Source organism: Salmo salar, chromosome 12 (genome assembly GCF_965601325.2).
Source record: "Salmo salar chromosome 12, fSalSal1, whole genome shotgun sequence".
Taxonomy (NCBI): domain Eukaryota; kingdom Metazoa; phylum Chordata; class Actinopteri; order Salmoniformes; family Salmonidae; genus Salmo; species Salmo salar.
In genome coordinates, this window is record NC_138302.1 from 9,024,458 (window position 1) to 9,096,034 (window position 71,577).

The following is a 71,577-nucleotide window of genomic DNA, read 5'->3' on the forward strand; positions in this document are numbered from 1 at the left end:
GTAGAACACCTGTTTAGGAGAGGTGCTGGCTAGCGGAGTAGAACACCTGTTTAGGAGAGGTGCTGCTAGGGGAGTAGAACAGTTGTTTAGGAGAGGTGCTGGCTAGAGGAGTAGAACACCTGTTTAGGAGAGTTGCTGGCTAGCGGAGTAGAACACCTGTTTAGGAGAGGTGCTGGCTAGCGGAGTAGAACACCTGTTTAGGAGAGGTGCTGGCTAACGGAGTAGAACACCTGTTTAGGAGAGGTGCTGGCTTGCGGAGTAGAACACCTGTTTAGGAGAGGTGCTGGCTAGCAGAGTAGAACACCTGTTTAGGAGAGGTGCTGGCTAGGGGAGTAGAATACCTGTTTAGGAGAGGTGCTGGCTAGGGGAGTAGAACACCTGTTTAGGAGAGGTGGTGGCTAGCAGAGTAGAACACCTGTTTAGGAGAGGTGCTGGATAGGGGAGTAGAACAGTTGTTTAGAAGAGAAACTGGCTAGCGGAGTAGAACACCTGTTTAGGAGAGGTGCTGGCTAGCGGAGTAGAACACCTGTTTAGGAGAGGTGCTGGCTAGCGGAGTAGAACACCTGTTTAGGAGAGGTGCTGGCTAGCGGAGTAGAACACCTGTTTAGGAGAGGTGCTGGCTAGCGGAGTAGAACACCTGTTTAGGAGAGGTGCTGGCTAGGGGAGTAGAACACCTGTTTAGGAGATGCGCTGGCTAGGGGAGTAGAACACCTGTTTAGGAGAGGCGCTGGCTAGGGGAGTAGAACACCTGTTTAGGAGAGGCGCTGGCTAGGGGAGTAGAACACCTGTTTAGGAGAGGTGCTGGCTAGGGGAGTAGAACACCTGTTTAGGAGAGGTGCTGGCTAGGGGAGGAGAACACCTGTTTAGGAGAGGTGCTGGCTAGGGGAGTAGAACACCTGTTTAGGAGAGGCGCTGGCTAGGGGAGTAGAACACCTGTTTAGGAGAGGCCCTGGCTAGGGGAGTAGAACACCTGTTTAGGAGAGGTGCTGGCTAGGGGAGTAGAACACCTGTTTAGGAGAGGTGCTGGCTAGGGGAGTAGAACACCTGTTTAGGAGAGGTGCTGGCTAGGGGAGTAGAACACCTGTTTAGGAGAGGTGCTGGCTAGGGGAGGAGAACACCTGTTTAGGAGAGGTGCTGGCTAGGGGAGTAGAACACCTATGTAGGAGAGGTGCTGGCTAGGGGAGTAGAACACCTGTTTAGGAGAGGTGCTGGCTAGGGGAGTAGAACACCTGTTTAGGAGAGGTGCTGGCTAGCGGAGTAGAACACCTGTTTAGGAGAGGTGCTGCTAGGGGAGTAGAACAGTTGTTTAGGAGAGGTGCTGGCTAGAGGAGTAGAACACCTGTTTAGGAGAGTTGCTGGCTAGCGGAGTAGAACACCTGTTTAGGAGAGGTGCTGGCTAGCGGAGTAGAACACCTGTTTAGGAGAGGTGCTGGCTAACGGAGTAGAACACCTGTTTAGGAGAGGTGCTGGCTTGCGGAGTAGAACACCTGTTTAGGAGAGGTGCTGGCTAGCAGAGTAGAACACCTGTTTAGGAGAGGTGCTGGCTAGGGGAGTAGAATACCTGTTTAGGAGAGGTGCTGGCTAGGGGAGTAGAACACCTGTTTAGGAGAGGTGGTGGCTAGCAGAGTAGAACACCTGTTTAGGAGAGGTGCTGGATAGGGGAGTAGAACAGTTGTTTAGAAGAGAAACTGGCTAGCGGAGTAGAACACCTGTTTAGGAGAGGTGCTGGCTAGCGGAGTAGAACACCTGTTTAGGAGAGGTGCTGGCTAGCGGAGTAGAACACCTGTTTAGGAGAGGTGCTGGCTAGCGGAGTAGAACACCTGTTTAGGAGAGGTGCTGGCTAGCGGAGTAGAACACCTGTTTAGGAGAGGTGCTGGCTAGGGGAGTAGAACACCTGTTTAGGAGATGCGCTGGCTAGGGGAGTAGAACACCTGTTTAGGAGAGGTGCTGGCTAAAGCGGAGTAGAACACCTGTTTAGGAGAGGCGCTGGCTAGGGGAGAAGAACACCTGTTTAGGAGAGGCGCTGGCTAGAGGAGTAGAATACCCTTTTAGGAGAGGTGCTTGCTAGCAGAGTAGAACACCTGTTTAGGAGAGGTGCTGGCTAGCAGAGTAGAACACCTGTTTAGGAGAGGTGCTGGTAAGGGGAGTAGAACACCTGTTTAGGGGAGGTGCTGGCTAGGGGAGTAGAACACCTATTTAGGAGAGGTGCTGGCTAGGGGAGTAGAACACCTGTTTAGGAGATGCGCTGGCTAGGGGAGTAGAACACCTGTTTAGGAGAGGCGCTGGCTAGGGGAGTAGAACACCTGTTTAGGAGAGGCGCTGGCTAGGGGAGTAGAACACCTGTTTAGGAGAGGTGCTGGCTAGGGGAGTAGAACACCTGTTTAGGAGAGGTGCTGGCTAGGGGAGGAGAACACCTGTTTAGGAGAGGTGCTGGCTAGGGGAGTAGAACACCTATGTAGGAGAGGTGCTGGCTAGGGGAGTAGAACACCTGTTTAGGAGAGGTGCTGGCTAGGGGAGTAGAACACCTGTTTAGGAGAGGTGCTGGCTAGGGGAGTAGAACACCTGTTTAGGAGAGGTGCTGGCTAGGGGAGTAGAACACCTGTTTAGGAGAGGCGCTGGCTAGGGGAGTAGAACACCTGTTTAGGAGAGGTGCTGCTAGGGGAGTAGAACACCTGTTTAGGAGAGGCGCTGGCTAGGGGAGTAGAACACCTGTTTAGGAGAGGCCCTGGCTAGGGGAGTAGAACACCTGTTTAGGAGAGGTGCTGGCTAGGGGAGTGGAACACCTGTTTAGGAGAGGTGCTGGCTCGGGGAGTAGAACACCTGTTTAGGAGAGGTGCTGGCTAGGGGAGTAGAACACCTGTTTAGGAGAGGTGCTGGCTAGGGGAGGAGAACACCTGTTTAGGAGAGGTGCTGGCTAGGGGAGTAGAACACCTATGTAGGAGAGGTGCTGGCTAGGGGAGTAGAACACCTGTTTAGGAGAGGTGCTGGCTAGGGGAGTAGAACACCTGTTTAGGAGAGGTGCTGGCTAGCGGAGTAGAACACCTGTTTAGGAGAGGTGCTGCTAGGGGAGTAGAACAGTTGTTTAGGAGAGGTGCTGGCTAGAGGAGTAGAACACCTGTTTAGGAGAGTTGCTGGCTAGCGGAGTAGAACACCTGTTTAGGAGAGGTGCTGGCTAGCGGAGTAGAACACCTGTTTAGGAGAGGTGCTGGCTAACGGAGTAGAACACCTGTTTAGGAGAGGTGCTGGCTTGCGGAGTAGAACACCTGTTTAGGAGAGGTGCTGGCTAGCAGAGTAGAACACCTGTTTAGGAGAGGTGCTGGCTAGGGGAGTAGAATACCTGTTTAGGAGAGGTGCTGGCTAGGGGAGTAGAACACCTGTTTAGGAGAGGTGGTGGCTAGCAGAGTAGAACACCTGTTTAGGAGAGGTGCTGGATAGGGGAGTAGAACAGTTGTTTAGAAGAGAAACTGGCTAGCGGAGTAGAACACCTGTTTAGGAGAGGTGCTGGCTAGCGGAGTAGAACACCTGTTTAGGAGAGGTGCTGGCTAGCGGAGTAGAACACCTGTTTAGGAGAGGTGCTGGCTAGCGGAGTAGAACACCTGTTTAGGAGAGGTGCTGGCTAGCGGAGTAGAACACCTGTTTAGGAGAGGTGCTGGCTAGGGGAGTAGAACACCTGTTTAGGAGATGCGCTGGCTAGGGGAGTAGAACACCTGTTTAGGAGAGGCGCTGGCTAGGGGAGTAGAACACCTGTTTAGGAGAGGCGCTGGCTAGGGGAGTAGAACACCTGTTTAGGAGAGGTGCTGGCTAGGGGAGTAGAACACCTGTTTAGGAGAGGTGCTGGCTAGGGGAGGAGAACACCTGTTTAGGAGAGGTGCTGGCTAGGGGAGTAGAACACCTATGTAGGAGAGGTGCTGGCTAGGGGAGTAGAACACCTGTTTAGGAGAGGTGCTGGCTAGGGGAGTAGAACACCTGTTTAGGAGAGGTGCTGGCTAGGGGAGTAGAACACCTGTTTAGGAGAGGTGCTGGCTAGGGGAGTAGAACACCTGTTTAGGAGAGGCGCTGGCTAGGGGAGTAGAACACCTGTTTAGGAGAGGTGCTGCTAGGGGAGTAGAACACCTGTTTAGGAGAGGCGCTGGCTAGGGGAGTAGAACACCTGTTTAGGAGAGGCCCTGGCTAGGGGAGTAGAACACCTGTTTAGGAGAGGTGCTGGCTAGGGGAGTAGAACACCTGTTTAGGAGAGGTGCTGGCTAGGGGAGTAGAACACCTGTTTAGGAGAGGTGCTGGCTAGGGGAGTAGAACACCTGTTTAGGAGAGGTGCTGGCTAGGGGAGGAGAACACCTGTTTAGGAGAGGTGCTGGCTAGGGGAGGAGAACACCTGTTTAGGAGAGGTGCTGGCTAGGGGAGTAGAACACCTATGTAGGAGAGGTGCTGGCTAGGGGAGTAGAACACCTGTTTAGGAGAGGTGCTGGCTAGGGGAGTAGAACACCTGTTTAGGAGAGGTGCTGGCTAGCGGAGTAGAACACCTGTTTAGGAGAGGTGCTGCTAGGGGAGTAGAACAGTTGTTTAGGAGAGGTGCTGGCTAGAGGAGTAGAACACCTGTTTAGGAGAGTTGCTGGCTAGCGGAGTAGAACACCTGTTTAGGAGAGGTGCTGGCTAGCGGAGTAGAACACCTGTTTAGGAGAGGTGCTGGCTAACGGAGTAGAACACCTGTTTAGGAGAGGTGCTGGCTTGCGGAGTAGAACACCTGTTTAGGAGAGGTGCTGGCTAGCAGAGTAGAACACCTGTTTAGGAGAGGTGCTGGCTAGGGGAGTAGAATACCTGTTTAGGAGAGGTGCTGGCTAGGGGAGTAGAACACCTGTTTAGGAGAGGTGGTGGCTAGCAGAGTAGAACACCTGTTTAGGAGAGGTGCTGGATAGGGGAGTAGAACAGTTGTTTAGAAGAGAAACTGGCTAGCGGAGTAGAACACCTGTTTAGGAGAGGTGCTGGCTAGCGGAGTAGAACACCTGTTTAGGAGAGGTGCTGGCTAGCGGAGTAGAACACCTGTTTAGGAGAGGTGCTGGCTAGCGGAGTAGAACACCTGTTTAGGAGAGGTGCTGGCTAGCGGAGTAGAACACCTGTTTAGGAGAGGTGCTGGCTAAAGCGGAGTAGAACACCTGTTTAGGAGAGGTGCTGGCTAGCGGAGTAGAACACCTGTTTAGGAGAGGTGCTGGCAAGCGGAGTAGAACACCTGTTTAGGAGAGGTGCTGGCTAGCGGAGTAGAACACCTGTTTAGGAGAGGTGCTGGCTAGCGGAGTAGAACACCTGTTTAGGAGAGGTGCTGGCTAGCAGAGTAGAACACCTGTTTAGGAGAGGTGCTGGATAGCAGAGTAGAACACCTGTTTAGGAGAGGTGCTGGCTAGCAGAGTAGAACACCTGTTTAGGAGAGGTGCTGGATAGGGGAGTAGAACACCTGTTTAGGAGAGGTGCTGGCTAGCGGAGTAGAACACCTGTTTAGGAGAGGTGCTGGCTAGCGGAGTAGAACACCTGTTTAGGAGAGGTGCTGGCTAGCGGAGTAGAACACCTGTTTAGGAGAGGTGCTGGCTAACGGAGTAGAACACCTGTTTAGGAGAGGTGCTGGCTTGCGGAGTAGAACACCTGTTTAGGAGAGGTGCTGGCTAGCAGAGTAGAACACCTGTTTAGGAGAGGTGCTGGCTAGGGGAGTAGAATACCTGTTTAGGAGAGGTGCTGGCTAGGGGAGTAGAACACCTGTTTAGGAGAGGTGGTGGCTAGCAGAGTAGAACACCTGTTTAGGAGAGGTGCTGGATAGGGGAGTAGAACAGTTGTTTAGAAGAGAAACTGGCTAGCGGAGTAGAACACCTGTTTAGGAGAGGTGCTGGCTAGCGGAGTAGAACACCTGTTTAGGAGAGGTGCTGGCTAGCGGAGTAGAACACCTGTTTAGGAGAGGTGCTGGCTAGCGGAGTAGAACACCTGTTTAGGAGAGGTGCTGGCTAGCGGAGTAGAACACCTGTTTAGGAGAGGTGCTGGCTAAAGCGGAGTAGAACACCTGTTTAGGAGAGGTGCTGGCTAGCGGAGTAGAACACCTGTTTAGGAGAGGTGCTGGCAAGCGGAGTAGAACACCTGTTTAGGAGAGGTGCTGGCTAGCGGAGTAGAACACCTGTTTAGGAGAGGTGCTGGCTAGCGGAGTAGAACACCTGTTTAGGAGAGGTGCTGGCAAACAGAGTAGAACACCTGTTTAGGAGAGGTGCTGGCTAGCGGAGTAGAACACCTGTTTAGGAGAGGTGCTGTCTAGGGGAGTAGAACACCTGTTTAGGAGAGGTGCTGGCTAGCGGAGTAGAACACCTGTTTAGGAGAGGTGCTGGCTAACGGAGTAGAACACCTGTTTAGGAGAGGTGCTGGCTAGCGGGCAGAACACCTGTTTAGGAGAGGTGCTGGCTAGCAGAGTAGAACACCTGTTTAGGAGAGGTGCTGGCTAGGTGAGTAGAACAGTTGTTTAGGAGATGTGCTGGCTAGCGGAGTAGAACACCTGTTTAGGAGAGGTGCTGGCTAGGGGAGTAGAACACCTGTTTAGGAGGGGTGCTGGCTAACAGAGTATAACACCTGTTTAGGAGAGGTGCTGGCTAGGGGAGTAGAACACCTGTTTAGGAGAGGTGCTGGCTAGGGGATTAGAACACCTGTTTAGGAGAGGTGCTGGCTAGGGGAGTAGAACACCTGTTTAGGAGAGGTGCTGGCTAGCGGAGTAGAACACCTGTTTAGGAGAGGTGCTGGCTAGGGGAGTATAACACCTGTTTAGGAGAGGCGCTGGCAAGCGGAGTAGAACACCTGTTTAGGAGAGGTGCTGGCTAGCGGAGTAGAACACCTGTTTAGGAGAGGTGCTGGCTAGCGGAGTAGAACACCTGTTTAGGAGAGGTGCTGGCAAGCAGAGTAGAACACCTGTTTAGGAGAGGTGCTGGCAAGCGGAGTAGAACACCTGTTTAGGAGAGGTGCTGGCTAGCGGAGTAGAACACCTGTTTAGGAGAGGTGCTGGCTAGCGGAGTAGAACACCTGTTTAGGAGAGGTGCTGGCAAACAGAGTAGAACACCTGTTTAGGAGAGGTGCTGGCTAGCGGAGTAGAACACCTGTTTAGGAGAGGTGCTGTCTAGGGGAGTAGAACACCTGTTTAGGAGAGGTGCTGGCTAGCGGAGTAGAACACCTGTTTAGGAGAGGTGCTGGCTAACGGAGTAGAACACCTGTTTAGGAGAGGTGCTGGCTAGCGGGCAGAACACCTGTTTAGGAGAGGTGCTGGCTAGCAGAGTAGAACACCTGTTTAGGAGAGGTGCTGGCTAGGTGAGTAGAACAGTTGTTTAGGAGATGTGCTGGCTAGCGGAGTAGAACACCTGTTTAGGAGAGGTGCTGGCTAGGGGAGTAGAACACCTGTTTAGGAGGGGTGCTGGCTAACAGAGTATAACACCTGTTTAGGAGAGGTGCTGGCTAGGGGAGTAGAACACCTGTTTAGGAGAGGTGCTGGCTAGGGGATTAGAACACCTGTTTAGGAGAGGTGCTGGCTAGGGGAGTAGAACACCTGTTTAGGAGAGGTGCTGGCTAGCGGAGTAGAACACCTGTTTAGGAGAGGTGCTGGCTAGGGGAGTATAACACCTGTTTAGGAGAGGCGCTGGCTAGTGAAGTAGAACACCTGTTTAGGAGAGGCGCTGGCTACGGGAGTAGAACACCTGTTTAGGAGAGGCGCTGGCTAGGGGAGTAGAACACCTGTTTAGGAGAGGTGCTGGCTAGCAGAGTAGAACACCTGTTTAGGAGAGGTGCTGGCTAGGGGAGTAGAACAGTTGTTTAGGAGAGGTGCTGGCTAGCGGAGTAGAACACCAGTTTAGGAGAGGTGCTGGCTGGCGGAGTACAACACCTGTTTAGGAGAGGTGCTGGCTAGCGGAGTAGAACACCTGTTTAGGAGAGGGGATGGCTAGCGGAGTAGAACACCTGTTTAGGAGAGGTGCTGGCTAGCGGAGTAGAACACCTGTTTAGGAGAGGTGCTGGCTAGCGGAGTAGAACACCTGTTTAGGAGAGGTGCTGGCTAGCGGAGTAGAACACCTGTTTAGGAGAGGTGCTGGCTAGCAGAGTAGAACACCTGTTTAGGAGAGGTGCTGGCTAGGTGAGTAGAACATTTGTTTAGGAGAGGTGCTGGCTAGCGGATTAGAACACCTGTTTAGGAGAGGGGCTGGCTAGGGGAGTAGAACACCTGTTTAGGAGAGGTGCTGGCTAACAGAGTAGAACACCTGTTTAGGAGAGGTGCTGGCTAGGGGAGTAGAACACCTGTTTAGGAGAGGTGCTGGCTAGGGGAGTAGAACACCTGTTTAGGAGAGGTGCTGGCTAGGGGAGTAGAACACCTGTTTAGGAGAGGTGCTGGCTAGCGGAGTAGAACACCTGTTTAGGAGAGGTGCTGGCTAGGGGAGTAGAACACCTGTTTAGGAGAGGTGCTGGCTAGCGGAGTAGAACGCCTGTTTGGGAGAGGTGCTGGCTAGCAGAGTAGAACACCTGTTTAGGAGAGGCGCTGGCTAGGGGAGTAGAACACCTGTTTAGGAGAGGCGCTGGCTAGGGGTGAAGAACACCTGTTTAGGAGAGGCGCTGGCTAGGGGAGTAGAACACCCTTTTAGGAGAGGTGCTTGCTAGCGGAGTAGAACACCTGTTTAGGAGAGGTGCTGGCTAGCAGAGTAGAACACCTGTTTAGGAGAGGTGCTGGCTAGGGGAGTAGAACACCTGTTTAGGAGAGGTGCTGGCTAGGGGAGTAGAACACCTGTTTAGGAGAGGTGCTGGCTAGCAGAGTAGAACACCTGTTTAGTAGAGGCGCTGGCTAGGGGAGTAGAACACCTGTTTAGGAGAGGTGCTGGCTAGGGTAGTAGAACACCTATTTAGGAGAGGTGCTGGCTAGGGGAGTAGAACACCTGTTTAGGAGAGGTGCTGGCTAGGGTAGTAGAACACCTATTTAGGAGAGGTGCTGGCTAGGGTAGTAGAACACCTATTTAGGAGAGGTGCTGGCTAGGGGAGTAGAACACCTGTTTAGGAGAGGTGCTGGCTAGGGGAGTAGAACACCTGTTTAGGAGAGGTGCTGGCTAGGGGAGTAGAACACCTGTTTAGGAGAGGTGCTGCTAGGGGAGTAGAACACCTGTTTAGGAGAGGTGCTGGCTAGGGTAGTAGAACACCTGTTTAGGAGAGGTGCTGGCTAGGGTAGTAGAACACCTATTTAGGAGAGGTGCTGGCTAGGGTAGTAGAACACCTATTTAGGAGAGGTGCTGGCTAGGGGAGTAGAACACCTGTTTAGGAGAGGTGCTGGCTAGGGGAGTAGAACACCTGTTTAGGAGAGGTGCTGGCTAGGGGAGTAGAACACCTGTTTAGGAGAGGTGCTGCTAGGGGAGTAGAACACCTGTTTAGGAGAGGTGCTGGCTAGGGTAGTAGAACACCTATTTAGGAGAGGTGCTGGCTAGGGGAGTAGAACACCTGTTTAGGAGAGGTGCTGGCTAGCAGAGTAGAACACCTGTTTAGGCGAGGTTATGCACCATCTGCTTTTCTAATTTATTACTTTGATTCAATCAGATCAAGTCTTAACTGGTGATAGCAGACACCCACAAAGCGGATGTGGTGGTGGAACTGCGTTGGAGCCTCAAATCAGTGAGCAGCTACTCTTGCGACCGTTGTCACAAAAGCCACAACCGCCCCACTTGCGTTAGAAGTTAAGAATCAGAAAGTGTAGGTTATATAAGAAATAACAACATGGTCTCGGAGCGTTTCGTATTATTCTGTACGTAAATCTAAGACACTCCATTTAGTATGATACCTTGTGTTACGTTTCATATTATTCTGTACGTAAATCTAAGACTCTCCATTTAGTATGATACCTTGTGTTACGTTTCATATTATTCTGTACGTAAATCTAAGACTCTCCATTTAGTATGATACCTTGTGTTACGTTTCATATTATTCTGTACGTAAATCTAAGACTCTCCATTTAGTATGATACCTTGTGTTACGTTTCATATTATTCTGTACGTAAATCTAAGACACTCCATTTAGTATGATACCTTGTGTTACGTTTCATATTATTCTGTACGTAAATCTAAGACACTCCATTTAGTATGATACCTTGTGTTACGTTTCATATTATTCTGTACGTAAATCTAAGACACTCCATTTAGTATGATACCTTGTGTTACGTTTCATATTATTCTGTACGTAAATCTAAGACTCTCCATTTAGTATGATACCTTGTGTTACGTTTCATATTATTCTGTACGTAAATCTAAGACACTCCATTTAGTATGATACCTTGTGTTACGTTTCATATTATTCTGTACGTAAATCTAAGTCACTCCATTTAGTATGATACCTTGTGTTACGTTTCATATTATTCTTTACGTAAATCTAAGACACTCCATTTAGTATGATACCTTGTGTTACGTTTCATATTATTCTGTACGTAAATCTAAGTCACTCCATTTAGTATGATACCTTGTGTTACGTTTCATATTATTCTGTACGTAAATCTAAGTCACTCCATTTAGTATGATACCTTGTGTTACGTTTCATATTATTCTGTACGTAAATCTAAGACACTCCATTTAGTATGATACCTTGTGTTACGTTTCATATTATTCTGTACGTAAATCTAAGACTCTCCATTTAGTATGATACCTTGTGTTACGTTTCATATTATTCTGTACGTAAATCTAAGACTCTCCATTTAGTATGATACCTTGTGTTACGTTTCATATTATTCTGTACGTAAATCTAAGACACTCCATTTAGTATGATACCTTGTGTTACGTTTCATATTATTCTGTACGTAAATCTAAGACTCTCCATTTAGTATGATACCTTGTGTTACGTTTCATATTATTCTGTACGTAAATCTAAGACACTCCATTTAGTATGATACCTTGTGTTACGTTTCATATTATTCTGTACGTAAATCTAAGACTCTCCATTTAGTATGATACCTTGTGTTACGTTTCATATTATTCTGTACGTAAATCTAAGACACTCCATTTAGTATGATACCTTGTGTTACGTTTCATATTATTCTGTACGTAAATCTAAGTCACTCCATTTAGTATGATACCTTGTGTTACGTTTCATATTATTCTGTACGTAAATCTAAGACTCTCCATTTAGTATGATACCTTGTGTTACGTTTCATATTATTCTGTACGTAAATCTAAGACACTCCATTTAGTATGATACCTTGTGTTACGTTTCATATTATTCTTTACGTAAATCTAAGACACTCCATTTAGTATGATACCTTGTGTTACGTTTCATATTATTCTTTACGTAAATCTAAGACACTCCATTTAGTATGATACCTTGTGTTACGTTTCGTATTATTCTTTACGTAAATCTAAGACACTAATTAAGCTCAAATTGAAAAATAAAATAATAATTAGGATTTGTATCATCCTAATCAAGGTGTAGATTACATCTCACATTTCAGTGATTGAACTTGTAAATAAGGCTGCATGGGATTTTAATGCGATTCCGTGCAGCCAATGCCAGTGTCCATCGTGAAAACAACCGGTATGCAGATGTCGGCTAAAGCGGATTTGATTCAATAGAGACCTTTATTTTCAAATGAGAAATGAGAAATTTGCTCATGAAACCAGAAGTTAATCACAACAGGGGAGTGGCACAGATGAATAGTGCTTTAGGGGAGATGGCCCATCTGCAGTTTCTACATCCATATAAGTGACCCACCACCTGGATTTGGTCTTATGTAGCAAAATTTGAATTATTATTATTTTTTTTTTCATTGAGTAAAGCTTCAAAATGGTATATCATACACTTCTTTGTCTACACCCATTCAGCATAGTTCACACCCTCTTAAGGCTTAGCCCCACCCATCTCTCTTTAAGGATTTACATGTGAGGCCATGTGCTAAACAGAGTGAATATGGTAGTGTAGTAAACTACCAAAGATTAAGACTAAAAGTGTTCAAAGTAGTAGCAAAAAGTAGAAGTAAAAATACCCTTTATCTAGTCCTTGGCCTATATCCTAATCTGATTTTGGTGCAAATGATGTTGTTCTTCACATTACCATCTCTGGTAAACACACACTATATCAAATTAAATCTATGTTTATTTGTCACATGCGCAGGATACAGAAGGTGTAAACGGTACAGTGAAATGGTTACTTGCATAGTGGATTCTTTTGTTTATGCATGTAGCTAGCTAGCTAAACACTGAACCATAATCCCAACTCATAATACCATACACCGTGCTTGAATCTGCAGGTAGCTAAAGCTTACCAACCAGGTTCAATGTTAGTTAGCTAGCTGACATTAGGCTATAACTAGGAATACAAATGGCTTTCTGAGATACGAATAATATAACTACAAAGATCATACACCTAACGTTAGCTAGCTAAAAGTGCGCTTTAACTTGCAATGAAAACTACTTTCTGACAAAATTTGAAACATAATATCTGAACATGTCGCTCAGTGGAGGCTGCTGAGGGGAGGAGGGCTCATAATAATGTCTGGGACGGAGCAAATGGAATGGCATCAAACACATGGAAACCATGTATGTCATGTATTTGATACCATTCCACTAATTCTGCTCCAGTCTTTACCACGAGCCTGTCCTCCCCAATTAAGGTGCCACCAACCTCCTGTGATTTAGCTAGACTCTTACCTGTATACATGGATGAACGCTCCTCCCTCTGTCATGGATGCCCTTAGTTTGAAGATATAATCCGGAGACAGGTGTTTTGTATTTTTTTTGTGGCTAAACCAACTAGGCTCGTAATTTAACCATTTTATTTGTATTTACAGATGGCAATAAAGTTTCTTATTAAGGCACATGAAAGTTCACATGTTCCATAAGGCATTTCTGCCAACATAACGCATTTTTATAAAATCAACTTTTTTTAGTGTTCAAATGCCACTCCTGTGAAGTACTGACATGCGACATTCACCTAGTTTCTTGAAACGGGTCACATAAATTAATTATATATACCAATTGATTCTTAAAGAATGTCATTTATAAATGCCTCATGAGCTTAGTTTGTGTCACAACCCATCTTAACAGCAAAAAATATGCTTGTTTTACTTCAATGTTTGTAAACATTGTAAATGTAAATAGCACTGCATACCCTCAAAACATGGTTAGAAAAATGATTTTGATGGCATGCATCCATATCTCTGTCTATGAATTTGGCCCATCCCTCAGATTTTGACCAAAACAGAGGCGGGTGATCGCTGTGTTATTCTTATTCTTAATTACATGATTCTTTGAGAGTTATTAAAGGGATACTTTGAGATTTATTGAAGTTATCATATTGTTAGCGCAATTGCTGGAAGTCTCTTGGTACATTAGCCAGCTCCTCTCAAAAGCAGGGAAATAGACCTAACTACATCAAAGCTGGGTGGTTGGTCATTTGGAATGTCCAATACACACAATAGACTGACAGGGAAGGTGATTTACCACAGTTAAAGTTCCACAACAAGTTTAAACTAAAGTTCCACTGAGTAGGCTGATACCCCATTTCATGGACCCCAGATCCATAGGTAAACCTGTACATTGTAATATAAATATACCCCCAATGCAATTCTGAAGACTGATTGATTGTCTTTTACTGAATTGATATAACCACATTCCCGAACTTGTTTAGTATTATCTAGTCCGATTTCACAATTTCTTTTGCGTCACATTCAAGGGGACTTTTATTTTGAAGGCGAAGCGCAGATTCCACTATTGTTACTCACCTGTTGTTCACAACCATAGAGATAGATAGAAGACTAATCTTTGTATCTGTGCCATTATAGCGTATGTGACATGCTTGGGCAGCGCCATTGAGGACACAACCCATAGGAATCCCCACCTCGTTAACTACTTTGACTAGTTTAAATGGTTTGGAAGCCCTCAATTCCGCTGCCCATGCTAAAATAGCCTTTTAGGCCACTAGAGCCATCTATCAATCTCCATGTTCACCACACACTGGCGCGGCACGTTAGTGGCTTGCGGCCCGTTTAGAAGCTAAACTAGCGTCCTCAATCTACACAGCACAAAACTAGCTACAATAGGACAATTTGACTGAACACGGTGAAGGATAAACTAGGAAAAGCTACCTAACATTTGACAGTCGGTTGGAAACGTTGGACGGAATGACCGGCTTTGTGTCTTTCTACTATGGATCAGGTGAGCTAGCTAAAGTTAACGCGCGTCAGTATTATAACTAGAGGATATTTATAAATAGTACAGTGATAATATGATGACATGATCCTAGTTTGAAAGAAAATGCATAAAGTTAGCTAACTGGCTAACTTCATTAGCTAGCAACTTTTTTTTAAACTAAACAACCTGGCTAACTAACGTTACTAGCTAGACTAGGCTAATATTAATGTAATATGAAGATAGTGGCACCCGCTAAGTAATAGTTGTCGTTGGCAAGTTTAGCTTTAGTTAACATTAGCTAGTTGTTGATTTCTGTAAACAGGAATTCGACCAGTTTTTTTTAGGATGTCATATTGCTGAGTCTACCTAATGTTGTTGCACTCTCACTCCCTACATTTTATAATGTAGCTTTTTGTAAACTGCGCTGTACTCTTCATCATATAGGACCCTGAAGACCCGTCCAGCCTGTCTCCATCCTGCTCCACTAAACCCCAACCCACGGTGTCCCCGGGTTATGAAAGTAACCACTGTGACCAGGAGGACAGTAACCACTGTGACCAGGAGGACAGTAACCACGGTGACCAGGATTGTCAGGAGATGGTACCCTTGAGCCTCTACTACGGTGGTGAAATAATACCAGGAATGAATGTTGTAGGCAAAGAGGCTGGCATATACTGGGCATGGAATTGTACAGGTAGGCACTGTAATAATCGGTCTCATTCCAAACCAGTGTTGCAATGGGGAAAAACAATTATACATGTTAGTCATTTAGCAGACACTTATCCAGAGAGACTTACCGTAGTGAGTGCATACATTTTCACACTGGTCCCCCGTGGGAATCGAATCCACAACCTTGGTGTTGCAAGCACCATGGTTTACCAACTAAACCACATGGTTTCTCCTTTAATGAATAGGCTAGTTGAGTCAGTTGTGTTCGTGCTGGGCTGAGTGAAAGCCTTCACACCCAGGACTATAATAATGAATAACAACATATTGAGCTTGACTCACCTGAGAGGAGAGAGTTCCAATAAAAACTCTGGTAGTGAGTGGAATCCTTCTACATCGGTACACCCGGGACAGTCTACGTCGGTAGAACCGGGACATTCTACATCGGTAGAACCGGGACAGTCTACGTCGGTAGAACCGGGACAGTCTACGTCGGTAGAACCGGGACAGTCTACGTCGGTACAACCGGGACAGTCTACGTCGGAAGAAAATGATGAACCTGAATATTCTAAATTAGGAATACTTGAACATTCTACATCAGAACAACCTGAACATTTGACATCAGGAGAACCCGGACAACACCAGGAGAGGCACACAGCAGCTCCGACGTTCCACTGCTGCTCAGTGTGTGGAAAAGACTGTAAACATTTATCAGCGCTAAAAGTCCACATGAGATCCCACACAGGAGAGAAGCCTTACTCCTGCCTTGACTGCGGCAAGAGTTTTGCTCAAAATGGTACGCTGAAAGTTCACCAGAGGAAGCACACTGGGGAGATTGCGCAGATTGTGGCAAGAACTTCCAAACCAACAGGAAGCTGATATCGCACCAACGGAAACATCATCCAGAGAATGTGATCGACCCCTGGTGTACCGTGTGTAGACTAGCATTCAGCACTAAGCCCAAGCTGGAACGGCACCTGAAGACTCACATCGGGGAGAACCCCTACTGCTGCCCTTTCTGTAGCAAGAGGTTCTCCACCAAATGGCGCACAATGCAACACCAGCAGGTGCACAGTGGAGAGAAGCCTTACTCCTGCTCTGACTGTGGCAAACGCTTCACTCATAAATCCACAGTGTCAATGCACAAGAAGAAACACTGCCTTCAGCGAATCCGAGCGGAGCGTCCCTCTGGAACAGGACAACGGGAACAACTCCAGGAGAACAGCAAACCCAGGAAGACTTACTCTTGCTCGGAGTGCGGAAGAGTTTGCCTGGCGTTATCTATTCTGCAGATACACATGAGAAAACACACAGAGGAGAAGCCGTACCCCTGCCCTGACTGTGAGAAGAAGTTTGCTACGAAATCCCAAGTGAAAGCTCACCAGCGGACGCACACTGGAGAGAAACGGTTCTCCTGCCCCGACTGTGGGAAGGACTTTGCTTATCTACGTGATATGAAAGTGCACCAGAAGAAACGGCACACTGAGGAGAATGTAACGTCAGACCAACCTCCTATCAAAACCCACAGCTGCTCAGTTTGTGGACGACAGTTTTCTGCCAGGAACACTCTAGGAAGGCACCTCCTGATCCACTCTGGGGTGACGCCTCACAAGTGTGCCGAGTGTGGGAAGTGTTTCACTCAGAAGAACAACATGATATCCCACCAGCTGACTCACACAGGAGAGAAGCCTTACAGCTGTGATCAATGTGGGAAGAGGTTCACTCGGAAAAGAGCAATGAAGATACACCAGCAGTCCCCCTGCGCTGTGAAAAAAGGTAAGAGGTAGCCTAGTAGTTAGAGCGTTGGACCAGTGACCGAAAGGTTGCTAGATCAAATCCCCGAGCTGCCAAGGTAAAAATCTGTTGTTCTACCCCTGAACAAGGCAGTTAACCCACTGTTCCTAGGCCGTCACTGTAAATAAGAATTTGTTCTTAACTGACTTGCCTGGTTAAATAAAGGTGAAATAAAAAAACATATAAAAAAAATAAAAGAATGGTCCCTATACATAGGATAGTTATTATATAGTATATAAATGCAGGCTAGCTATTTAAGAATAGGCTAGCTATTTAAATATAGGCTAGCTATTTTATTTTCCATATTGTATTTGTATTCACGAAGCGGCTCAGAGTAGGAGTGCAGATCTAGGATCAGTTTTGCCATTTAGATCATAATCCCTGTCCATGTAATCTAATGCATTATCTGATCCTAGATCAGCACTCCTTCTCTGAGACACTTTGTGAATAAATTCCCTGGTGTTGCAATACAGGAGAATGGTAGTAGAGATCTTATAACAGGGATCGTCAACTAGATTCAGCCATAGGAAGAAAGAAAAAATTGAGCGGATGGTCGTGGCGGCAGGGACATAATTTGTAGACTGAAAATTGACCTGAAGAAGCCCAAACAGATATAATGTTTGACTGAAACATATTCATTTAAAACCTTGCTTACATTTGTATATGATCACGTGGAGATACTTGGGAACTGACTTCCAAAATGTTGAATCAGTTGGAGCTGATTTCCTGGTGTTTTTACAGTCTCTTATGTCCAACAATGATTATAATTTTTTTAATTGCTCCGAAAACTTGGGGGCCCAAATAAAACCGCCCGCAGGCCAAATGCAGCCTGCGGGCCGCCAGTTGGGGAACCCTGTCTTAGAACCTAAGCAGCATGAGATAAGATAAGGGTGAAACATGGCAGGTAACAGAGGCATAGAGAAAATAGCACCCTATTCCCTATATAGTGCACTACATAGAGAATAGGGTGCCATTTTCCCTATTGCTCTGGTGAAAGTTAGTGCACTACATAGGGAATAGGGTGCCATTTTCCCTATTGTTCTGGTGAAAGGTAGGGCCTTTAACTCCATTAACTCTGTGTTTATCCTTATTGTGTTCCCACAGCAGACACCAGCCACCATGATGGAAAATACAAGTTAAAAACACCTAAGAAATCACTTCAAATTGAGGGTATCAAGAAATCACCTGGACTGGGGAGACCCAAGACATCACCTGGACTGGGGAGACCCAAGACATCACCCAGAAGGGAAAAACCAGAGAGATCGGCTGCAGTTGGAAAACCTCAGAGATCTCGTAACATGAAAAAGCCAATGAAAGTGCCTACAGAGGTAAGACATCTGGTATACGAACTAGGGCTGCCCGACCCTGTTCCCGGAGAGCTACCTTCCTGGAAGAATTTGCTTTAATCAAGCACACTGATTATAATAATTACCTGATTGATAAGCTGAATCGGGGTAGTTACAACTGGGATTGAAGTGAAAACCTACAGGAGGGTAGCTCTCCAGAAACAAGGGCCTTTTCTCAAGTAGGCAAAAGTCTGTCTCCTCCTCGACTCCTGCGTCTTCCTCTCCTTTGTGAACCGGAAACCCATAAGTGGTCACTAGACGTAGGAGAGTGACAGTTGGTTAATAAGTGACTGGAGGAGTTTGTTCCTCTCTACGGTTACCTCTTCCTGCAGAGGGTAGTCTATTGTAACCTACCACGGAAGATATCCGCAAGGTGAGGCAGAAGGAGAGGACGCAAGAAATCAAGCAAATCCAATTGAGATTCTCCCGGGGTTGGGCAGTGCTGATGTAGACGGTCCCAAAATCTAGAACACATCAAATGGGCTCTAGTTAAGAACACTCACTAGGGTTCTAGAGTACATGGGTGCAGTCTGAACAGGAAGTGACTGCAACGTTCTTTTTGTTTACAGGATATGACGCCCCGCCAGTCCGATGATGATGCAGTAGACTGCAACGTGGACAATAGGAATTGGTTACCTAGCAACGGACTAGAAGCGGAGCCCAACAGTCCCAGCCAATCAGATGATGATGATGATGATGATGACGCTGCAGACTGCGACCAAGAATGGGCGGAGGAGGAGGACAGTCACACACCAGAGCAGAGAGTGAGTGGTTGAGTACTTTCCAGTCAGAAAGTGTTTCTCAACAGTCCTTCCTGGATTTCTCTCATTCCTGATTCCTCAACATCCTTGGAGAAGATCTGAGGTTCCTCCTCTTGGACTTTCTCCTCCAGTGCATTTATAGCAGGAAAGGGAAAGGGGGATACCTAGTCAGTTGTACATCTGAATGCCTTCAACTGAAATGTCTTCCGCATTTAACCCATCCCCTATGACTCAGAGAGGTGCAGGGGGCTGCCATAATCGACATCCACGTCTTCGGCGCCTGGGGAAAAGTGGGTTAACTGCCTTGCTCAGGGGCAGAACGACAGATTTTTACCTTGTCAACTCGGAAATTAGATCCAGCAACCTTTTGGTTACTGGCCAATGCTCTAACCACTAACCTGCCGCCCCTGATAGCAGGTGGTCCAGAGAATGAGAGGATTCGAGGATTTACCTCCCATGCATTTATAGCAGGTCCAGAGAATGAGAGGAATCACAGAAATACTGCTGAGACTTTTGAGGATTCTAAATTCCTTGACAGGTAGGAGTGTTTCCTACCTGATTTATACTGTCTCCCTTTTTTTGGGTTTTGAAGGACACGTCTCTCCCACCCCCCTCTTCCCCCCTGAAGTGCTGGGTTCCTGCCTCTCCCAGTACCTCTGTACTCTGGGGTCTGAAGAGGCTGTCTGTGCGGCTGGTCGACTGCAGAAAAACACAGAATGACAAGGGTGAGTGTGGATTTGACCAGGAGTTTTCAAACGTCTCCTCTGTTTCTGACACAATTAATTGATTTATCAATATGTATTATTTGACTCAAAAAACCTATTTAATGTTGTATAGCAGCTCATCTGTGTCGGATAGGGAAGATACTTTAAAGTCCTCCTCCAGTCTCCTTTTCACCTCATTTAACACCCGATTTACTGAACGAACGGCACATCTCAATAGGTGGTCCAGGTCAGACCAACTCCTTGACGTTTGCAGTTGTCTAAAATGAACACTTTTGCTCAAAACATTTCTTTTTGACCCTTTTAGTGTTTGTACTTTACGTCTTTAATTCTGGTTTATTATTAAATACTTTGGAACATATGCGGAACCTTAACGTCATGTGTTTGTTTCACAGGGGACAGCTCTAATGCTCGCTCGCTCAGTGGGAGGGGCATGCCATCTGGAAAGGCTCCAGGGTTAAAAGTGATCCAGCGATCAGTGGATTTGGAGAAGCCTTACCGCTGTGATCAGTGTGGGAAAGGTTTTCTCACTCCAGTAGGTTTAAAGTCACACCACATAGTACACTCAGGAGAGAAACCTTACAGCTGTCGTGTATGTGGGAAGAGTTTCGCTAGATCAGGTGAACTTGTTGTCCATCAGAGAGTACACACGGGAGAGAAACCTTTTCACTGCTCTGACTGTGGACAGAGCTTTGCTGCGATTAGCTCACTGATAACCCACAGGCGAAGACACACAGGAGAGAGGCCTTATAGCTGTAGTCAGTGTGGGAAGAGCTTTGCTCAATCAACGGCTTTAAAATGCCACCAGCGAACATACACAGGAGAGAAACCGTACAGCTGTGATCAGTGTGGGAAGAGCTTCACTTATTCACAGCTGCTGATAGCACACCGGCAAAAACACACAGGAGAGAAACCCGAGACACCTTACAGCTGTGATCAATGTGACAAGAGATTCACTATATTGAGCAAGTTGAAAATACACCAACGAAAACGCACAGGAGAGAAGCCTTACCACTGTGAACTGTGCGGGAAGAGTTATAGGTTCTCTTGCATGCTGACATACCACCAGAAATCACACACAGGAGAGAAACCTGACAGCTGTGATGTGTGTGGGAAGAGCTTTGCTCATTCAAGCACCCTGGCAAGCCACAATCGTATACACACCGGAGAGAAGCCTTTCAGCTGTAAAGTCTGTGGGAAGAGCTTTGCCCAGACAGCTACCTTGGCGGGTCACATGCGAACACACACTGGAGAGAAGCCAGATACCCCCGTGAGGAGGCAGAAGCAGAGTAGACGAGGGGAAGGTGATGGAGGACAGGCGTCATACCTCTGCAGCGACTGTGGGAAGTGTTTCTCCTCGTTAGGTAAATTGAACGTGCACCAGAAGACCCACACAGCAGTGAAGTCCCACCTCTGCAGCGACTGTGGGAATAGCTATTACAGTGCATCACACCTTAGGGCGCATATGCGGTTCCACACCGAAGGGAAACCTTACCTCTGCACCGACTGCGGGAGGAGTTTCAAGCTCCCACAGACTCTGAAAAGACACATGCTGAAACACACAGGAGAGAAACCATGCCACTGCTCCATCTGTGGGAGGAAATTCGCTCATCACCACTCTCTGAAAATACACATGCGAACACACACCAGAGAAAAGCCTTACCACTGCTCACAGTGCCACCAAAGGTTCTATTCATCATGCAACTTGGTTTCTCATCAGCGCGTACATACTGGAGAGAAGCCTAACCACTGCGTCGATTGTGGGAAGCGTTTTAGCTCTAGGTTGAACTTACGTGCTCACCAGAAGTCATCACACGGGATAGAAACTTCATCACAAGGGAAAAAGCACCAACGACAAGCACCAGTTGGGAAGAAACCTCATCACTGCTTTGATTGTGGCAAACAGTGTAAGTCTTTGTCCAGCTTACATGTTCACGAGAAAACTCACAGGATAGAAATCCCACACCAGATGTTTCCTTATCAACCCTATCAACCCTGGATGGAGATCATTACTGAGTTACTATGAAGACATCCCAAATGGCTCCCTAGTCACTATATCCTTTATGATCAACCAGGGCTTGATTTTCCATGTGCAGCGCAGCCCATGTTTTAAAGTCAATAAGTGTTTGGTGACGAATATGGGTGTTTGTGTGTAAGTGCGTGGTTTGACCGGACCGTTTTTACCAACCAATGTAGGAGTTTGAAGTATGAAAAAAAAGAAAATATCTAAATTCAACTATAGAATTGACTCATCGTATAATGAAATCTTTGTGCAGGTAATGAGCTGTCTGTTAAACATTTATTAGGTTTATCTTTTAGTTATGTATACTCTAAAAGAAACCCAAATAACATTGTGTTAAAATGGAACATGAAAGAAATAAACCGCACCACTGCTGCTGCTCTGACTGTGCAGTTTTCACCAAATCAATGTAGGAGTTTGAACGGTCATGAATCATACTGTATAGTTGATGACCGGGCTGTTTTTTTTTTTAAACGGTTTAAACATGAGGCTAATAAACCAGATGCTGTAAGAGATTTCAACCATGGAAAGTGTCATCATGGTGGTTCTGATTGTTGCTGGGGGTGGGACTGCTTCCTAGGACTGTTACAGTGACCGTATTACCGTCACACCGGCAGTCACGAGTCCAATTCCACATGACCGTTATGTCTTGGTAACTAGGCTTTTCCAAACTCTGATGTTGCTGAGGGTCATTAGTAGCCTACCAAACTTCCCGAACTCCCTGGTACTCAGCACTCTATTGTCCCTCTAATCACTCTGACATCAATGCAAGTGTAAACGAAAATCTAATCAAACACTTCATGAGAGCTCATGTTGCGCAACATTTCTATAAGCTATTGATAAGGGAATTATATAATAAAGGTAAATGAATAAAGAATCCAACCCTGTCACGTAACCAATTAGTAGTTATGTAGCATGTATAATGAATAATTAAAGTACTAATCGACAGGCCCATAAGGTCTAGTAGAGGCCCGGGACAACGTGTGTGTGTGTGTGTGTGTGTGTGTGTGTGTGTGTGTGTGTGTGTGTGTGTGTGTGTGTGTGTGTGTGTGTGTGTTTTAGTGGGCCTAAGATAACAACAAGTAGACTGTGATTGACCCGGCAGGTGAGGAACTTTGAGAAGAAAGGGAGTGACCCTCAAGATTTCTCTTATCTCGGGGGAAAGGAACAGACAGCACTGGATAGTGATTAACAGTGATGTGAACTCCAGGGAGGGATGCAACTCACCTACTGTTTGTGTGGAGGTATGTGCGTAAGTGGAGAGTTAGCATAAAATGAATGTCTTTGTTATTTGGACCTCAGATTGTTCTCTGAATAAACTGTACAGACCTTTTGCAGAAAGCTGAGTCCTTGCCCAATTATTCTTAACCCAGTGTCTTACAGACCTTGGGGATTAGTCAAGGCTTATTGATTGTTAATTATTATCATTGGGATAGAAAATTCCACTGACAGCTATGCAATTACATGGGTGGCTGGTGAGTTTCAAGTTTGGGGAAGATCATTTTCACCATACAAATGCACCTTTAATAAAGCATAGCATGCATCATCTAATTTTGTGGTCACCTTTGAGAATGGTGTTTTCCCGGCCTACATGCATCAACTCATTTGCAGTCACCTTTGAGAATGGTGTTTTCCCGCTAATTGATTTGCATTCAGGAACATTTGCGCTTATAGCCTACAGCTGTGCGCGCATTGCTGTGCTTATAATGTGAAGAAATAGCCTTATAGTTTATCAACATTTTAAGGTAAACGTTATGAGCTGTTTGCATCAGCCTCATTGCTTTAATAAAATAAAAATGATGCAAGTGGTTGTATTCATTTGGGATCTATCGAATCCACAACTGACCGAGAGTATGTTTTGGATTATTTATTTCTTGCACAGAAGGACAAGTCAACTTTTGTACTATGGGGGATACTAGATTGACCTAGGCAAGTGCGTTTGCTGCTCGTTACTCATCTTGTTGGCTGAGGAAAAGTAAATGTGGACAGTTCTTCTAACATCTTCAGTATGTACCTTGGAATTCAATAAGGAGGACATGCGCAGTTCCGTCTTCACTTGTAGCCTACTTCGGAGCTGAGTTGCCTGTGAGAATGACCCGATCAAGTAACGGGCATTGGCTAATAAGAATGTAGATATCTGATGGAGCCATGTGAGTGAGAGGTCTTTTGGAACACGGTGATTGGCAGCTGAGAGAAGGGAACTCTAATTATTATATTCAGCCCAAGGGCACAACCGCCACAAAAGGCATGGATTTTTTTTAGAGGGCATTAGGGCCACACGGGGATGTCGCCAGGAACTTCGAGCCCTGGTGAGAATGTTATCAAGTGCTTGTCAAATTGTGAATGAGAGACTGATGAAGTGTGTGCAGCCTGTGCAAGAAACAGCAGAGCTCATGCCTTTCATTCAACTTTTTTCAAATCTTTAGAGTCGCATCATGCAGCCTTACAGGCTGGCTAAGAACCAGATGGTCGCACTGACAGAGCTCCAGAGTTCCTCTGTGGAGATGGGAGAACCTTCCAGTAGGACAACCATCTCTGCAGCACTCCACCAATCAGGCCTTTATGGTAGAGTGGCCAGGTGGAAGACACTTTTCAGTAAACGGCACATGGACAGCCCGCTTGGAGTTTGCCAAAAGGCACCTAAAGGACTCAGACCATGAGAAACCATATTCTCTGGTCTGATGAAACAGATTGAATTCTTTGGCCTGAATGCCAACTGTCACGTCTGGAGGAAACCTGGCATCATCCCTAAGGGGAAGCATGGTGGTGGCAGCATCATGCTGTGAGGATGTTTTTCAGCAGAAGGGACTGGGAGACTAGTCAGGATCGAGGGAAAGATGAACGTAGCAAAGTACAGGGGGATCCTTGATAAAAACCTGCTCCAGAGTGCTCAGGACCTTAGACTGGGGTGAAGGTTCATTTTCCAACAGGACAACGACCCTAAGCGCACAGCCAAGACAACGCAGAAGTGGCTTCGGGACAAGTCTCAGAAAGTCCTTGAATGGACCAGCCAGAGGAAACAGACTTGAACCCAATCTAACATCTCTGGAGAGACCTGAAAATAGCTGTACAGCGACGCTCCCCATCCAACCTGACAGAGCTTTAGAGGATCTGCAGAGAAGAATGGGAGAAACTCTCCAAATACAGGTGTGCCAAGATTGTAGCGTCATACCCAAGAAGACTCAAGGCTGTCATCGCAGCCAAAGGTGTTTCAACAAAGTACTGAGTAAAGGGTCTGAATACTTATGGAAATGTGATCTTTCTGGTTGTTTTTTTTTTGTAAAAAATTTGCTAACATTTCTAAAAACCTGTTTTGCTTTGTCATTATGGAATATTGTGTGTGGATTGATGAGGGGGGGGAAAACTATTTAATCAGTTTTAGAATAAGGCTGTAACATAGCAAAATGTGTAAAAAGTCAAGGGGTCTGAATACTTTCTGAATTCACTTAGTTAACAATGTGGTTCTGATTACTGCTGGGAGTGGGACTGCTTCCAGATACATTCACTGAGTTAACCCTTGTTCATGTTGTTGTTATTCCCCCAATGTTCGCGGGTCTGATGGACCCACAACATTATTGGGTTTTTAAAACAATACAGCCATAACAATTTATGTAAAAATACTTTGATGTTGACTTTTATCAATTACAAGCAATATGGGCAGCATACATGGTTAATATTTGCTTTTTACCTCTGCTAGATCACATTTATCAATGAAAGCGCTATTCGTTTTTTTTAAATAAAATGTGATTTTTGTAAACAAATCTAATATAATCAAGACATGGGTGGAATGAATCATGTTTATCTTTAACAAATATAAATGAAACAAGGTTTTCATCAGTGTTGATGTTTATTGTTTTGAACTGAAGAAATTGGAATGACAAATTTTACATACAGTATTTCATGGAAATGATAAATAAGCCCCATTGTACACAAATTGAGGCCAGTATACCCACCACATGAGGGATAGAGTTTTACTGTGTGTGTGTGTGTGTGTGTGTGTGTGTGTGTGTGTGTGTGTGTGTGTTGCAAATGTATTTCTTGCAGTTGATGCATGTATACTGTCTTCCTGTTCTTCTTGGCTCCACACAAATCGCATTGCTTTTTCTTGTTGCTACCGGCTGCAATCTAGAATGAGTAAAACACTTACACTTAGTTCAGGAATCTCACTCACTCACATGTATAGTTACAGCAGGCCAAGGTAGGAGAGTCAGACACATACAAACATGCAACAACATCACTCACACTTCCGGTATTGGAGTTGTTGGTTCTGTGGGTCGGGCGAATGGGGCAACAGCATCCTCCTCCTGAATCCTCCTCACGATGGCTGCAGAAGCTGGGGTCCTTGGGATATGTTGCCTCCTCTGGATTTGAGGTCTTACCAATGCCTTGCCCAGCTCCTCGAGAAAGAGCCGTCTCCTCTGGAGCTTCCCTCTGTTCCAATCTGGGTTCAACGCCGTCCAGATGACAAATGTGTTGTACGTTGAGATGTCAAGATGTTGAAGAATATTTATTTGTTGTGTCCCTACCCCAATCTGCACCTGGCTGGGGTAGGATGTGGGGAAAATACAGCATTTTTTACAATGTATTGAAATAATGTGTAGTAATAACATTGTGCAGGTTCCCGCAATACATTGTGTAGTTTCACAAACTACAAAGGGTAAAGAGTGCAAGAAAAGCGGGAGACAGGCAGGGGCAGACAGGTTATTGGTGCTATGTTGAAACAGCAGGCCCAGGGAGGAGGAAGACAGAGTGAAGGCACACAGCAAACCTTTTTGTTTCATTTTTACTTGTTTTCACCTACACACACACTTTTCCACACTTTTATTACCCTCAGGTCTAGTGGAGCCAAACACCACATATGTAATATAAATGTGTAGGTGGCTGCATAGTGTGCACCCAATGAAAATGTGTTATTTTACATGTTCTTCACAGAAAATGAGCCAAGACCAATGAGTCTCAGGTTGGAAAAATAATTCATTGTATCATTTTTAATTTTGTAAAAATTGAAAATTTCTCCCACAGACCCGAACACCACACAAGGGTTAACAATGTGGTTGTGATTATCACTGGGAGTGGTACTGATTCCAGATATGTTGACTGTGTTAACAATGTGTGTCAAAGAAAATGCTACATTGTACACTTTGTGTGAAGACTGTGTGTTTAGTGTGAGTGCGTAGAGGTTGATATAGTTTGTGTGTTTAGTGTGTGTGTAGAGGTTGATATAGTTTGTGTGAAGAGTGTGTGTTTAGTGTGAGTGTGTAGAAGTTGATATAGTTTGTGTGAAGACTGTGTGTTTAGTGTGAGTGTGTAGAGGTTGATATCGTTTGTGTGAAGAGTGTTTTTATCTTCTTTCAATGACCACTATTGTTCGTTGAATGATACCTGTTCTAATTATGTTTGGAATGCATCAATAAAAAATAAAAGGAATACGTCTGCTTGCAACTTTATAAACATGTTTCATTAAAATTATATTGTTCTTTTTTTTACCCATTTTATTTGCCTAAACTTCCTCAAAACTGTGATGATAAAATCGGAACTTTACGCAAACAAAGAGAAGCCGGATTAATTAAGGTCATAGCTAGAAGGCATCCAAATGTTGAAATATTTAGCATTTTAGCTAACCCTTTTCCTGACCTTAGCCCAATTCTCCTAACCTGCTGCTTACATTCTCCTGACCTGCTACGAGACGTCAAATCTGACGTTCATTTGACGAAAGCTGTATCCCTTCTAGCCATGGGCTGGGAAAGGGGAAGTGACGATGACGTTGAGTTTGTTATATAACTCAATGGCTCTGGTCTGTTGTTATTTGGGGAAGTAGAGTTCTGACAGACGTTCTTGCCTCAGCTGAAAACGTTAGCTAGATTTCTCTACTGGAGTACTCGCTCTCAAACTACAAAGTCAGGACAACTGTAACTGAACGAAGTGAAGGATCTAGCTATCTTACACTTAGAAGTTATTTGACTAGTGGAAACGTCGTCGGATAGAGAGACTTGCTAGTAGCTAGCTAACTAAATAACTACAATGGAGCAGGTTAGCTAACTTTACATCGTTCATTCTGTTCTGGTTTGTTGTAGTGTCACAATAATAATCACTAGTGATGGGGAAACTAAGCTTCCTGAAGCATTGAGGCTGTCCAGCACTAAGATAAAGTAGGTTTTATGTCAGACATTTGCTGTTAGCCTATTTAAACGTTGATAAACAATTCCATTCCTCTCTGATCATTACTAAGGGTCTATTACAAGCAAACGTTTTGTTAGGGACAGGGCAGATAATTGTTATTCATATTTTTTTGACTGTGGTGAAATTGTAATCGATAAGAGTCATTGAGCGTCTCAGTGATGTGGTTAATTCCACTTTAAAAAAAATAAAGTATAACCTTGTAATTGCAATAACGTTTTTATTGATTGCTAAAATAAAGGCTGGCATACTTTTACAACCTTTTTGATTTGCACAAAGTGTTGATTTGATAGAAATAATCAAGTCATATAAAATTGCATTTAAATCTCTTACCAGCTATAACGTTTTCATGGATTGGCATAGAAACAGCAAACTAAATCCAAATTATTGAAACCAGACCCTCAATGGAACTGACCCAAGCCATCACCTTCATCCAAGTTTGCGCTGTACAAATGGTACTACAGAATGACCTGCCGGTGTCTCTCAGCACAGCCCTCTCAGAGACAAACGCTGTGATTTTCTAAACCAGTTAGTTGCTAGACACCAGGTTGCCAGGTGCCTTATCACACTGTGGGGTCAGCCAATCACAGGCAGTCATCTTGGGTTCCAGATCCCCAATTCCTCTGTCTTCTTCAAGCAGTGTCATTCCCATTTTGTTACAAAGTGGGATTGAAATCAATTTAATATAACTATTTTACGAATCACAAGTTTTATGGACTCAATCAAGCTTATTTCTCTCAAATGCTGTACTCAAATTTGTTTAAATCCCTTTTAGTGAGCATTTCTCCTTTGCCAAGATAATCTATCCACATGACAGGTGTGGCATATCAAGAAGCTGATTAAACAGCATGATCATTACACAGGTGCACCTTGTGCTGGGGACAGTAAAAGGCCACTAGTATGTGCAGTTTTGTCACACTACACAAGGCCACAGAGGTCTCAAGTTTTTAGGGAATGTGCAATTGGCATGCTGACTGCAGGGATGTCCAATTGAGCTGTTGCCAGATAATTGAATGTTAATTTCTCTACCATAAGCCACTTCCAATGTTATTTTAGAGAATTTGACAGTATGCCTAACAGGCCTCAACTGCAGACCGTGTGTATGGTGTCATGTGAGTGGTTTGCTGTTGTCAACGTGGTGAACAGAGTGCCCCATGGTGGCAGTGGGGTTATGGTATGGGCAGACATAAGCTATGGACAACAAACTGAATTGCATTTTATTGATGGCAATTTCAATGCAGAAAAATACTATGATGAGGTCCTGAGACCCATTATTTTTTCAGTTATCTGACCAACAGATGCGTATCTGTATTCCCAGTCATGTGAAATCCATAGATTAGGGCCTTAAATGTATTTCAATTTACCTATTTCCTCTCATGAACTGTAACTCAGTAAAATCTTTGAAATTGTTGCATTTTATATTTCTGACCAAAGAGGTTTTGGAAAGCTGGGCAGTGATTGGTAGATGGGTAACAATGACAAATCATACAATGAATATCTCTTTAAGGATGGTCAAGTTAATAACGATGCTGTGGGTGATGTATTAAACCACCCAGACACATCTGAGATACAGTCGTCCATCTGAACTGACATGCAGGACAGGAAGGAAACTGCTCAGGGATGTCACCATGATGCTATTGTTGGTTTTAAAACAGCTACAGAGTTTTTAATGGCTGTGATGGGAGAAAACTGAGGATGGATCAACATCATGCACTGAACACAAATAGAAATACAAAAAGGTGCTGGTACTCATTCTGGGTGCTCTTACTGTTTATATTTAGTTGCAGGAACTCTGCATTACTTTTGCGCTTATTATTCTATGAGTGGTGAAGGAACTAAAGCAGTTGAACGTTTTTGAGGTGATGCAATGTGAATAAGCGTTAAATATTTCGCCCTTCCTGTGGTTTCCAGCACAACGCTAGCCCGCCCCCCTCCGCCCTCATGGAATCCCCCGGGTTGCGCCTCTTCCAGTAGTGCCTTACTACTGGGTCTGAAGAGGTTGTCTGTGCGGCTGGTCGACTGCAGGAAAACACTGGGGCTGAGTCGAACTATGAGAGTAGGAGACGTGGAGAAGGCTGGAGATTTAACTGATCAAAGTAAGTAGGAGGTTTTTATTATAGGATCAGGAACACAATTTGCTTTTTTGCAGTGTTTAATTTGCAGTGTTTACTTCAACCTTAACATTCCGTAATAAAGTGAAACATTTTGTGGAAAGATAAGAGGACGTTGCAAAGATGGTGTATATACCATATTCACCCATCTTTTACAATAGTATATATTTTTTCACACTTGAAATTGCATCGAAGTGTGTAGCTGCATTCACGGATGTTCTCGTTCACACAGGAGAGAGACGTGACTGTTGTGGATCCTCTGGGTCTCCTGAGTCTCAACATCCTGATACTGACGAGGCAGCACCTCTCTAGATCGGAAACACTTCAAGAAAACACCAGGGGAGACCCACCGGGAAACAAACCTCACAGCTACCCTGACTGTGGGAAGAGTTGCAACTCTTCCTCAAAACTTAAAGTATACCAGCGAACACATACAGGAGAGAAACCATACAGCTGTGTTAAATGTGGGAACAGCCCTGACTGCACATGAGAACAAACACTGGAGAAAAACCTTACAGCTGCTCCCATTTGTAGTAAGATGTTCTCTAAAATGGGAAATCTGATAGGACACCAATGAACACACAGAAGAGAAACCGTACCACTGCTCTAACTATGGAAAGAGTTTTGCTGACTCAAGAAACCTGAAAGTTAATCAGAGAGCACACACTGGAGAGAGGCCTTCTTACAGCTGTGACCAATGTGGGAAAACATTCACTCAGTCAGCACACCTGACTTTACACCTGCAGAAACACAAAGGAGAGAAGTCTAACCCCTGCACTGACTGTGGGATGAGCTTTTTAACAGTCACAAGCATTAAATACATACCAGAGAACACACACACTGAAGAGTAACCTTACCACTGCACACGGTGGGAAGAGTTTTCACAATCGAGTGCTTAAAGTGAATTTTCAGCATGACTAAATGTATTTCTCTATCACTGGGTTTTATAGCATGGATCGAAATGCGTAGTGATATGAGCTCTCTGTGTGGGGAGGTTTGGGGAGAGGTTGGTACACGCATGATGACTTTATATAGTTTCATTTACTTCTAGCTGAATCATGCCTGTTCTAACAATATATTCACATGTTTACAAAGTATGATTAAAGTAAAAAAAAATTATAATAATACATCTGCTTCCAACTTTATTACATTTAATTTCATGAAACCTTTGTGTTAACTTTCATTTATTTTTGTTATTTTTTAAAGCTCCTAATTATAAAATCATAACTTGTACACAAATAAAGAAGAGTCTGATTCAGGGTGGGAAAACAGGAAGTGACGATAACGTTGGGTTTCTTATGTTTAGTGTTCTTGTAGGTCAGATGTCCAGTAGGGTGGCGAGAGGAGTGTACTTCTAATATATTGCTTGTTCTCTAAAGTAAGCAATAGAAGTCTAGACTAGCCTGAGTGGTTTAGGAGCAATGCTGAATCCTGACCCATCTAATGGCTGATCGATCTAGACTAACGTGTGGATAAGGCCGCCAAATATTTGGTGTTGAACAGGAAATGACTGTGTTGTGACAAAACCAGATACTTTCCCCTCACTGGTTGCTTTGATAAAAGTAATTTTGTCCTTACACTGTACACAGACATTTAAAATCGACATGAATATAAAACACAAAATTGCCTGCCTTTGGTCCTGGATAATTACTGGATTTGTAGACTTTTGTTCCAGCCCAACAGTAACAGACCGCATTACAATTCGAAGCATTTTACATTTGTCCATTTTTTTTAATTCTTCTTAAATGTTTATTAAAGTTTTCTTCATCAGTAGCTGAAGCCTAGCCGACTGTGCCGTTCTCTTAGGTTATAAGGTAAACAGAATGACGTTCCATGCTCTTAGGTTATAAGGTAAACAGGTGAATGACGTTCCATGCTCTTAGGTTATAAGGTAAACAGGTGAATGACGTTCCATGCTCTTAGGTTATAAGGTAAACAGGTGAATGATGTTCCATGCTCTTAGGTTATAAGGTAAACAGGTGAATGACGTTCCATGCTCTTAGGTTATAAGGTAAACAGGTGAATGATGTTCCGTGCTCTTAGGTTATAAGGTAAACAGGTGAATGATGTTCCGTGCTCTTAGGTTATAAGGTAAACAGGTGAATGATGTTCCATGCTCTTAGGTTATAAGGTAAACAGGTGAATGACGTTCCGTGCTCTTAGGTTATAAGGTAAACAGGTGAATGACGTTCCATGCTCTTAGGTTATAAGGTAAACAGGTGAATGATGTTCCATGCTCTTAGGTTATAAGGTAAACAGGTGAATGACGTTCCATGCTCTTAGGTTATAAGGTAAACAGGTGAATGACGTTCCGTGCTCTTAGGTTATAAGGTAAACAGGTGAATGACGTTCCGTTCTTAGGTTATAAGGTAAACAGGTGAATGACGTTCCGTTCTTAGGTTATAAGGTAAACAGGTGAATGACGTTCCGTGCTCTTAGGTTATAAGGTAAACAGGTGAATGACGTTCCATGCTCTTAGGTTATAAGGTAAACAGGTGAATGACGTTCCATGCTCTTAGGTTATAAGGTAAACAGGTGAATGACGTTCCGTGCTCTTAGGTTATAAGGTAGATCGACAGGTGAATGGCGTTCCGTGCTCTTAGGTTATAAGGTAGATCGACAGGTGAATGGCCAATAGAAAGGACCTCTAACATAAAAAAAAATCTAACTAGGCAAGTCAGTTAAGAACAAATTCTTATTTACAATGACGGCCTACAGTGGGTTAACTGCCTTGTTCACTGGCAGATCGACAGATTTTTTTACCTTGTCAGCGCGGGGATTCGATCCAGCAACCTTTCAGTTACTGGCCCAATGCTCTAACTCAGGGGCGGAAATCCTGGGGGGGACGGGGGGGACACGACCCCCCCCATCCTGGGAAAAATATGATTTGTCCGCCCCAATATATCACTGAAACATAACTATGTAATTTAAATAATATTAATAATACGCAATGAAAGCAATTGTGCTGATTATAGACACTTAATAGCGCGTTTTTAAGTTTCAAAAGATTGCGACCCCCCCACCCTTTTTCTCACAATGGTTTGATCCACTGCCAGTTCCTTAGCTTGCTAGGTAACAGAGGGGTCGTGTCTACTGTCTGAAAGGCACTCAATGAACGTAACTGACGTGAGGTTAATCCAGTCAATCACGCACACACACTAGCTGAATATGCAGAGCTAGCGCGCAAATATTAACTATTAAGCTAGCTAGTACCTATTCCATTTATGTGGCCTCGTCAAAGATGGAATCTTTGCTATCGTCAATTTATTCCGAGATCAGCATGCAGATGATGTAAGTTAGTGCTTCAAAGTCCCTGTGATAAGGTTAGCGATAAACTGAAGTCCAAACTGAACAGAACTACACTCTCTTCTACCATTGTCTTAAATATATTTAATGGTCTCGTTGCAAAAGCTAAATTGTCGCAAGGGAACTTTTTTTTATTTTTATTTTTAACCCGGGTAGCAAAGATTATAGCAAACACCACTGAAATGGAATTGGTGCTCGCTTGCTTTGCAAATTCAGCTATTGTTGGAAGCCAGCCAATATGAAACAAACTATTAAAATTACAAAAGGTTGCAGCATATGTTGTGTAAATGGTGAACTCATACAACTGTCAACTCTTGTCATTTTAATCCGTTTCACATTTGCTAGCTACCTTTTAGATCGAAGCCCAAATAGAATGATAAAAGATAAGATGATAGAAGCCCATCTCCTACTGTAAATAACCTACACACTGTGTGTGTGTGTAGCCAGCCAGCCAGGTAGAAAAATGGCAGAAAAATTAAAGACGGACATCAGAGTATTTTTCAGTACACCAAAACGCAAAGTAAGAACCCTAGTAGCCTAATATCTCAAAGACTAGTTGATAAAATGTTCATAAGAAATAAATGAAATTCTAATGGAAATGTTTCACAATGATGTCATTAGGCAGAGCAGGCAACAGATGGCACACAGACAGCAGAGTTGGGGACAGATATACAGGGACAGACTGGCAGAGACGGAGTCTCAGGTATGTTTGTTGAGTCTTTGTTTGGCAACATTATGAAAGGTTCTCAATTTTTTTTACTTGTAAAATAGGAACATAATTGGAAAATGCCATGGATACCCCCACTCTCAACTTAAACTGGTGACTGAACTAGATTTGTTAAAGGCAATGGTATTGCTGTTGTGAGTAGTTGTGTAGTTTTGGGTACCGGTAGTTAGGAGTATGGCAAACACCTTATTTCTTTGGTTCCTCAATATACATTTACCATATTACAATGTAGGCTATGTGTTACAGCACTACTTTTGGTGTCCCCCTCAGGAATTGCTCTTGAGAAAATTTCATGTAATTGTCCCCCCCAAAGTTGATATCAGATTTTCGCCCCTGCTCTAACTACTAGGCTACCTGCCGACACCTACTTCACGTTCCCACTATGCACATAGAATAGGAAACTATGTGAATTATATTACCGTTACTGTATTAAGTTAAAGCATTCAGACCAGCCTTACTGAATGAACTTTCATAAACTGCAATTATCTGTCACTGGGTTTTATCATGTGGAACTAAATAGGTAAATATATGGGTGTGTGGGAGGGAGGGAGGGAGGGAGAGGTTGGTAGACGTATCTTTTTCCATTTACTCCTGGTTGAATGATGTCTGAGTGTCTGTTCTAACAATATGTTCACATGTTTCTAATGTATCAATACATTGGAAGACGAGTCAATACATTTTTTTGCAACTTTATTACATTTTTTTATTAGAATGATCTGTATTATTTATTTATTATTAAGTTAATCTAAAAAAGCTCCACAAAACGGTGATGATAAAATCTGAGCTTTTACACGAATAAAAAGGAGGCATATTCCAGGATGGGGAAAGGGGAGTGATATTAGACCTATGTTGGGTTTATTTATATAAATCTATACTCGACTGCTCTGTGTTTGTTTTTTGGAGGGGGGGGGGCAGTGAGTCAAAGCAGACGCTATTGCCTCGCTAAAAAAGTATAACCTTCTCTAGCGGAGGAATCAGCTCTCAAACTACAAAACCCAGGGCAACTAACTGAACGTCGTGAAGGATCTAGCTACGCATGGTCGTTATTTGATACGTGGAACATCGGACAGAGACTTGCTAGTAGCTACATAGCTAACTATAGCCATGAATCAGGTGAGTTAGCTAGCTTGCTATCTAGCAATGTTACTCGTTTATTCTGTTGTGGGTTCTGCTCTGACGATAGATTTACTTAAATTAAAATGTGCAGTGTCAAAATAATCACCCATAGTTAGGGTAGCTATCTTATCATTAATCGCCATTTTACGCATCCGACCGATTTACTAGTTATCTCGGGATTTAGCTTATTCCCCTGGAAGGTGGAACAGATGCTCACTCACTATCTGGCCTAGTGGCAAAGACAGAAGCCACATTTAGTTCAACTATTTATTTTCTTAAAATCAGAAAAAAAGCCTAGCCTTAACCACACTGCTAACCCTAACCTTTAATTAAAGGCGCTACACCTAAGGTGAATTACAACATCACGAGGCTTCATTCAAAACAAATCTCCTCCCTTTTCCACTGTAACATGGCGGAGACTTGCTCTTGAGCCTTTTCCTTTCGGTTTTGGTCCACCAGCTTCAAATATCTGTTATTGAAAATATATTTCACAGCGATTTCGATGGTACAATGATTCCCTAGGTTATTCAGTGCTTGTATTCACGCACAAACTGAAATTGAGCAAACCGTGTTGAATTTTACCAACTAGGAAATGACTATTTCTACATTGGGCGCTTGACCCGATTTCCACTATATAACACAAACACAAAACAGCTTTCCCATTTTGACAACAGATGCAGGACGGGTGGGAGAAATTAATAGGCGAATATCGCAGCCAATCACAACACTGGCGGTAAGTAATACTGTGAAACACTATCATTCCACTATTACTGCAGATATACGAAGGACATTTTCACAAATTAGAATGCCAAAAAATATGCGAAGCACCTTTTAAGACCAAAACCCAAATATTTGTTTTCATACATTTCTATGATCTACCCTTTGACTTTGCAGCTTGGCCATCTAGTGGGAAAGGGCGAGGCTATACGGACACGCCTGCTGCCCAAATGAATGAATGATGTATGTCGTGCAGCTGAAAGTCGTGGAGACCATTGGATTCGGGTTCAGTCAGGCGTCCTGAAGAGCCCTTCCCCACTTCCCAGCAAGCTAGTTTCTGCTCGCTAGCTGGTGTCGTGGAAAATTGTCTTAAGAATAACACTTCTTACAAGAACTTGTAAATTCAATATAGACTTTAATACAGAGTAATAAAGCCGAGCCGGTCCGCGGACATCAACTGCCTTCCTTAGGCCCCGGCTCTGCTTTTATGCACATACAATACATAGGTCCATCCTTTATGTAAATGAAGTAAAACCCCCTATGCGTTCTGCCACCTTTTTCTTTCAACCCAATGGATAACGCCCATATCTGCTTTTAGCTCTAACATAGTAGTGGCTGGATAACGCCCATATCTGCTTTTAGCTCTAACATAGTAGTGGCTGGACTCTCCTCATAAGGATATGAAAATAATGCATGCATTGCATGCTTACGCTTGGCATATATTTAGTCATGGCCATACATTCAGCTTGCCTGGCCGTTGTGTGGTTCCTACTTGGGGATGTATGGCCACCTGTTATCTCCACTCAGGGTCAGCTGCCAGTCTCCTCTTTCGCTAGCTAATGTATTTCTATCTTTCCTTCCCTCAGCACATCTACCTTTCTCCCACACTGGCAACAACAACAGCAGCATGGCGCTAGTTAAAACTTGTCACAGAAAGTAATGTTTATTTTTATGGGTGAGGGAGAAATAGCTTGTGGTGGTAACCTGGATGTCACCATGACCAATTAGCTAATGTATCGACAAGCCGGTGTGAATTATTAGTGCAATGGGGCTGTTTGGAGGTGCTTGATAGCAGCTTACATGAGAAATAACATGTTATATTGGTAGTAAACCACCTGGATATCACCGTGATAGTCTACTGCTCAGTCGGGAGAGTTTGCTTTGCAAGTCGGTAACACGACAACACTTGTGGCAGTGGCCTCCTGCTTACCGCAGTAAGGAGAGAGAGGGAAGTAGCTAGATACTGTAGCCAATATCAGGCCAGGGTGAAGTGCATTTATTGTAATGATTTTCACTGAACATGTAAAACTACGGCATTAACGTCTAAAATAAATAAATACTAACAATTACTCTGATTTTAAAACGGAATGATTCTGAACACGCTCCCAATTCCCAACTTCAACAGACAAGTTTCAAATTCTGGCTGACGTTGCTACCCACAACTACAAACAAGCTAGCTGGGAAGGGCTCATCAGGACGGCTGACTGAACAGAATCTGTTTGTCTCCACTCAAATCTCGCAGTAGAAACGCGAACGTCAACTAGCCTATTGTATAACTCAGGACAACTTTAGAGCTCCATTTTGTCCCACAGTGCTACAGTCAATAGAATACCCCTAAATGACCGTTTCAAAATGACTCTAATACATCCAAGCTTTTGTTTGGCTACAGTATCATCAAAGATGGTTTAGTATGAAGATATGTAGAAACTGCTTCTCCACTAGAAATCCCTGGCGACGTTGGCTACCTAAGCTCATGCGCAGAAGCACATCAAAGCATTGAGATGCAGTAAATTCTGTGGTGAGTGTCCAGGGGGCTGTATGGAATGTGAATTATCATTAAACATTCCTCCCCTCCTGTGGTTTCCAGGACAATGCTAGCCCGCACCCCTCCGCCCTCCCAGAATCCCTGTGTAGTGCCTCTTCTGGTAGCGCCTTACTGCTGGGTCTGAAGAGGGTGACTGTGCGGCTGGTCGACTGCAGGAAAACAACGGGGCTGAGTGGAACTACAAGACGAGGAGACAAGGAGGAAGAGGGAGATTTGACTGATCAAAGTAAAAGACTGCTGGGTCTGAAGAGGGTGTCTGTGCGGCTGGTCGACTGCAGGAAAACAACGGGGCTGAGTGGACCTATGAGAGGAGGAGGAGAAGAAGATGACGAGGGAGATTTGACTGATCAAAATAAGTAGGATGTTTATGTAGGAGCAGAATGTGTTTACTTTGGACTTCAACCTTCACATTACTAATATGAAGAAGACGCAGAAGAAGCAGCTGCTATCCTACTAGGAGCATGAAACACGACTCATCTCCTGGCGGCACACAACATTTAAAATAAAATGTTTTTATAATAAATATTCTGCACTGGCATTTGAACAAAATACTAATATTCTGACCATTATGAGTAACTTCATTGTGTAGTAGATCTTAAATAATCCTTAAATGTGATTAGGAAGTGGAATCTGGACCAGTGGTGAGAATCCTCATTCAACATTAACATGATTAGGAAGTGGAATCTGGACCAACAGATCTTACAGGAAGTACAGGTCGTAAAAACATTGTCTTGAGACGCCATGACACGTCAAGACATAAGAAAACTATATTTAGGGAAGTGTCTTCAAGACATTTTCTAGGCTCTTCCCGACAGCTAAAGGGATTCTCTACTTTACGCTCAGTCTCTGCTCTACTCATTTGGCTAATCAGAGAACAGGCTACTCTGGAAAGAATTGTTAAATCAAAGCTCAATCGATGTCCTCAAGATCACATAATGATAGGATTCTACATAACAGAACCGAATATAAACAGAACACACAGAGACTGTGTGTGTAAAGTAGAGAATCCCGTACATCCACATGTGCAGAAGCTTCAGGACATTTAGCTGTCGGGAAGAGGGGTCCGGAAAAGTCGGACCTGTAGCCACTCCGTTTTTTATATTAGTGGTTTGAGAGATGCCATGAAATGTTTTAAGACATACATTTTGAAGACATGTCTTGAGACATAATGGCATCTTAAGATGTCTTTAAAAAAGTATATGTCTTGAAGTGTCTCAAGATGTCTCAACTTGTGACGGCTGGGTATGTAGGTTTCTAAACGATCAGAAACACATTTTCGCAGTCTTCACTTTGGACTTCCATAGTCCGATTGTGTTAGAAAACCATTTTTGGTGAAAGGTGGTAATAAAGGGAACAAAGACGGTGTGATGAACGTTTACATTTTACATTTACGTCATTTAGCAGACGCTCTTATCCAGAGCGACTTACAACATATCTTCTGTCGTTGGCTTTTATCCTTTTATGGAAATAGGGAGAATGTGCATTTTATAGCTAATAAAAGTGTTGAACAAATTGTTGCTAGTTCTGAGTAACTTAAACATCAGCTCTTTGTTGTATTCGTTGAGTCTTTCTCTAGTCATGTTTTTCAAAGTTTTGAAATCTCACAATATCCAATTGGCTGTGCGTTCGAGGTTTCTTTTTACAGTCTATGGCTCGTGGGAACTGCAGACACAGTGATCTGAGCTATCTGATTGGCCAGTGGTAGGCCTATAGGTGCACTTGATTTGCTCTCTGGGCCTGTCAGGTAGGCGTAGTTCTACCTTCAAACACATTAAATGGTTAAAATGGGAACACGTTGCCTTCCCGGTGCTAGGGCTGTTGAATTTGGGTGCACATACAACCAACAGCGCGCAACGAATAAAAAATAAATGGGAACAGGTTTTATCTTAGTTTTTTTTACAGAAATGTTTAGTGATCAACTAGGAATGCCTTTGAGGTCGACCAGTCGGTGACCACTGTAGTAAGATGTTCTCTCAATTGGCAAGTCTGAAAAGACACCAGCAGGGACACAGACTAGAGAGAAGCCATACCACTGCTCTGACTGTGGAAAGAGTTTTGCTGACTCAAGAAGCCTGAGAGTTCACCAGACAACACATACTGGAGAGAGTTTTTCACAATCAAGTGAGCTTAAGGTTCACCAGCATAAGATATCAACTTAAGAAACACAGAGGAGAGAAGCCTTACTTCTGCTCTGAATGTGGGAAACGCTTTTCACAATCATAAGCATTAAAGACGAGACAACACACAGTGGAGAAAAGCCTTAACACTGCTCAGACTGGAAAGAGTTTTTCACAATCAAGTGGGCTTAAAGGTCACCAGCAAACACACACTGGTGGAGAAAAAAAAAATCTATGACTTTAAACACCAGTTTTCCCTTTTAAAAAGTTTTAACTACAGACCCCTCAGAGCTTTTTACAGTAATGTTTTCCTCATTGAAATAAGAGCCATGTTTATACCTGGTGCTATCATGTGTTTCCTTTGTCCTGAACTTGTCCACATTCTGATTTGTGTCCACATTTACATAGACAAGTAAAATATCTGATTAGCAGCAACATTTCCTGAGGTAGTTTGGGACGAATTGATTGGCTGGATCAAAGCTTACTGACAGGCCAGTGGGCAGGGTTTACAGGTGAGCGTGAAATAAGAAAAGGAGTGTCTGCGGAGCTGACTTTTACGGGATCTTTAGTCCACTGGATCCTGATGCTTTACACTATATATTCTCTGTTCTCTATTACACAGGTGGCAAACGGGGGGCGAGTGTCTGTGTGTTATCACTCCTGCCTTGTACTTAATTAATAAATTAAAGTCACTGATTAGTAAGGAACTCCCCTCACCTGGTTGTCTAGGGCTTAGTTTAAAATAAAAACCAAAAACCAGCAGACACTAGAACCTCTACGGAATGAGTTGGACACCCCTGGTCTACTACGCGTAAAGAACAAACAACGGGTGGTTCTCCTTTAATGAAGTTAGATCACAGCCTAATGGTGCTCCTGAATGAAGTTAGATCACAGCCTAATGGTGCTCCTGAATGAAGTTAGATCACAGCCTAATGGTGCTCCTTTAATGAAGTTAGATCACAGCCTAATGGTGCTCCTTTAATGAAGTTAGATCACAGCCTAATGGTGCTCCTGAATGAAGTTAGATCACAGCCTAATGGTGCTCCTGAATGAAGTTAGATCACAGCCTAATGGTGCTCCTGAATGAAGTTAGATCACAGCCTAATGGTGCTCCTGAATGAAGTTAGATCACAGCCTAATGGTGCTCCTGAATGAAGTTAGATCACAGCCTAATGGTGCTCCTGAATGAAGTTAGATCACAGCCTAATGGTGCTCCTTTAATGAAGTTAGATCACAGCTGAATGGTGCTCCTTTAATGAAGTTAGATCACAGCCTAATGGTGCTCCTTTAATGAAGTTAGATCACAGCCTAATGGTGCTCCTTTAATGAAGTTAGATCACAGCCTAATGGTGCTCCTTTAATGAAGTTAGATCACAGCTGAATGGTGCTCCTTTAATGAATGGTGCTCCTTTAATGAATGATGCTCCTTTAATGAATGGTGCTCCTTTAATGAATGATGCTCCTTTAATGAATGACGTTCCTTTAATGAATGACGTTCCTTTAATGAATGATGCTCCTTTAATGAATGACGTTCCTTTAATGAATGATGCTCCTTTAATGAATGGCGCTCCTTTAATGAATGATGCTCCTTTAATGAATGATGCTCCTTTAATGAATGACGCTCCTTTAATGAATGATGCTCCTTTAATGAATGGCGCTCCTTCAATGAAGTTAGATCAAAGCTGAATCCATGTCTGCAAGATCACATTATGATACACAGCAAAATACACAGGCAGGCTTTGGTACAGTAACACCATCTGCTCTAAAATTCACTGTACATCATTCAAAACAACACTGTACATAACTGCATGGTTGGTATGCAGATGCTGCATGGATGTTTTACCCATAAAACTTGAAGAATTATTATTCACCATTGAATGCGGTGGTGTTTTGTCTTACAGTAATGTTATACTACGCTGCTATTATATTTCTATGTATGTATGCAGTTCTGTCCTTGAGCTGTTCTTGTCTACTAATGTTCTGTCATGTTTCATGTTTTGTGTGGACCCCAGGAAGAGTAGCTGCTGCTTTTGCAACAGCTAATGGGGAGCCTAATAAAATACCAAATATACACAGGTTGAAACCAACAAGCTTGTCAGTTCCAATCCCAGTCACACCTTTTGTTTTCCAACTTTATCGAACATTCGTAACTAATCCCATGTCAAATCTACTGCTGTTCTAATCTAACCTTCTGACTGGCGCTGGGATAGGGAGGGTAAGGTCACGGGTGTGGAGTCTCCCTCCTGCTGGGAGGTGGACTCAGCTACTAATCTACCTTCTGACTGGCGCTGGGATAAGGGAGGGTAAGGTCACGGGTGTGGAGTCTCCCTCCTGCTGGGAGGTGGACTCAGCTACTAATCTACCTTCTGACTGGCGCTGGGATAGGGAGGGTAAGGTCACGGGTGTGGAGTCTCCCTCCTGCTGGGAGGTGGACTCAGCTACTAATCTACCTTCTGACTGGCGCTGGGATAGGGAGGGTAAGGTCACAGGTGTGGAGTCTCCCTCCTGCTGGGAGGTGGACTCAGCTACTAATCTACCTTCTGACTGGCGCTGGGATAGGGAGGGTAAGGTCACGGGTGTGGAGTCTCCCTCCTGCTGGGAGGTGGACTCAGCTACTAATCTACCTTCTGACTGGCGCTGGGATAGGGAGGGTAAGGTCACGGGTGTGGAGTCTCCCTCCTGCTGGGAGGTGGACTCAGCTACTAATCTACCTTCTGACTGGCGCTGGGATAGGGAGGGTAAGGTCACAGGTGTGGAGTCTCCCTCCTGCTGGGAGGTGGACTCAGCTACTAATCTACCTTCTGACTGGCGCTGGGATAGGGAGGGTAAGGTCACAGGTTATAATCTTGCTGATGCCCAATCTCAAAACGATTTGTCAGTTTGTCATTGCGGTAAAAACACATTTCACTCATATTGTTAGTCAATGTCTTTTTTATTTACAAATTTGGGAGTAATAGATAACTGAATAACTCTACATGTACACCGGCACAGCAATAAAGAAAATGTAGTCTTTTGAGGAAACCCAAAACGACAAGATACTATTCCCATAGGACTCTGGTCAGATGTAGTGCACTATACAGTGCCTTGCGAAAGTATTCGGCCCCCATGAACTTTTCGACCTTTTGCCACATTTCAGGCTTCAAACATAAAGATATAAAACTGTAATTTTTTGTGAAGAATCAACAACAAGTGGGACACAATCATGAAGTGGAACAAAATTTATTGGATATTTCAAACTTTTTTAACAAATAAAAAAACTGAAAAATTGGGCGTGCAAAATTATTCAGCCCCTTTACTTTCAGTGCAGCAAACTCTCTCCAGAAGTTCAGTGAGGATCTCTGAATGATCCAATGTTGACCTAAATGACTAATGATGATAAATAGAATCCACCTGTGTGTAAGCAAGTCTCCGTATAAATGCACCTGCTCTGTGATAGTCTCAGAGGTCCGTTTAAAGCGCAGAGAGCATCATGAAGAACAAGGAACACACCAGGCAGGTCCAAGATACTGTTGTTGAGAAGTTTAAAGCTGGATTTGGATACAAAAAGATTTCCCAAGCTTTAAACATCCCAAGGAGCACTGTGCAAGCGATAATATTGAAATGGAAGGAGTATCAGACCACTGCAAATCTACGAAGACCCGGCCGTCCCTCTAAACTTTCAGCTCATACAAGGAGAAGACTGATCAGAGATGCAGCCAAGAGGCCCATGATCACTCTGGATGAACTGCAGAGATCTACAGCTGAGGTGGGAGACTCTGTCCATAGGACAACAATCAGTCGTATACTGCACAAATCTGGCCTTTATGAAAGAGTGGCAAGAAGAAAGCCATTTCTTAAAGATATCCATAAAAAGTGTCGTTTAAAGTTTGCCACTAGCCACCTGGGAGACACACCAAACATGTGGAAGAAGGTGCTCTGGTCAGATGAAACCAAAATCAAACTTTTTGGCAACAATGCCAAACGTTATGTTTAGCGTAAAAGCAACACAGCTCATCACCCTGAACACACCATCCCCACTGTCAAACATGGTGGTGGCAGCATCATGGTTTGGGCCTGCTTTTCTTCAGCAGGGGCAGGGAAGATGGTTACAATTGATGGGAAGATGGATGGAGCCAAATACAGCACCATTCTGGAAGAAGACCTGATGGAGTCTGCAAAAGACCTGAGACTGGGACGGAGATTTGTCTTCCAACAAGATCCAAAACATAAAGCAAAATCTACAATGGAATGGTTCACAAATAAACATATCCAGGTGTTAGAATGGCCAAGTCAAAGTCCAGACCTGAATCCAATCGAGAATCTGTGGAAAGAACTGAAAACTGCTGTTCACAAACGCTCTCCATCCAACCTCACTGAGCTCGAGCTGTTTTGCAAGGAGTAATGGGCAAAAATTTCAGTCTCTCGATGTGCCAAACTGATAGAGACATACCCCAAGCGACTTACAGCTGTAATCGCAGCGAAAGGTGGCGCTACAAAGTATTAACTTAAGGGGGCTGAATAATTTTGCACAGCCAATTTTTCAGTTTTTTATTTGTTAAAAAAGTTTGGAATATCCAATAAATTTCATTCCACTTCATAATTGTGTCCCACTTGTTGTTGATTCTTCACAAAAAATTACAGTTTTATATCTTTATGTTTGAAGCCTGAAATGTGGCAAAAGCTCGAAAAGTTCAAGGGGGCCGAATACTTTCGCAAGGCACTGTATGTCCTAGAGAATAGGGTTTAATTTGGGACTATGACTGACTGTAGCTTTATATATACACACACACATCCTAGTGAATAGGGATACATTTGGGACTAGGACTGATTATAGCTTTATATGTTCTAGTGAATAGGGTTCTATTTCAGACTATGACTGCAGCTTTATATATAAACACATACTACCGTTCAAAAGTTTGGGGTCACTTAGAAATGTCCTCGTTTTTGAAAGAAAAACACATTTTGTCAATTAAAATAACATCAAATTGATCAGAAATAGTGTTGACATTGTTAATGTTGTAAATGACTATTGTAGCTGGAAACGGCTGATTTTGTATGGAATATCTACATGGGCCCATTATCAGCAGCCATCACTCCTGTGTTCCAATGGCACGTTAGAGCCAGTTTGCGCTGTTCTGTGAAAGGAGTAGTACACAGTGTTGTACGAGATCCTCAGTTTCTTGGCAATTTCTCACATGGAATAGCCTTCATTTCTCAGAACAAGAATAGACTGACGAGTTTCAGAAGAAAGTTTGTTTCTGGCCATTTTGAGCCTGTAATCAAACCCACAAATGCTGATGCTCCAGATTCTCAACTAGTCTAAAGAAGGCCAGTTTTATTGCTTCTTTAATCAGGACAACAGTTTTCAGCTGTGATAACATAATTGCAAAAGGGTTTTCTTATGATCATTTAGCCTTTTAAAATGATAAGCTGGGGTTAGCTAACACAACGTGCCATTGGAACACAGGAGTGATGGTTGCTGATAATGGGCCTCTGTACGCCTATGTAGATATTCCATTAAAAATCAGCCGTTTCCAGCTACAATAGTCATTTACAACATTAACAATGTCTACACTGTATTTCGGATCAATTTGATGTTATTTTAAATGGACAAAAAAAAAAATGCTTTACTTTCAAAAACAAGAACATTTCTAAGTGACCCCAAACTTTTGAACGGTAGTGTTCGTCCTAGTGAACAGGGTGGCATTTGGGACTAAGACTGCAGATTTGTTTATACCTGGTTCTAATAGAAGTCCACATTCTGATTGTACCCACATTTTCAGACATAAGTCTACACATGGTATTAAAATGTGTCTCTTATCCGTCCGCTGTGTCCACATTGTGACCAGATTTCCTGGTCACTACCTGAATGCAAGTTATTTGACAGGTAATTATATTTGAAACACATTGATGCTGCCTACCTGAGTTATTTGACACATTGATGCTATAAGTCAAATGGTGACACCTGTCAAGGATTTTAGAGGGTCGGAATAATTATGATGATTAAAAATGGTTCCACTGTCCAGATCCATCTGCACAATGTGTGCCTGAATACCTCCGGGGGTAGGCAGGAAGATCTGATCACAATGTGTCCTTTGATTGTTTACACCCGTCTTAAAATGTGGTCACAATCAGAATGTGAACAAGATCAGGACAAAAGGACACATGTTAGAACCTGGTATAAAACAGATATTTAGAAACGTCCTAAATGTATAATCAAGTCAACAACATAACAATTCAGCTTGTAAATGCTAGGGGGAGGGGGCGGGAAATCTAACAAATCAGGGTCAACACATTCTGAAATAATTTCAAGAAATATAGCTTTGAAATTGGCACCATGTTACAACACTCAGCAACGAACAACCCATATTAATAACAATATAGAATAATGATAATAATAATAATAATAATAATAATATAAGCCATTAACCCTTTACACTCATACCCGTATATAGGTTGAAATTAGAACGCAATGGCTGTTCAGTAACATGTTATCAATGTGGCCTAATGTACAGAAAATATCAAATCGACAGTAATATTTGGGTTCAGTCTTGTGTCAGGTGAACTGTTGTGTCCTCAACTTTTTTCTTCCAATTGCTACCATGCTGTTCATATTTAATCTGTAAGACATTTCCAGTTTACCCAAGGCCTGGTGTGATTGGTTGATGGACAGGTCATTCAACACCGAGGCCTAGGGTGATTGGTCGCTCGAGGGCTGGAGTATCTCCTACATGTGTTTTCATGTGTTTTACCAGGCACCTATGATAGGAGAACCTCTCACCACATGGATCACAACTATAGGGCTTCTCTCCTGTATGTGTTCTCATGTGTGTAGCCAGAGTATCTGACCTGGGAAACCTCTTCCCACACTGACCACAGCTGTAAGGCTTCTCCCCAGTGTGTGTAAGCTGGTGCTTCTTCAGTGCCCCGGAGCGAGCAAAGCTCTTCCCGCACTCAGAGCAGTGGTAAGGTTTTTCCCCGGTGTGCGAGCGCTGGTGTAGAGTCAGGCTTCCCGATTCGGCAAAGCTCTTCCCACACTGGTCACAGACGTACGGTTTCTCTCCTGTGTGTGTCCGCTGGTGTGTTTTGAGCTGAGTCAGGGTGAGGAAGTTCTTGGGACAGTCGGCGCACTGGTGAGTCTTCTCACCGTTGTGTGTTCTCATGTGTGCATTGTAGATGTCTAGAGAGTAGTAGCCCTTACCACACTGCGGGCAGAGGTGAGACCTCACTTTAGCATGCGTCTGTTGGTGTACTTTCAGGTGGCCCATTTGGGAGAAACTCCTCCTGCACTGGGAGCATTGGTAAGGCTTCTCTCCAGTGTGAGTCCGCTGGTGTGCTTTAAACGTGGCCCTGTGGCTGAACTTCTTCCCACAGTGGGAGCACTGGAAAGGTTTCTCTCCTGTGTGAATCCTCTCGTGGCTTTTCAAGCCTGATTGTTGGCGGAAGCGCTTCCCACACTGGAAGCAGAGGTGAGGTTTCCCTCCGGTGTGGATTCTCTGGTGAGTTCTGAGGTCTGCCGACGAGGTGAAACTCTCCTCACACTGATCGCAGCCATAATTTGTTTCTCCAGTGTGGAACCGCTGGTGTAATTTCAGACTATATTTTGACGAAAATCTTTTCTCACACAGTAAGCAGCTGTAAGGCTTCTCTTCTGTGTGGGTTCGCTTGTGCGATAACAGCTGACTTGAGGTACAAACGCTTATCCCACAGTCTGAACAGCTATAAGGCTTCTCGCCTGTGTGTCTTTGCAGGTGTACTTTAAACTGGCTTGAATAACGAAAACTCTTCCCACATTGATCACAGTTATAAGGTTTCTCTCCTGTATGGATTCTCTGGTGTTTTTTTAGTTCTGATGAAGATTTGCAACTCTTCCCACAGTCAGAGCAGCGGTGATGTTTCATCCCTGTGGGTCTCCATTCATGTTTCTCGAGGTGTTCTGATCTGGAAAGACTTTTCTCTGCCTTATCAGGACGTTGTTGAGGCGCCCCAGAGGAACCGGGATAGTCACATCTCTTTCCTGTGTAAATGAAACAATTTATAAAACAGTGAATACAGTGTAAGTCTTCATCATAAACTATCAGTCCTAGAGAAGTTGAATCACACAGCTGTGTTGTCAAAACAACATTGCTTCCTCCTCCAGACCACATTATTAACACACCCCTTAACCCTCCAGACCACATTATTAACACACCCCTTAACCCCCAGACCACATTATTAACACACCCCTTAACCCCCAGACCACATTATTAACACACCCCTTAACCCCCAGACCACATCATTAACACACCCCTTAACCCTCCAGACCACATTATTAACACACCCCTTAACCCTCCAGACCACATTATTAACACAGCCCTTAACCCTCCAGACCACATTATTAACACACCAACACACCCCTTAACCCTCCAGACCACATTATTAACACACCCCTTAACCCTCCAGACCACATTATTAACACACCCCTTAACCCTCCAGACCACATTATTAACACACCCCTTAACCCTCCAGACCACATTATTAACACACCCCTTAACCCTCCAGACCACATTATTAACACACCCCTTAACCCTCCAGACCACATTATTAACACACCCCTTAACCCTCCAGACCACATTATTAACACACCCCTTAACCCTCCAGACCACATTATTAACACACCCCTTAACCCTCCAGACCACATTATTAACACACCCCTTAACCCTCCAAACCACATCATTAACACAACCCTTAACCCTCCAGACCACATTATTAACACACCAACACACCCCTTAACCCTCCAGACCACATTATTAACACATCAACACACCCCTTAACCCTCCAGACCACATTATTAACACACCCCTTAACCCTCCAGACCACATTATTAACACACCCCTTAACCCTCCAGACCACATTATTAACACACCAACACACCCCTTAAACCTCCAGACCACATTATTAACACACCCCTTAACCCCCAGACCACATTATTAACACATTAACACACCCCTTAACCCTCCAGACCACATTATTAATACATTAACACACCCCTTAACCCTCCAGACCACATTATTAACACACCCCTTAACCCTCCAGACCACATTATTAACACATCAACACACCCCTTAACCCTCCAGACCACATTATTAACACACCCCTTAACCCTCCAGACCACATTATTAACACACCAACACACCCCTTAACCCTCCAGACCACATTATTAACACACCCCTTAACCCCCAGACCACATTATTAACACATTAACACACCCCTTAACCCTCCAGACCACATTATTAATACATTAACACACCCCTTAACCCTCCAGACCACATTATTAAACACATCCCTTAACCCTCCAGACCACATTATTAACACACCCCTTAACCCTCCAGACCACATTATTAACACACCCCTTAACCCTCCAGACCACATTATTAACACACCCCTTAACCCTCCAGACCACATTATTAACACAACCCTTAACCCTCCAGACCACATTATTAACACACCAACACACCCCTTAACCCTCCAGACCACATTATTAACACACCCCTTAACCCTCCAGACCACATTATTAACACACCCCTTAACCCCCAGACCACATTATTAGCACACCCCTTAACCCCCAGACCACATTATTAACACACCAACACACCCCTTAACCCCCAGACCACATTATTAACACACCCCTTAACCCTCCAGACCACATTATTAATACATCAACACACCCCTTAACCCTCCAGACCACATTATTAACACACCCCTTAACCCTCCAGACCACATTATTAATACATCAACACACCCCTTAACCCTCCAGACCACATTATTAACACACCCCTTAACCCCCAGACCACATTATTAACACACCCCTTAACCCTCCAGACCACATTATTAACACACCCCTTAATCCTCCAGACCACATTATTAACACACCCCTTAATCCTCCAGACCACATTATTAACACACCCCTTAATCCTCCAGACCACATTATTAACACACCCCTTAATCCTCCAGACCACATTATTAACACACCCCTTAATCCTCCAGACCACATTATTAATGCATCAACACACCCCTTAACCCTCCAGACCATATTATTAACACATCAACACACCACTAAAACCTCCTACTTACTTTGATCAGTCAAATCTCCCTCTTTTTCTCCTCCTCTCACAGTTCCACTCAGCCCGGGTGTTTTCCTGCAGTCATCCAGCCACACAGACGCCCTCTTCAGACCCCGCAGTAAGGCGCTACCGGGAGAGGCACAACCCAGGGACTGGAGGGAGGAAGGCGGCAAAGTAGGCTTGTCCTGGAAATCCAAAAAATAGAGACAGAAATAGAGACTAGATGAAGCAGGGAGGAAAACACTCCTGCCTGTAAAGAAGTGGTCACCATGCCAGTACCATCAGGCAAGTAAAAAAAAAAGCACATTATTTCAATTTATGCTCAGCTGTGCCTCGCAAGTAATACAACAACTGATCTATTTTATCATAGCTCAAGTTTTGAAATATAATATGGTCTGAGAAGAACAATATTGGCAGGCCAAACATAGCCAATATGCTGTGATAATGTATTAAGTCTCCTGCACAGACTACAGAACTGGTTTTATTAGGTTCATGTTGCACAGGCGGACATTTTTCTTGGGCATGTTTAAAAAAAATCTGAGCACTAGATTTCCGCTGGCATTTTAGCACTGAACGTGATCTTGACTCAGAAAAGGAAGGTGGGAATTTTGAAATCTTTCCTTGATTCCTCAATCGGGCTATTCTGCCTCCTCAAAAAGCATTGGAGGAGAAAGTCCAAGAGGAGGAACCTCAGATATTCTCCTCCAATGTATGTAGAGTATAGAAGGAGTCTGAATCAAGAAGAATCCAAAACAGACTGTTGAGAACCAGAAACACTTTCTGACTGGGATGTACTCACACCACTCTCCCTCTGCTCTGGAGTGTGGCTCTCTGGAGATGACTCCGCCTCCAGCCTGTTGCTAGGAAACCAATCTTTGTCCTGCATGTCCCATTCCTCGCCGCAGGTTGTAGCATTGTCATCATCAGACTGGCTGGGACTCATGGGTGCCACAGTAGATTCTTCATGTATCTTTCTGATGTCATCTTTCAGTCGGAGTAACCAAGACATTCCCTGCTCCTCCGATTTGACTGAATCTGCATTTTCCCACATTTCCTCCATGATTTTACGTCGCAATGAGCGATGGTGCTTTCCTTTAACTTGAGAGACATCAATTCCACAACGTTCACACAGGTAAAGTATATTGTCCTTAGTTAGAGTAAATAAACTCTGTTCAATTTCATCCAACAATGTTTCCTTCTCTCCACTCATATTGTCCTGCTGGTGGGAACAATGACAATGCAGTCAATGGCAAGACAGCAGGAAGTCCATACACTTTAGATGACCTGTAGTAGAAGAAGACAGCAGGAAGTCCATACACTTTAGATGACCTGTAGTAGAAGACAGCAGGAAGTCCATACACCTGTAATAGAAGAATGATCCATTACAACACAGTATTGACAGTGTAATATGATTATTTCCGACATTTACCAGTGTTCTCTTCTCATCACATAATGCAACTACTGTAGATCAAGGTGTAGGCTGATCCTAGATCAGCCACAAGAGGCTGCCACTATTTGTGAGATTCAGATGTTTGGTTGGAATTTTTTCATGGCTCGCAAAATGACAAGAAGAAATGCCAAGTTTGTCGACTACACAACGAAGGGACTTGTTTAATACATTCTTCATGTGAAGGTAAGTGAGTGTCCAAGGCCCCTTTATAAGAGAGAGCAGTATTTCCTTAGTCTGTATGTTTATGTAATGTTTTCATTATTAATGTTAGTCTCCTAGTCCACAAGAACCGTTCGCCAGCTAACGTTATCTAGCAGCAACGTTAGCTTCCCTGGCAACGGATCCGCTAGCAGCAACTTTAGCTAGCAGCAACGTTAGCTTCCCTGGCAACGGACCCGCTAGCAGCAACTTTAGCTAGCAGCAACGTTAGCTTCCCTGGCAACGGACGCTCTAGCAGCAACGTTAGCTTCCCTGGCAACGGACCCGCTAGCAGCAACTTTAGCTAGCAGCAACGTTAGCTTCCCTGGCAACGGACGCTCTAGCAGCAACGTTAGCTTCCCTGGCAACGGACCCGCTAGCAGCAACGTTAGCTTCCCTGGCAACGGACCCGCTAGCAGCAACTTTAGCTATCAGCAACGTTAGCTTCCCTGACAACGGACGCTCTAGCAGCAACGTTAGCTTCCCTGGCAACGGACCCGCTAGCAGCAACGTTAGCTTCCCTGGCAACGGACCGGCTAGCAGCAACGTTAGCTTCCCTGGCAACGGACCCGCTAGCAGCAACTTTAGCTAGCAGCAACGTTAGCTTCCCTGACAACGGACGCTCTAGCAGCAACGTTAGCTTCCCTGGCAACGGACCCGCTAGCAGCAACGTTAGCTTCCCTGGCAACGGACCCGCTAGCAGCAACGTTAGCTTCCCTGGCAACGGACCCGCTAGCAGCACAGCGTATGAGAAACATAGAACTGCGCAGGGAAAAGGCTTTATTTTGAGCCCTTTCATTGGCAAACCCTTTGGAAACGTGTCATTTTACACAATTCAATTATAAAGGGGGTATTCATGAACTGCCGCCTGCCTACAATGGCGTATTGTGGCATCCTCTCTTGAAAACATTTCCCGGGAACTCAGAGATCTCCGTGGCTCAGTTGGTAGAGCATGGTGCTTGCAACCCGCACGAAAATTGTATCCACTCACTACTGTAAATCGCTCTGGATAAGAGCATCTGCCAAATGACAGAAATGTCAAATGTAAATCCTGAACACCCATCTCCAGTAGTTGCTTTACAAGCGTTGGAGAGATTACGTCAAGACCGGGAGGGGTTGATCTACCAGAGTTATTTAATTAAAAGACGACTGGACAATATATACAATATCAAGATTTTATGGGCATATATAGTACCAGTCAAAAGTTTGGACACACCTACTCAAAGGTTTTTCTTTATTTTTCCTATTTTCTACATTGTAGATTAATAGTGAAGACATCAAAACTATGAAATAACACATATGGAATCATGTAGTAACCACCAAAAAAAGTGATAAACAAATCAAAATATTTTTGATTCTTCAAAGTATCCACCCTTTGCTGTAGCGTTAAGATTTCCCTTCGCTGGAACTAAGGGGCCTAGCCCGAACCATGAAAAACAGCCCCAGACCATTGCATTCTCCTGGCATCCGCCAAACCCAGAGTCGTCCGTCGACCTGCCAGATGGTGAAGCGTAATAAATCACTCCAGAGAACTTGTTTCCACTGCTCCAGAGTCCAATGGCGCGAGCTTTACACCACGCCAGCCGTCGCTTGGCATTGCGATAACACATCATCATCATCCACAAGCAATAACGCATCATCACCCACAAGCGATAACGCATCATCACCCACAAACGATAGGCTAATATTGTCACATATCAGAATATTCTTGATTTAATGTTGTCTTTACCTATACTAAATAATATGTGTGTGAAATTTGTTTTGATTTAGAATGGACCATTATCATGAAGCTGTCTAGGAACAGGGGCAGCTGGAAAAAATACATGTCATCTATGCACTTAAATAGCTAATGGAGGATGCTTTTCCCTGTGGTTTATTTTCATGCCAGCCAGGTGGGCTATTCTCCTGTTGTAAAGAGAAGCAATGTGCTTAACATTAGGAAAGTTTATAAATATAATAGGCCTAGCTTATAGAAAGCTGATGGGATCCTCCTCTTTTTAATAGTCCATCAAATCTGTTTTCTCACGCAATTACATAACCTATAGAAATGTTGCGCAACATGAAGCGTTTGATTAGATTTTCGATTACATTTGCATTGATGTCAAGCGACAATGAGTGCCGAGTACCAGAAAGTTAGCAAATGTGGTAGGTTACTAAATGACCCTCAGCAGTATCAGACCTTGGAGAAGCCTAATTACTGTGACTAAACGGTCACATGGAATTTAACTGCCATCGTGACCGCCGTTGTGGCGGTAATACGGTCACCATAACAGCCCTACTCACACCCATCTCTGTTCGATGTCTCAGGTAGCCCCGGCGAAAGCCAGCATGGATAGAATGCACTCCCATATATCTGAAAGAATTGGATGGTGAAACTTGCATCCAGCCAATCAGAAAAAAGCAAGACAAAGCAAGTCAGATATTCTTGAAAGTCAGGACAATACTTATCCTGCAAAGAAAATGTTTTATTACTTAGAATTAAACATGTGGAGTGGAGCTTATAGTTACACAATGACGTCACGTGCCCCACATACCTTTAAATGTATTCGGCAATCATAATTTATTCATCATCATTTGTCACAATAAAGAAAGTTAGGCAAAAGACAAATCCACCTCTGCCGAACAAATCCTATATCTGCCGTTTCCATTACATGTCGCAATGATTTTGCCTAATCTCTTGCCAATTTAACGACTAAGTGGCTATATTTAGGGAGTTTTCAGAACCCTCCAGTTGACTTTTATTGGTAAACGGTGCTAGCGACAAATTCAACTACATTTCAGGCTGCCTTTGAAGATTTCTATGGTTTGGATAGCATTTAGGGACTTCTCCCACTCAATTCTGCCGCAAACGAGAGCTGGAGAAGCAGAAATTAACAAATGGGAGGGGGTAGAAAACGCTATGTCGGGGAACGCAGTTGTGCTGCAATAAGGCAAATTGGTTCTGTGACGTCACCGCAGCAACGTTAAAACGTCATCTAGCGACTAATCAAGGAGACAACAGTCTGGCACAGTTGACACGTTATAATAACCATAAAAACACAGAAATGGCTCCAATAGTTTTTCCGCCATTCAGTTTTCACATGGTGAATAAAAATGAAAAGTAATTATGTGTTGGTGTAGGCTCAACTTGGCATGACGCTTTGATAGCCGTGTAATTATCTTAGTGCAAGGTGAATTTGATCAAAATATTAGCCTCAATTTGCTCTCCAAAAGTAGCAATGCTAATTATTGATAACAGTGACTTCGTCCATTAGAGATTTGTGAGGTTATAAAACGTCACGCCAGGGTAAGACTACACAAAGTAGTTCTGTCTTCCCTGTGGCTCAGTTGGTAGAGCATGGTGTTTGCAACGCCAGCATGGTGTGTGCAACGCCAAGGTTGTGGGTTCGATTCCCACGGGGGGCCAGTACAAAACCAAAAAAAAGGCATGAAATGAGATGTATCTATTCACTACTGTAAGTCGCTCTGGACAAGAGTGTCTGCTAAATGACTAAAATGTAAAATCCCAGATGCACAAATTCATGGTGAAAAAAAGTATTAAACCATTTCCGGGTTTTATGACTATGAGTGCCACAGTATGAGTCATAATACCTGGGAAATGGTTCCACTAATTTTTCCCCACAGGGGATTTTAGAACCACTTCAAACAAGGGTTGTGTGTAGACTTAGCCTGGCGTTTTGATAACAGTGTAAATCTCTCTAGGACAAGGAGCCTTATCAATATAGTCGCCTGTATTTACCCCCTAAAAATGTAACGCTAGTTAGCTGCTAATGTGGAAGTTACTATAAATGCCATGATGATCTGGACGAGCGTGCCGAATTGACGCAAAAGTAATAATATCTGGATTAGCTAATGCTAGCTAAATGTAGTAATTACATTTCTTTAAATTGACAATTCTGTGAAATGTCTTGTGCAAGTTTTAAATTGACACAATACCTGTTAGCACGGGTGTCAGCTAACTATGACATGAAGTTAGCTTGCAGGGACTTGTAGACATGCATATCTACTTTGATACGAATTATTATTTGAAACTAAGAGTAAATAGAGCAGAATATATTGATAAGTCATCTTGTCCTAAAGAGACTTACATGGTTATCAAAATGTCACGCCAGGGTACGCCTACAAGAAACAAAGCCCTTATTTTAAGTGTTTCTAAAAATCCCTTATGGGAAAAGTGAATGGTGGAAAAACGTTCCTTGTTTGACCGCTAGGTTTTATGTGTATTGTGACTCATATGGTGGTACTCTAGCTAATCTTACTTAAAAATAGTTGGCAACACCCATGTCACGTCAATATTCCCGCAATCAAATCAACTGTTTGCGGCATTTCACAACGTCGTTTAAAGGCATCGACATGAAAATAAAACTGTATGGTTGATATGACCTACTCTTCTTTGCAACGGCGCATTATCTGCCTAGCTAACGTGTAAAGCTAAGTTCACCAAGGACTAGTTAGTAACAACAATGTTTGTGTGACAGTCACACTGCATCACAAAACTGGAATTGGTATTGTCATATGAAAGCTGAAAACCCAGCTTCGTCGTCCATAGGTGCACAAAAACATCCGGTTGTAGAACACAAGTTAGCCAACTTACCAGGTACCTTGTAGAAAACAGCTAACGTTATGTAGCTACCAAGCGTCTGCCCACCGTTTTTTTGTTCCCCATGTGGAAAAGGTAGATAGCTAGCTACCCATATCTCTTCAGTTTCAGCTAATGATCCTTTACGTTAACAAAGTTAACCTGTGGATATTGTATTTTGTTGATTAAGAGGAGAATATATCGCTTGTATGCTACTACACGACCCTGTCAGGTACTATCTTTCGCAGCCACTTCCGCTTTGACTGACGTTGTTACGTTCAGTCACGCAGGCCACAGCAATCGATTATCGACATAACTATTTTGACTAAATACATGGATGACGCTTCGTGTAACTGTAATCTTACACTTCAGGTAAAACTTTATGCATTTTTATTTGTTAAGTGAAAGAAAAGGAATTCCAAAGATATTTGTATTTGATCTTATTATAAAGTGGTATGTATTTACTATAATCATGCATTACATTTTAATTAAAATATGGACTATTAATATAACATTGCTGAAACACTGGCTCCGTTCATGTAAAAGAGCCGGCTCATTTGGCTCGAAAACGGCTCTTCGTTAAAAATACTTAAAAATCAACCTAGAACCATAAGATTATTTTTTTGCTAATCTCCAATGTAAAGCGCAAAAAGTATCAAATCATTTCTGTGTTTTTATGGTTATTATAACGTGTCAACTGTGCCAGACTGTTGTCTCCTTGATTAGTCGATAGATGACGTTTTAACGTTGCTGCGGTGACGTCACAGTATCAGATCATGAAATGCACCTTAAAATATATATTTTTTACCTGGCCAAATTATTAGATCTCTTTTTAAAGCACTGCAAAAATCAGCTTGGTGCCCTCTCCCCACTATTTGTTTATTCACCCTCTTTATATAAATATTTAGTAAATTATCTGCAGATAATTGTTGTTTTAATTTGAGAAGAGCGTGGGGCCTAGGATTGAGCCTTGGGGTACTCCCTTGGTGACAGGCAGTGGCTGAGACGGCAGATTTTCTGACTTTATACACTGCACTCTTTGAGAGAGATAGTTAGCAAACTAGGTGAAAGACCCCTCAGAGACACCAATACTCCTTAGCCGGCCCACAGAATGGAATGGTCTACCGTATCAAAAGCTTTGGCCAAGTCAATAAAAATAGCAGCATAACATTGCTTAGAATCAAGGGAAATTGAGGACCTTTAAGGTTGCAGTGATGCATCCATAACCTGAGCGGAAACCAGATTGCATACCAGAGAGAATACTATAGACATGAAGAAAGCCAGTCAGTTGATTATTGACAAGTTTTTCCAACACTTTTGATAAACAGGGCAAAATAGAAAATTGGCCTATAACAGTTAGGATCAGCTTGATCTCCCCCTTTAAATAAAGGACAAACCGTGGCTGCCTTCCAAGCAATGGGAACCTCCCCAGAAAGGAGAGACAGGTTAAAAAGGTTGGAGATAGGCTTGGCGATGATAGGGGCAGCAACCTTAAACAAGAAAGTGTCTAAACCATCTGACCCAGATGTTTTTTGGGGTTCAAGTTTCAAGAGCCCCTTTAGCTCCTCGGACTCAGTGACTGCCTACAGGGAGAAACTTTTTAGCGGGGCAGGGGAAAAAGAAGGAGAAGCATCGGGGATAGTCGCATTGGAAGGGGTGGGAGATAAGGACATTTTGGACGGGCAGGGAGGCATGGCTGAGTCAAATAGGAATCCTGACTTAATGAAGTGGTGATTAAAGAGCTCAGCCATGTGGTTCTTGTCAGTAACAACCACATCAACATTAAGGGACATGGGCAGGTGATCAGAGATCTTTAACTGTTTTCCAGAACTTCTTGGGGGTTAAACCCACAGAGAGAACTGCTCCTTAAAGTAATTAACTTTGACCTTCCAGATAGCCCGAATGCACTTATTTCTCATTTGCCTGAACGAGAGCCAGCCAGCCTGAATATGCGTGTGCCGAGCCTTTCGCCAAATGCATTTCTTGAGGTGGAGTAACTCTGCAAGATCACGGTCGAACCAGGGGCTGAACCCGTTTTTTAATTCTAATTTTCTGTATGGGGACGTGTTTGTTAACAATACCACTGAAAATATTAAAAAAAGAAGGTCCAAGCATCGTCGACAGAAAAAAAAAAAAATAGCAAGCGTCTATGACAAATCAGGACAGGTCGTTTCACTGAGCAGCCATTACAAACACAGGTGGTGGTTTAAGCATGTCCCAGTTTAGGTCATCTAGCAGGACAAATTCAGACTTAGTGTAAGGGGCCAAGAGAGACCTTGGGGCAGGTAGGGTACAGGCTGATGCTGATGGAGGACGGTAGCAGCCAGCAACAGTCAACAAAGAGCTATTTGAAAGTTTAATGCTTAAAACCAGCAAATCAAATTGTTTGGGGACAGACTTGGAGACAACCGAGCAGTGAAGTTGATCCTTGGTAAAGATTGCCACTCCCCCACCTTTGGAAGATCTGTCTTGCCGAAAAAGGTTATAACCAGAAACGTTATCAGTATTCAAAACACATCTCAGTAATGACCAACACATCTGGATTGGAGCTGTGAACCCACTTTCAATTGTAGGTAATAAGCTTCTAGTGTTAACGTGCAGAAAACCCAGGCTTTCACGAGAGCAGAAATCCGTGAAGCAGATATCAGAGCACAAGTCAGAATTGGGCCTAGCAAAGGTAGATGGGCGAGGGTGTACATACACATTTCCAGATATCATCAACAGTAATACAATCAAGGCACGGCATAGGACAGGGAGAGCTCTGCAGTGCTGATTTATGACATCTGAATGTGCATCAGATGGCAACAAGATCATATAGTACAGCAATTTCATCAGGTAACATGAATACAAAACCAGCGAGATGTGGTAACAATAGGATGGGAGGCCAAAAGTCTGTGTAACCAAGAGAGTCAGAGTCCTGAGTGTGGGAACAAACAGCCTGTCCCAGAGTTAGGTAAAGAAAGGTTTTAGACAAAGTATGCAGGAGTATTGAGGCAAAATGCACAAGAAAAGAATTCTATATATAACGACTTGGGGCTAGCTATTGTAAGTTCAGAGTCACTCGCCCCAACAGTGCGCGTGTGGGGGAGGGGGGGGGGGGGGAGACGGGGTATTCTTGATACGATTTTAAAGGAAACACTTTGAAGTTTGTGGAAATGTGAAATTAACGTAGGAGAATATAACATTAATTTAACCTTTATTTAACTAGGCAAGTCAGTTAAGAACAAATTCTTATTTACAATGACGGCCTACCCCGGACGACACTGGGCCAATTGTGCGCCACCCAATCACGGCCAGATGTGATACAGCCTGGATTCGAACCAGGTACTATAGTGGTGCCTTAGACCGCTGTGCCACTCGGGAGCTGGTAAAAGATACAAATAAATAAAAAAAACATGCATTTTCATTTTTTGTTTTGTTCCATTTTTAATTTTTATTTCACCTTTATTTAACCAGGAAGGCAAGTTGAGAACAAGTTCTCATTTACAATTGCGACCTGGCCAAGATAAAGCAAAGCAGTTCGACAACATACAAAAACACAGAGTTACACATGGAGTAAAACAACCTACAATCAATGATGCAGTAGAAAAAAATAAGACTATATACAATGTGAGCAAATGATGTGAGATAAGGGAGGTAAAGGCAAAAAAGGCCATGGTGGCAAAGTAAATAAAGTATAGCAAGTAAAACACTGGAATGGTAGATTTGTAATTTGAAGAAAGTTCAAAGTTAAAATATAAATAATATGGTGCAAAGGAGCAAAATAAATAAATACAGTAGGGGAAGAGGTAGTAGTTTGGGCTAAATTATAGATGGGCTATGTACAGGTGCAGTGATCTGGGAGCTGTTCTGATAGCTGGTGCTTAAAGCCAGTGAGGGAGATAAGTGTTTCCAGTTTCAGAGATTTTTGTAGTTCGTTCCAGTCATTGGCAGCAGAGAACTGGAAGGAGAGACGACCAAAGGAGGAGTTGGCTTTAGGGGTGACCAGAGAGATATACCTTCTGGAGCGCGTGCTACAGGTGGGTGCTGCTATGGTGACCAGTGAGCGGAGATAAGGGGGGACTTTACCTAGCAGGGTCTTGTAGAGGACCTGGAGCCAATGTGTTTGGCGACGATTATGAAGCGAAGGCCAGCCAACGAGAGCGTACAGGTCGCAGTGGTGGGTAGTATATGGGGCTTTGGTGACAAAACGGATGGCACTGTCATAGACTGCATACAGCTTGTTGAGTAGGGTATTGGAGGCTATTTTGTAAATGACATCGCCGAAGTCGAGGATTGGTAGGATGGTCAGTTTTACGAGGGTATGTTTGGCAGTATGAGTGAAGGATGCTTTGTTGCGAAATAGGAAGCCAATGCTAGATTTAACTTTGGATTGGAGATGATTGATGCGAGTCTGGAAGGAGAGTTTACAGTCTAACCAGACACCCAGGTATTTGTAGTTGTCCACAATTTCTAAGTCAGAACCGTCCAGAGAAGTGATGCTGGACAGGCGGGCAGGTGCAGGCAGCGATCGGTTGAAGAGCATGTATTTAGTTTTACTTGTATTTAGGAGCAGTTGGAGACCACGGAAGGAGAGTTGTATGGCATTGAAGCTCGTCTGGAGGGTTGTTAACACAGTGTCCAAAGAAGGGCCAGAAGTATACAGAATGGTGTCGTCTGCGTAGAGGTGGATCAGAGATTCACCAGCAGCAAGAGCGACATCATTGATGTATACAGAGAAAAGAGTTGGCCCAAGAATTGAACCCTGTGGTACCCCCATAGAGACTGCCAGAGGTCCGGACAGCAAGCCCTCCGATTTGACACACTGAACTCTATCAGAGAAGTAGTTGGTGAACCAGGCGACGCAATCGTTTGAGAAACCAAGGCTACTGAGTCTGCCGATGAGGATGTGGTGATTAACAGAGTCAAAAGCTTTGGCCAGGTCAATGAATATGGCAGCACAGTATTGTTTCTTATCGATGGCGGTTACGATGACGTTTAGGACCTTGAGCGTGGCTGAGGTGCACCCATGACCAGCTCTGAAACCAGATTGCATAGCGGAAAGGGTGCGGCGGGATTCGAAATGGTCGGTAATCTGTTTGTTGACTTGGCTTTCGAAGACCTTAGAAAGGCAGGGTAGGATGGATATAGGTCTGTAGCAATTTGGGTCAAGAGTGTCACCTCCTTTGAAGAGGGGGATGACAGCAGCTGCTTTCCAATCTATGGGAATCTCAGACGACACGAAAGAGGTTGAACAGGCTAGTAATAGGGGTTGCAATAATTTCGGCAGATAATTTTAGAAAGAAAGGGTCCAGATTGTCAAGCCCAGCTGATTTGTAGGGGGTCCAGATTTTGCAGCTCTTTCAGAACATCAGCTGAATGGATTTGGGAGAAGGAGAAATGGGGAAGGCTTGGGTGAGTAGCTGTGGGGGGTGCAGTGCTGTTGAATGCAGTAAGGGTAGTTAGGTGGAAAGCATGGCCAGCCGTAGAAAAATGCTTATTGAAATTCTTAATTATAGTGGGCTTATCGGTGGTAACAGAGTTTCCTATCCTCAGTGCAGTGGACAGTTGGGAGGAGGTGTTCTTATTCTCCATGGACTTTACAATGTCCCAGAACTTTTTAGAGTTTGAGTTGTAGGAAGCAAATTTCTGTTTGAAAAAGCTAGCCTTGGCGTTTCTAACTGCCTGTGTGTATTGGTTTCTAACTTCCCTGAAAAGTTGCATATCGTGGGGGCAGTTCGATGCTAATGCAGAACGCCACAGGATATTTTTGTGTTGGTTAAGGGCAGTCAGGTCTGGGGAGAACCAAGGGCTATATCTGTTCCTGGTTCTACATTTCTTGAAAGGGGCATGCGTATTTAAGATGGTGAGGAAGGCATTTAAAAAAAATAACCAGGCATCCTCTACTGACGGGATGAGGTCAATATCCTTCCAGGATACCAGGGCCAGGTCGATTAGAAAGGCTTGCTCGTTGAAATGTTTCAGGGAGCGTTTGACAGTGATGAGCGGAGGTCGTTTGACCGCTGACCCATTACGGGTGCAGGCAATGAGGCAGTGATCGCTGAGATCTTGGTTGAAAACAGCAGTGGTGTATTTAGAGGGCACGTTGGTTAGGATGATATGAGGGTGCCAGTGTTTGCGGCTTTGGGGTTGTACCTGGTGGGTTCATTAATCATTTGTGTGAGATTGAGGGCATCAAGCTTGGATTGTAGGATGGCTGGGGTGTTAAGCATGTCCCAGTTTAGGTCACCTAGTAGCACGAGCTCTGAAGATAGATGGGGGGCAATCAGTTCACATATGGTGTCCAGAGCACAGCTAGGGGCCGAGGGGGGTCTATAGCAGGCGGCAACGGTGAGAGACTTGTTTTTGGAGAGGTGGATTTTTAAAAGTAGAAGTTCAAATTGTTTGGGTACAGACCTGGATAGCAGGACAGAACTCTTTGAACTGCAAGAGAAAGGCCAATATGTGACTTATGACTCTAGGTGCAATTTAGATTTTGGGCACTAGACAACAGCAGTGTATGTGCAAAGTGTTAGACTGATCCAATGAACCATTGCATTTCTGTTCAAAATGTTGTATTAAGTCTGCCCAAATATGCCTAATTGGTTTGATACATTTTCAAGTTCATAAATGTGCACACTCCTCAAACAATAACATTGTATTCTTTCACTGTAATAGCTACTGTAAATTGGACAGTGCAGTTAGATTATCAAGAATTTATGCTTTCTTTGAAAATGTTTGTTACTTACAACCTCATGCTAATCACATTAGCTCAACCGTCCCAGGGGGGGGGCTTTGTTTTACTATTGACAGTTACAGCTGATTTCGGGATTGTATATCGATTCGCTCTCCATAAATATTTGTCATCTGAATTGCTTAAATCAAACTTCGCCAACAGCTCCTGATATCAGTGCATAAAAACTACAATCAGTGTTCTGAATTAGTCTAGTGAGCATGTGCACCCTGCTATATCCTGTCCCGAGCTTGTTTTCCTCCTCACGTCATAAATACTGCACCCTCAACTTCCAATTAATTTGTTAGTTAAACAATCATGTAACTAAGAATTTTTCTGGAAAGAAAGTTGAAAAGGATTTATTGTTTTGTTGAATAGTCATGACTGGTTCGAGCCATCTGTCCTGTTTTATTGCTACTTAACGCAGACCTAAGATCAGTTTAAAGATCCACCGGCGTCATTGACGTAGGGGTTTAGCTGGACGTTTCTGACTGGTCTTGGAACTGTGACAACGGGCAGCCTCTCCCTACTTGACACGATGGGATGTGTAGTGATTTTGCCAACACAGCCACCAGATATGTACACAGTCTTTGACCCTTAACCTTTTTTTTTACAAAACGGATGATTGTATTTGTTGATTGAATCACACTTCATTAATATAATGAATAATCCAGGAATGTCACAAGTTCATTGAGAAAACAGCAACTGTACAGAGCGCGGCTAAATTACTTCAGGAGATAGTCTGCAGAGCTACTTCTCCTCACAAGGAACACATTTGCCTCAGAGAACCATAAGGGCTGCCATGATGGATTTTCTGCCATTTTGAATTGAGTGAAAAACACTTAAAAAGTTACTCATCTGCAACCGAATGACCTGATCTGTAGGAAACTTGATAATGGTGTCCCGCTATGGACAAAAGTCTCATAAGGCAATATATTCTAGGCTAGTAATTTACAACATGGCCACTATTGACCAATTAAACATTCCCAGTGGACGTGGTCAGGCACAAATGCACATTAAAACCATTTGCGGATATTCGTATTGTAACAAAACACTAACCAATATTACTTGAGGGGGACTGTGTCGTACATATCCAGCAGCACTTCGTACTCTGCCGCCTCCATGCAATGTACACTGTATATGGAATACAAAGTGGGCTATTTTACCCAGAGTCAATACAGGGATCCTGTGATGTTTACCCAGAGTCAATACAGGGATCCTGTGATGTTTACCCAGAGTCTACAGAGGGATCCTGTGATGTTTACCCAGAGTCTACAGAGGGATCCTGTGATGTTTACCCAGAGTCTACAGAGGGATCCTGTGATGTTTACCCAGAGTCTACAGAGGGATCCTGTGATGTTTACCCAGAGTCTACAGAGGGATCCTGTGATGTTTACCCAGAGTCTACAGAGGGATCCTGTGATGTTTACCCAGAGTCTACAGAGGGATCCTGTGATGTTTACCCAGAGTCAACAGAGGGATCCTGTGATGTTTACCCACAGTCTATACAGGGATCCTGTGATGTTTACCCAGAGTCTACAGAGGGATCATGAGAACGGACGCCTGAGAGGATGGAGGTGTGGAGGTGATTCAGTCCTCCGTCTGTTTGACTTCTCTCTCTGCCTGTGGGGATTTTCTCTCCACCTGTGTTGGTTCTCTCTCTGCCTGTGTGGGTTCTCGCTCTGCCTGTGTGGGTTTTCTGATGACTCTTCAGGTTTCCTGACTGAGCGAATCTCTTCCCACATATATCACATTTATAACGTTTCTCTCCAGTGTGTGTTCTCTTGTGTACAGTCAGCACTCCTGACTGAGCGAATCTCTTCCTGCATAGAGTACAGCTGTAGGGTTTCTCTCCAGTGTGCACTCGTTGGTGCATTTTCAATTCTACTGGCTGAATAAAGCTCTTCCCACATTGATCGCAGCGGTAGGGTTTCTCTCCTGTGTGCCTACGCATGTGTACATTCAGGGATCCCATGTGTGTGAAGCTCTTCCCACATCGATCACACAGGAAAAGAGAGTTCTCTCTGGGGTGTACAAGCTGGTGCGTTCTCAACTCTCCTTTGGAAACATATCTCTTCTCACACTGTTCACAAGTGTAAGGTTTCTCTCCGGTGTGTATATGCTTGTGTTTAGTCAGGAATCCCGATGAAGCGAAGCTCTTCCCACATTGATCACAGACATATGGTTTCTCGCCTGTGTGTATACGCTTGTGTATATTCAGGTTTCCCGAACTAGCAAAACTCTTCCCACATTGATCACAGACATGAATACCCTCCCACATCTGTTTTCTCTGGTGGTGTCTTGCTAGGTCTTCTGAATGAGCAAAACTCCACTCACAGTGCTTACAGCTGTATATAGCACAGCTACGAGGTTTCTCTCCAGTGTGTGTTGGCTTATGTAAAGTCAGTGTTCCTGAGTTAGTAAATCTCTTCCCACATTGATCACAGACATATGGTTTCTCTCCAGTGTGTGTTAGCTTGTGTTCAGTCAGGGAATAAGCTCTCGCAAAACTCTTTTCACATTGATCCCAGCGATAAGGTTTCCCTCCCGTGTGTGTATGCTGGTGCCGTTTCAACTTCACTGATGTAGGGAAGCTCTTCTCACAGCCTGAGCAGTGGAACGTCACACCAGTGTGTGTTCGCTTGTGTTCAGTCAGGGAACAAGCTTGAGTAAAACTCTTCCCACATTGATCGCAGCTATAAGGTTTCTCTCCAGTGTGTGTTCGCTTGTGTATAGTCAATTGTCCTGACATACGGAAACGCTTTCCACATATAGGACAGCCATATGGTTTCTCTCCTGTGTGTGTTCTCTTGTGTCTAGTCAGTGTTCCTGACATACGGAAACTCTTTCCGCATATAGGACAGCCATATGGTCTCTCTCCTGTGTGTACTCTTTGGTGTCTTCGTAGGTTTCCTGATTGAGTGAAACTCTTCTCACATACATCACAGCTATAAGTTCGCTGGATCACTTTCAACCCTGGAGCCTTCCCAGATGATAAGACCCTCCCACTGAGCAAGCGACCGTTAGGGTTGTCCCCTGTGAAACAAAGACATGAGTTAAGGTTCCTCATTATGTACCAAAGTATTAACAATGAACTAGTGTTGAAGTATCTTCCCCATCCAACACAGATGAGCTGCTATACAACACTGAGTAGTTACGTTCAGCAAATATGGCTCAATTAATAAATATTAATCAATGAACTGTTACTGAAGCAGATTGTAGACTAATACACACCATTGTTCTTACTTGAGGACATCGAATCTGAATCTCCATATCCCTTCTCTTCTCCTCCTACTGGCGTAGTTCCACTCAGCCCCAGTGTTTTCCTGCAGTCGACCAGCTGCACAGACACCCTCTTCAAACCCAGTAGTAATGTGCTAGCGGGAGAGGCAGGACCTGGGGACTCGGGGAGAGGGGAGGTAGGTGGGAGAGACATGTCCTGAAAACCACAAAAAAGGAGCCAGTATAAATCAGGAAGGAAACACTCTCCTACCGGTCAAGGAATTTAGAATCCTCAAAAGTCTCAGCAGTATTTCCGTGATTCCTCTCATTCTCTGGACCCCCTGCTATAAAATTGATAAGATAATTATCTAATAAAGGTAAATGAATCAATAATCCATTATTAATCAGTAGTTATGTAGCATGGATAATTAAAGTACTGAACGTTAGTCCCATAAGGTCTAGAAGAGACCCGGAAGGGAGAGAAAGGTGTGTGTGTGTGTGTGTGTGTGTGTAATTAGTGGGCCTAAGGGAACTGTGGACATGTGTGTGGGTGAAGAGACCGGGAGTAGCCTTCAAGGTTCTCCTAATCTCGGGGGAAAGGAACAGGCAGCGCTGGATAGTGATTAACAGTGGTGGGAAGTCAGGGGAGAGATACTGTTCAGCTACTGTTTGTGTATGTATGTGCGTAGGTTATCTACTGTTGGTATGGAGGTGTGTGCGTAAGCAGAGAGAGAGGATAAAATGAACTTCTTTGTTAATGTTGGGCAGAACGTGCTCTGAATAAACCGTACGAACCTTTTGCAGATGCTGAGTCTTTGCCTAATTATTATTAACCCATTGTCTTACAAACCTTGGGGATTAGTCAAAGCTTATTGATTGTTAATTATCATCATTTGGATAGAATTGATCCTTCGACAGCCGGAATTCAATACCCGCTCCTGTCGTTCCATGGAGACACCGACACCGTGCACGGGCGGATGAAATATCTGTAGATTAAAGACCTGGCCCCTTGCTGAGGGTTCTTTACAGGCTGGTGGCGAATTGGTATACGACAGAAACGGTGACGAGATCCAACCTACATTGAATTCTCAGCTGCAAGATAAAGTCAGTAATCTTTATTCATTAGTTTGGGGTTAAATTCTAAACTTACTAAAAATTTACTTAGAATGGACTGGATTAAATTCCTATTAAGCATTGGTCAAGATAAATGTGAGGGAGGATTTTAACCGTAAAACTAACAGTAAGTAGAATTTGTATCGGGTATACCCCGTCCATATAAGCTAATGTAGAGAAAGTTTAAGACAAAAGTATCTATGTTAGTGTTGGCGGCACTGGGTTACAGATCTAAGTAAGACCTAAAAGTAAAACTGGTTGCAGTAAGACCTAACAGTAAAACTGGTTGCAGTAAGACCTAAAAGTAAAACTGGTTGCAGTAAGACCTAAAAGTAAAACTGGTTGCAGTAAGACCTAAAAGTAAAACTGGTTGCAGTAAGACCTAAAAGTGAGATTAAGTACTGGTTGAAGTACAGTAGCTGGAAAACGTAATATAGAAGGCGAAATAAAGATAAGTAAGTTACGTTAGTCTAGGACTAACAGGAGTAAGTGAGATTAAATATGATAACAGTAGAGCACACACAGATTGTGAGATTTAAGTATAATAACAGATTATAGAAGCACATACATAGATTGTGAGAATTGGAGCTAATATTGAGAACGTCATAAAAATAAGCATTATTTATGGTCGTATACGTGTGAGATATAAATAATGTTACAAATAATTATTCTGAAATTCTAGGAAAGATTAACGGTAGGTATTTTTCAAAAGAGGTGAAGGATAATCACAGTAGAAAGTACATTTACACATTGAGGTTAATAGCAAGTATATATATTTCGTGAGAAGGAGCATAATAACTACGATAGTAATTTAACGAACATGGGTAGTAAATCCTCTAAGGGTATCCCGGTATTAACGGGAGATGAGCGTTTTATGCTGGGAAAAGATAAAATAAACATCTATTTTGGCCCGAAATGGAGGAAGAAGTACGATTTTGATGGATATTTAAATGTTGAAAGATTGGAATCAGTGGTTAAACAAATGAATAGGGTCTGTGGGGATAAGACAGAGAAGCAGCGTACAGAAGGCCTTGATACCGCTCGTGTTTGGCTGGCGGAAGCTAGAAAAAGAGCGGAGGGGGCCAAGAGAGAGGGAGGTAGAGAGAAAGACACACAGAAAGGAGGACAGGAATTATCAACTTTATCGAGAAAAGTGGATAGAGACAGTCAAAACAAAGGGGGAAATTGGGTACCAGGGGGACCATGGGTGGGCCAGGTGTTGGGTCCAGGTGAGGTGCCCTGGGCGATAGATGGACAGTATGTCGAGAAAATCACACAGCTGTGTAATAATCTGAGGGACCACTATCACCGACATGCAGATTTCTCTAAGGTCCACGAGTGTAAACAAGAAGACAGTGAAACTATAAGTCAATACCTAGAGAGATTTAAGGACGTGTTAAATGCAAATAGTGGGTTAATAGAACCCCCGGTAGTGGATGGATTTGATGCCCCGTATTATCAGCAATTAAAAATTGCTTTCCTCAGTGGAATGCGTCCTGAGATAAGTCGCGCCATCAAACAGAACCTTGTAGGGTGGGGGCTAGCAGAGCTGAGAGAAGTGAAGAGATATGCAGTTCACTATGAGCAGCATGGGAAAAGTGAGAAAGAAAAGAAGGAACGGAAGGGAGCGGATTATTTGATGGCCAGAGATTGCAGGGAAGGGTAGAGGTGACAGAAGAGAACGGAATAGCAGGACAGGAGAGAAAGAGGAATACAAATGTTTCAATTGTAGCAAGCTAGGACATTTTGCTAGGCCATAATCACCGAGATTGTAAAAATAAAGAAGACAGGAGAGGCAAGAGAGGGGGGGTCGAGACAAATACAAAGAGAAAAAGGTCAGGCACCCACAGCCAGACTCAGAGGAGGAAGAGAAAGGTGGAGTCCCCATGCATCTCTCGCCAGGGAGCCCTCAGAAAGGTGGGAGGACATGGGCCAGTGGGTGTCACAGGGGAGGAAAATCACAGACTGGGTTGACATGATTAGTGGAGATCAACACAGTCCCTCAACCGATAGGTATCGCAAGAAGCTAAATTGGAGAGCTAATAGTGTTCCTTCTGTACACCTAGAAGCCACAATATCTTAAAGGGGTATACACACATATGGAATCTTAGAAGTACACACACATGGAATCGTAGAAGTTTTGTTTTCTGAGTTTTAAACACGTGAAATTCTTTTGATAGGGAATGTTCTGGGAACCGGGGATACAAAATGTAGATAAAGTGCTTAGCTTTCATTTGTCTAATGAAGTAAGAAACACGGTTCTGAAAGGGTGGTATGACTTACATTTACATTTAACATTTAAGTCATTTAGCAGACGCTCTTATCCAGAGCGACTTACAAATTGGTGCATTCACCTTATGATATCCAGTGGAACAACCACTTTACAATAGTGCATCTAAATCTTTTAGGGGGGGGGGGGGGTTAGAAGGATTACTTTATCCTATCCCAGGTATTCCTTAAAGAGGTGGGGTTTCAGGTGTCTCCGGAAGGTGGTGATTGACTCCGCTGTCCTGGCGTCGTGAGGGAGCTTGTTCCACCATAGGGGTGCCAGAGCAGCGAACAGTTTTGACTGGGCTGAGCGGGAACTGTGCTTCCTCAGAGGTAGGGGGGCCAGCAGGCCAGAGGTGGATGAGCGCAGTGCCCTCATTTGGGTGTAGGGACTGATCAGAGCCTGAAGGTACGGAGGTGCCGTTCCCCTCATGGCTCCGTAGGCAAGCACCATGGTCTTGTAGCGGATGCGAGCTTCAACTGGAAGCCAGTGGAGAGAGCGGAGGAGCGGGGTGACGTGAGAGAACTTGGGAAGGTTGAACACCAGACGGGCTGCGGCGTTCTGGATGAGTTGTAGTGGTTTAATGGCACAGGCAGGGAGCCCAGCCAACAGCGAGTTGCAGTAATCCAGACGGGAGATGACAAGTGCCTGGATTAGGACCTGCGCCGCTTCCTGTGTAAGGCAGGGTCGTACTCTACGAATGTTGTAGAGCATGAACCTACAGGATCGGGTCACCGCCTTGATGTTAGTGGAGAACGACAGGGTGTTGTCTAGGGTCACGCCAAGGTTCTTAGCACTCTGGGAGGAGGACACAATGGAGTTGTCAACCGTGATGGCGAGATCATGGAACGGGCTGTCCTTCCCCGGGAGGAAAAGCAGCTCCGTCTTGCCGAGGTTCAGCTTGAGGTGGTGATCCGTCATCCACACTGATATGTCTGCCAGACATGCAGATATACGATTCGCCACCTGGTTATCAGAAGGGGGAAAGGAGAAGATTAATTGAGTGTCGTCTGCATAGCAATGATAGGAGAGACCATGTGAGGATATGACAGAGCCAAGTGACTTGGTGTATAGCGAGAATAGGAGAGGGCCTAGAACTGAGCCCTGGGGGACACCAGTGGTGAGAGCACCTGGTGCGGAGACAGATTCTCACCACGCCACCTGGTAGGAGCGACCTGTCAGGTAGGACGCAATCCAAGCGTGGGCCGCGCCGGAGATGCCCAACTCGGAGAGGGTGGAGAGGAGGATCTGGTGGTTCACAGTATCAAAGGCAGCAGATAGGTCTAGAAGGATGAGAGCAGAGGAGAGAGAGTTAGCTTTAGCAGTGCGGAGAGCCTCCGTGACACAGAGAAGAGCAGTCTCAGTTGAATGACCAGTCTTGAAACCTGACTGATTTGGATCAAGAAGGTCATTCTGAGATAGATACCAAGAGAGCTGGCCAAGGACGGCACGTTCAAGAGTTTTGGAGAAAAAAGAAAGAAGGGATACTGGTCTGTAGTTGTTGACATCGGAGGGATCGAGTGTAGGTTTTTTCAGAAGGTGTGCAACTCTCGCTCTCTTGAAGACGGAAGGGACGTAGCCAGCGGTCAAGGATGAGTTGATGAGCGAGGTGAGGTAAGGGAGAAGGTCTCCGGAAATGGTCTGGAGAAGAGAGGATAGGGTCAAGCAGGCAGGTTGTTGGGCGGCCGGCCGTCACAAGATTTCATCTTGAGAGAGAGGGGAGAAAGAGGTCAAAGCACAGGGTAGGGCAGTGTGAGCCGGACCAGCGGTGTGGTTTGACTTAACAAACGAGGATCGGATGTCGTCGACCTTCTTTTCAAAATGGTTGACGAAGTCATCCGCAGAGAGGGAGGAGGGGGGGGAGGGGGAGGAGGATTCAGGAGGGAGGAGAAGGTGGCAAAAAGCTTCCTAAGGTTAGAGGCAGATGCTTCTAGTGACTTTCCTTTGCGGTCTGATCAGCCACATTGAAAAGCCATTTGGATAGTGAATTTAAGGTAATTTGTAATACTAATTTTAAGGAAATTTGTATAACTGATAATGATGGAGTTTAAAGTTCTTACACATGTTTGTAATTTGAACCAATGAAAAGACTGAAAGGGCAAAGCCTTACACTAAGGGTAGGCTTCCTTAAGTCTATTTTCCTAGAACCATAAGGGTACAATGATTTTTCTTTGAGGAATTGTTCAGATTAGTGATTTTGATCTGATTATGTTATTTGAATATATTTTGACCAGTAGTAATAGTATTCTTATACATTATCTAGCCAAGTTTATATTCCCTTAGGTAGTCAGCTGTTGTTGAATTCAGTGGAAGAGATTTAACCTGTTAGGGCAAGGGGGCAGTATTGACACGGCTGGATAAAAAACGTACCCGATTTAATCTGGTTACTACTCCTGCCCAGTA

General features: G+C 43.9%; 3 protein-coding genes and 1 long non-coding RNA gene across 6 annotated transcripts; 3 read left to right on the top strand and 1 right to left on the bottom strand.

The window, feature by feature from the left end:
- The first annotated feature begins 17,611 nt into the window (after nt 1-17,611).
- On the top strand, nt 17,612-22,778 carry LOC106564077 (uncharacterized). The gene is made up of 3 exons (XM_082958532.1): nt 17,612-17,932; nt 18,520-18,714; nt 19,304-22,778. The coding sequence occupies exons 1-3, from the start codon at nt 17,903-17,905 to the stop codon at nt 19,496-19,498; spliced, it is 420 nt and encodes a 139-aa protein (XP_082814658.1). The 5' UTR covers nt 17,612-17,902; the 3' UTR covers nt 19,499-22,778.
- A 4,469-nt stretch (nt 22,779-27,247) lies between these two features.
- On the top strand, nt 27,248-30,868 carry LOC145859310 (uncharacterized). Its single transcript, XR_014379510.1, has 3 exons — nt 27,248-27,483; nt 29,542-29,726; nt 29,974-30,868. It is a non-coding gene; the product is annotated as an uncharacterized LOC145859310 (long non-coding RNA).
- A 3,816-nt stretch (nt 30,869-34,684) lies between these two features.
- On the top strand, nt 34,685-38,944 carry LOC145859396 (uncharacterized). Of its 3 annotated transcripts, none has more exons than XR_014379583.1 (3): nt 34,685-34,887; nt 35,565-35,623; nt 37,475-38,944. XR_014379583.1 is itself a non-coding variant. In XM_082958533.1 (2 exons), exons 1-2 carry the CDS (start codon nt 34,879-34,881, stop codon nt 37,790-37,792), a joined length of 327 nt encoding a protein of 108 aa, XP_082814659.1. In that variant the 5' UTR covers nt 34,685-34,878; the 3' UTR covers nt 37,793-38,944. The 3 variants fall into 3 exon arrangements, 1 of the variants encoding a protein (XP_082814659.1); XR_014379584.1 differs by lacking the exon at nt 37,475-38,944 and adding an exon at nt 35,785-37,468; XM_082958533.1 differs by lacking the exon at nt 35,565-35,623.
- A 3,518-nt stretch (nt 38,945-42,462) lies between these two features.
- Nucleotides 42,463-56,132, bottom strand: LOC106564069 (uncharacterized). Its single transcript, XM_014130047.3, has 4 exons — nt 55,874-56,132; nt 50,431-50,992; nt 49,642-49,816; nt 42,463-47,545 (listed from the first exon to the last, which is right to left on the bottom strand). Exons 2-4 carry the CDS (start codon nt 50,839-50,841, stop codon nt 46,203-46,205), a joined length of 1,929 nt encoding a protein of 642 aa, XP_013985522.1. The 5' UTR covers nt 50,842-50,992; nt 55,874-56,132; the 3' UTR covers nt 42,463-46,202.
- Between the last annotated feature and the right edge of the window lie 15,445 nt (nt 56,133-71,577).

Excerpts from the sequence above, each read along its gene's own strand:
- LOC106564077 (XM_082958532.1), top strand. The coding sequence starts at position 17,903 with ATGAAAAAGCCAATGAAAGTGCCTACAGAG. Across the intron at positions 17,933-18,519 it reads CAATGAAAGTGCCTACAGAG|GATATGACGCCCCGCCAGTC; the intron begins GTAAGACATCTG and ends TTTTGTTTACAG. Across the intron at positions 18,715-19,303 it reads GTCACACACCAGAGCAGAGA|GACACGTCTCTCCCACCCCC; the intron begins GTGAGTGGTTGA and ends TGGGTTTTGAAG.
- LOC106564069 (XM_014130047.3), bottom strand. The coding sequence starts at position 50,841 with ATGAGTGGAGAGAAGGAAACATTGTTGGATGAAATTGAACAGAGTTTA. Across the intron at positions 49,817-50,430 it reads CAGAGCAGAGGGAGAGTGGT|GACAAGCCTACTTTGCCGCC; the intron begins GTGAGTACATCC and ends TTGGATTTCCAG. Across the intron at positions 47,546-49,641 it reads GGGAGATTTGACTGATCAAA|GAAAGAGATGTGACTATCCC; the intron begins GTAAGTAGGAGG and ends TCATTTACACAG.